This window comes from Pelodiscus sinensis, chromosome 4, assembly GCF_052426305.1.
Source record: "Pelodiscus sinensis isolate ZL-2025 chromosome 4, ASM5242630v1, whole genome shotgun sequence".
Taxonomy (NCBI): domain Eukaryota; kingdom Metazoa; phylum Chordata; order Testudines; family Trionychidae; genus Pelodiscus; species Pelodiscus sinensis.
Genome location: NC_143055.1, coordinates 29,243,469 through 29,311,905, shown reverse-complemented (window position 1 = coordinate 29,311,905; position 68,437 = coordinate 29,243,469). Strand labels below are relative to the sequence as shown.

Genomic DNA, 68,437 nt, shown 5'->3' with positions numbered 1-68,437 from the left:
ACCAGTTTGGTGTGGGGAGATCAACTGTTGGCGCCGTGTTGATGGAGGTAAGTCCCTCTGTGGGGGGGGGCAGTCCATGAGGTGTAGGGGGACTGTAACAGGAAGGGGTGGGGGAGGGCTCTTGGGCTCATTCCATCCTACTGCTGGGAGCAATCGTGGATGGCGGGGGGAGACCTGGGGTCTTGGGGGGGGGGGGGGAAGGGGAGGGAAACCTCCCAAAGACTTGGGCAAATCCTCTAATTTCCTATTCTCTGTGTTTGTATGTGTCTATTTCTGCAGATGGTGAGGGCCATCAACTCTGAGCTGCTGAACAGGATTGTCCGCCTCCGAGACCTAGACACTATCATGGCCAGTTTTGCTGGGCTGAGATTCCCAAACTGCGGAGAAGTGCTTGATGGAACTCTCATTCCCATCCGTGCACCGCCCCATGGAGCAGCCCGTTATATTAACAGAAAAGGGTACTTCTCCATTGTGCTGCAGGCCCTGGTTGACCACCATGGACTATTCATGGACATTTGTGTGGGATGGTCGGGCCGGGCACATGATGCTAGGATCTTCTGCAATTCACACCTTTACCAAGGCTGGAACCTTCTTCCCCCAGCGAAACACTGCTGTTGGGGACATGGAGATGCTGGTCTACATTGTGGCCAATGCGGCGTACCCCCTCATGGCCCTGGCTCATGAAGCCATACACTGGGCATCTGAACCCAAACAGGGAACTCTTTAACGCGCACCTGACACGGGTGTGTTTATAGGTGGAATGCACCTTTGGCCGGCTGAAGAGAAGGTTTAGGTGCCTGCTCACTCGCCTCGACATGGAGGAACGCCATATCCCAGAGGTGGTGGCTGCATGTGGAGAGCAAAGGGGAGGCATTCCTCCGAGATTGGGGGGCAATGGCTGAAGTGAAGGGGAGGCAGTTTGTGCATCCTCGGACAGCTGCCGTTCACCAAGCCCATCAGGTGGGCGTCCGCATCTGGGAGGCTCTGCGTGAGTGCTTCTCAGCTGGAGCCCAATGACTTTCCCCAAGGTTTCCCCATTGGGGCCTATGGGCCCGGCCCCCCCATCCCAAAACCTTTCCCTCTGTCATGGCTCCTTCCCCACTCTGGCATGATAAATGCAGAAGTGGGGGCCAGCAAGTGTACCCCAAAGCCTTATCTACCAGGCTTTGGTATAAAACTTCCCCCAAAATCTTAAAAACCTAGATCTTGGGAATAAAACTTCCGCTGCCACCACCCAAATATTGCTAAAGAAACCAGGGGAAAGATCATTTGGGAAATCTCACCCCTAAAATAAAAATCAGGGCACACTATTAACCAATGCCAGGTTAATAAAAAGAAAGGAAAGAACTTTTATTATTACAACAATATTCCTGTTGTAAGCATAATGACTAGATAGGAAGGTAACAAAATATACTCATGGAGAAACTCCATGGGCCTAGAACTTAGTTACAAAGAAAAGCCAAAACATCTTTTAAACAGTGCTAGATCTCAGATCCCATACCCAATCCTTAAAACAATAAAACCTAACGAAACTACCTAAACTTTACCCTACTTACAGAAAATGAAGAATGGTGTCTTGGAGAGAGAGAGAGACATGCTTGTCCCTCTCTGTAGCTGCAGAGACCTCTCTCAGAGAGACAAAAGGAGAAAGGAAAAAACCCAAATTCCTTTGTCCCAGGTTGAAAATCCCACCTACATTCCTACTGGTCACTCCACCTGGCTAGGTGTAGTTAACCCCTTAATCCCCAGGCTGCTGGCTAACCCTCATAATCATGACACCCTCCACAAGCCATCCCTGCACCAGCCTCCAGACAGTTATGACACACACACCATGTTAAATCTCAAAAATATAATGTTTATTAACAATTAACTTTCAAATAAATAACTTTGTAAAAAAAAATAGAACTGTTCAACATGTATGTAAAAATAAACTATTTTGTAAACTCTATAACTGTTTTTAAAACTGTGGGAGGAGGGAGGATGTCAACCTGGAGGGCGGGCAGGCAGACTACGGATGATAACAGTATTGCCTGGGCCACAAACCTTTGCAACCTCGGGTCCATGGACCCAGCCGTTCTCGGGGTTGAGTTGGGGCTGTGCCCGGGGGGGCTGCAGATGGCTCTGCCCTAGTGGGGGGGGGGGCAGGGCTGGAGGAGTGGCAGTGGTTGAGGGAGAGGAAGGGGGAGCAGAGGGGGCTGGGGCCGGATGTGTGGGACATAGTACAGCCAGGGCCTCTCGGACAGTGGCGCGCATAGCACTCCACTGGGGGGAGGAAATCTTCCAGGAGATGATTGTTCCAGCGAGCCTCCTCCCTTGCCCTTTCCGCCATGGTGTCCTCCATTCTCTCCATGGCCTCGACATGCCTCCTCAGGAGGTCGTTGTAGACCCACCAATGCCTGCAGGTGCCATGGGACCGGGTGGGCGGTGGCACGTGTGTTGCCTGGAGGTCAGCAGCAGCAGGTCCGGCTGTGGAGAAGAAGAGGGAGAACTGATCAGTGTCAGAAATTCACACATTATCCCTGCTTGGGCTCAGTAACAACAAGGGATGGGAATGTTGTCACTGCAAGGCCACAAAGCCACCCCAGCCTCACAGGGGCTTTGTTGTGACTAAGGCAATGCCCTCCCCCCCCCCCCCCCACACACACATCTTTCCCCTCCACCATGGCCTTACAGGCCAGGGAAATGTGCAGCCACAGTGGGTCACAAGAAGTAGGACAGGGGCCTGGAGCACCTTGGGTCTCCCAGGGCCCCGTCCACATACCCACCACCTGCCCATCTACTTGCACGTGCACAGAGAGATGCAAGCTGTCTAGGAAGACCAAGTGTGACAGGGCGGCCCCGCCCTGCACTCAAGCCCAGGGAAACCACCTGGTGCCGGGGGTGGAGAGGGCCCCACCCACACAGCCCTACTGGGCATGGTCCCAGGGGAGCCAAGGCATAAAAGCCTGCCGGCCTGCTCAGAGGGGGCAGACTACGGCCAGAGCTGGAGCTAGCGCCCAACCGCCCGCGGCGCAGACTGGACCACCAGAAAGGGAGTCGCCAGGACTGCTGGACCTGCCGCCACCAGGCCCAAGCCGGGCCCAGCCCCAATGACGGAGCCACCGGCCGACCCCCCGTGACCCAGGCACCAGACCGGCCACCCCCAACCCCGACGCCGACTTGGGAAGAGCCGCAACAGCCGCCTGACTCCCGCCGACCGGTGAGACCACTACGGGCCGTGGGGAGGGGAAAGGAAGCGGCCCACGGCGGGGAGCCGGAGAGGCCCCGTAGGGCTCGGCGCGTTGTGGGAAGGAACCCCCGCTGAGCCAGTGGGAGGAGCCACCTAGAGAGGGAGGGCCCGGGGTCCCCTAATCCTCCTTCCCTGACCCCCAACAAGTGGGGGCTCGGCTGAAGGACTAGGCCAGAGGGCCATAGTTCCCCTAATACAGGGGCAGTGGTCCTTTGAAACGAGGTCGGGGAAGAGTGAACTATGCCCCGGAGGCAGGCGGCCCGCCCCGAGGGAGGGGCGACCCCCTGACACCAAGACGTGCAGATTGCTCTGCATCCTCTCTGCTCCCACCTCCCCTGTTCTGTGTCTGTGACCGTGACTGCACTCACCTGATGTTCCCTCGCCAGCTTTGGAGGATGCCTGCGAGGCCTCCTGGGTCTCGGGGACAGGTAAGGGGTAAGGGTCACTGCAGTTTCAGTGGTGTCTTTTCTCCTCCTCGTCTTCTCCTGGAAATTGCTGCTCTGTGTCCGGTATCCCCTTCTGGCAGTGCTGCACTGGTGTGTGCAAGCCCATCTGCATTAGCAATGGGGCAGACAGCAGTTCCCGACCACCTAGGATGTGGTCGAGCTCCTGGTAGTAGGCACAGTGCACTGGTGCTGCACCTGAGGTGGAGCTGCGCTCACGGGTCTTGGCGTAGCCATGCCTGAGCACCTTTACTTTGGCCTGGACTTGGTCCAATGTCCTGGGGTGGTGCCTTTTTGTGACAGCCCCTGAGCCATGCGTCCGTATATGTCCGCATTTCTTCGCCAAGTGTGCAGATCCTGGAGCGCTTCCTCCTCGCCCCAAAGTTCGAGCAGGGTCAGGACCTCTAGCCCTGACCAGGTTGGAGCTCTCTTCTTTCCCTTAGAGGGCATCTGTGATGGCTCCTTCGAAGGTTCTTGGGGGCTTTGGGGATCTTGGGTTTCACACATGGCCACGTGGCGGGGAGGCAGGGAGAGCTGTGTGCTGACAGTCTTGGTCTGTGGCCAGCTTCCTGTCAAAATGGCTGCCAAGGGTGTCTGTGCCTTTAAAACATGGCTACAAACAGGAACAATAGAGGTTTTCCCTGAAGATGGATTGTCCAGCAGGGGTTTTCCTTGGAGGACTTTTTTTTTTTTTTTTTCAGGGGAAAAAAAAAGCCCGTGTCCACACTGGCCTTTTTTCCTACAGAACACTGTCAAAAAAGGCGTTATTCCTTGTAAAATGAGGTTTGCCATCATCGACAAAACTGCTGCGTTCTGTCGACTTACTGTCGACAGAACGTGGCGGTAGTTTAGACGCAGGTATAGTGTAGACGCAAGTTATACAAAACACTGTAGTCTAGACACACCCTATGATACACATGAGGGAGGCCCATTCCAAACTCTGGACTTAAGTTTAAGAAACACTGCTTTGGACTATCTCAAAAGAAAGGATAATATCTTCCCATTACATTGAAACATGTTTTCTTTTATTAAATGTATTTTTAAACCTTTAGTTGATAGGTGAGAAATGGTATATATAACAGGGTAGCAAACTGTCCATTGTAGGTTTGATCATATAAGGTACTGAGCACCCAACTCCCATTGAACTCAGTGAGAGTTCAAGGTGCTCAGTGCTTTCTTTGCAAGATCTAGCCCTTAGTGGTTAGAAAAAGATAATGTTAAAAAATCTATGACTTAACACTTTTTGTTACTATATGAGAAAGGGGAAGGTCTTGACTAATGTAACATCTCATTTGCTCAACCACGCCTCTGTCACCCCACTGTACCTGGCCCTTTTTTTTTTTTTTTTAACTACTGTAAGCAATCACTGGCATCTGTTCAGGAAGGTGTGTCAAGAGTAAACGAATAAATCACTGAAGCATTCAGTTGTGTTGTAATGGGGAAGAAGGTGTGACTCTGGCTTTATAAATAGCATGACACTTTACAACTAAGCATGATATTTTTGAAAGAGCTGATATTCCACTTGAAACACAATTGGATAAATCTACAGGCTGTGCAAGGTATGTGTTCTTACATTTTCAGTATTACATTTGCAATAGAATGTTAATCTCACATAAATTAAAGACAAGATTGGGGGGGGGGGGGGCTAATCATTTGATTTGCTTGTTTAAGAAGTGTCAGCTGTAAAAATGCTGTGCAATACCTGCTATGGAGAGCTAGCTATCATAGGTTTTCGTACAGTGCTAAAACAATTGTAGTAGTATCTAGTTGTGGGACAAGGAAAAGAAAGATGTCCAAAGTGGACTCTTCTCTTATATTCTAGGGTCTTCACATTCAGATGAGTAAATCGGCAGGATTAAATTTAAGTATTTACAGATAAGTAAATATTGAACTACCTTCCTTGATGGAATACCCACCCAAGAATACCTAGCTTGCTCACATGGAAACTTAGTTACTGGAGGAGGGTCCGGTGCAAGTATATGAATTGTGCATCTAGGACTCATCCATTTAAGACCAGGTTATAAATTATCTGCGCATACTGTAAATTCCATCCTATCAGTAGGTCCTGACCCTGCAAGCTTCATTGAAATGAATGAGACTCTGTGCACATGCCAGGCTCCAACTCTACAGAGCAGCTTGCAAGATATGGACTTTAATTTTAAAATTGTTTGATCCCTCTTGAATTTGCTGAACAGTTATATTTTAAAATTGAAAATATGGATAATAATTTACATTTTCTAGATTTTGGGTAGTTATAGATTGACTCAATATATTGCAAACACCTTCAAAAGTGAAACTAAATGCATTTCTTATTCCAAAGAAAAGACCCAATGGATTCAAATACAGCCACTCTCTAGTAACCCAATTCTGCCACCCTGCCTCATGTGCATTTCCCTTACTCTACTAGTCACATTGAAGTAAATAGGACTGCTTCTTTGAGTGTGAGTTGCAGAATTTTCCAAGAAAGAGTTTGACTTTTTATATGCAGTCCATTAAGAAAAAAATAATGAAATGATGTGAATGGGTACATCCCATATATTGCTTAATTTCCCAAATACAATATGAACTAACTTTGAGATTATTTCCATAAAATATTCCATACAATACAATTGTAATGGTAGTGTGCCATTTTGATACCACTGTCAGTGAGTAGTATCCTAAAGAATTCCTAAAAAAAACCTTTAAAATGCGGCAACTGAGTGAATTCCAACATTGCAAGTGATTTTTCTTATTATTTGTTGTTTTAAAAACAGGTTACAAGAAAAGCTGAGATCATGAAAACCAGAAGTATTGCACTGCTTTTTGTGTTGTTTCTGGTTTCTCAATTGCTACTAGTTGATGGTGAAGCACAGAAGGAAAGAAATAAAGAAAGACAAAATGGTGGTGAAGCACAGAAGGAAAGAAATAAAGAAAGGCAAAATGGTGGAAAAGGTAGAAAAAAACAAACAGGATCTACTCAAGAAAATGAGAGAGGACAGAAATCCAAAGGTGGTAAATCTTCCCTTAAAGGCAAGTTTACCACCAAAGATAATTCTGAGTGCACCTGGGCTGTGACAGAAGTAGACACTGTTACTCTAAAAGTAGAATGCAAGAAAGGTGAAAGCAACTTCCGGTGTGATTTTTCAGGAAATCCTTCCACCTGTCCTCAATTTGCAGCAAACCAAAAACCATACTGGAAACAAATCTCACGATCCCTAAAGAAACAGAAGAATATCTGTCAAGACCCAAAAGGTATCCTCAAATCTAAAGTATGCAAGAAAGGACCACAAAGTGCCCATCTCACCTTGACCAGCTCAAGCCTGGTAACACTTCAAGACTCCATAAATGATAAGACTACTCACCAAGGAAAAGCGATCACACAAACTTCAGCATCTGCCACTACACCTGAAAATCAGCCAGGGAAAGATTCCAGTGACTGTGTTGAAGATATAGATTACATTAATCAACAAAAGGTGGCTGAAGAATATTGTTCAGAAACATGGATATCTTGGTGCAACTTTTTTATCTCAATGATACAGGATAAAAAATGCTGATGAGATAATAGAATTCTAAAATTCTTAGTTACTGAAAGTTTGGTCCTATCTACTTATTCCATTCCACCATTCTAGATTTGCTTCTGATGTTATATAGTGTATATAAGAGCAAAAGAGTACAATGGTGCATTTGAAGATCTGTTCTAACTTGTATTTCATCCAATGCTCTGTAATTGGTGTAGCTGAAGATGTTGTAGATCTTATTTGCATATAGATTGTTATACACATATTACCAAAGGATGTTACATACTCTGTAAAGATGTATATAAAGCAAAGGCTTCTCATTGTTTCTCTTTGAGCTATGTTAGCCAAAGTGACGATTTCAGTGCTATGCACTTTTTCATAGTGTACAGTACTTTTAACTTCAAAATTGCTGAGGGTAATAAACTTCAAAATAGACTAAAATGATTTTTGTTTTGTTTTTCTGTGTGTAGTAAAACAGATATTTCTTGCAGTTTAGAAATTTTCAGAGGCCATATACTTCATACTAACAAGACACTAGGGTGTCTACATAGCAGTTTTGATAATACTTTAGCAGCTTTGCAAAATTGTACTTGTACTCACCATCGGGGTATGTATTTTTTTTTTTAAATGGTCAAGCAAGATAATGTTTGTTCATTATCCTCAAAGTGAAGAGAAACAAAAAGATTTTGTGCTAGGACTGATACATTTTCATGACAATTTTGCAAAGCTTTGCATTGTACTTTCATCCAAGGATCACAGACACAGAGCACATGTAAATATTATCTCCATTTTTGATCGGTAAACTGAGGTTAAGTGACTTCTCCAAGCCCACACAGTAAATTAGTACAGGTTGAACCCCTCCAATCCAGCACTCTGTGGTCCAACAACATCCTTAGTCTGGCATGATTTTAGTTAGCCAGATGTTCACTTATGGGTAGGGCCAAGTTTCCCGTGGTCACATAAAGTTTGTTTATAGCCACTAGTTCTGGCGCTCAGTGTTGTGTGCTGTTATTTAGCTCTAATTTACCCCTAAATGTCTTCTAAGAGCCCAGTAAGCACTGAAAGTGTTAGTAATCCTGCTAGAAAATATTGACATCCTGTGATCCAGCAAATTCTCTGGTTTGGCTCCGATGAGGTGCCAGACTAGAGAAGTTCAGCCTGTAGTAGAGCAAGAAATAGGCCCCAGGAGTTGACTCCAAGTCTCTAACTCGAACAACTAGACTATTTGTATTACATGTTGATTATAGGTTCTTTCCAAACTTTTAACAAAGAGTAAATGCCTAATCTATATTATATTTTGACAAAAAAATAAAATGCATTAAAATGTTCATAACTTTCATTTCAGAGGAGTCTTACAGATTTTATCTGTACTTTGGGACACTAGTGAAATTGTGAGAGAATAGGACTCAGAAATTAATTGTAAATGCTGACAAGTGATTCCTTCAATCTTGGGGAAACAAATTGGATGCAATTAAATGTATAAATCACACGTTTCCTGTGTACTTGGGATGGGAAGAATGGTTTTGTAGCTGATTTCAGCTGTGCAATATGGGTATAATTGGAAAAAGTTGAACATTTTAACAAGCAGAACTGTGCTGAACATTTTTGGATGGGTTGCAAGCCATTTATTTCTGCATCTCTCTAAAACATATTCGGTCCCCCTCCATAATAATCACAATGCTATCCCCAGGGCTGACCTAAAGATTTTTTGGGAGGATCAGTTAGATAATATTTAAGTATTCCTCCATTCTGCATCTTCAACAATAGAGCTCAGTAATTTGTGCCTTTCAGTCTCAGTAATCAATATCAGTTTCCATTTACACTGAAAAAGACTAGATATATACTTTTTTTTAGTGAAAAAACACATTCTTTCATACAAATGTCCTCAGTAAGAAGCCATTAGGGAGAAAGCCTACATTGTTTCCAAACAGGATATTTCCAAAAGTTTGCTTTTCAAAGGCAACCACACTGGTTGAGACTTGAATGCACTGTATCATACCAGATTGAGTTGCTTTTGGCAGAGCAGAACGGAAAAGGAATTTGCTTTAGTAGTCACAGGGTTGTGGTTTTTTTTTTTTTTTGGGCTCTACTCTGAAAGCTCACACGCAGACCTAATAATATTGTATGTCACTTATATCAGTGCAGGCAAACAATCCTTTATATAACTGATTTGCACGGCACAATGCTTCTCATGCAGTGGCGGGTGCATGTGTGCGCACACACGCAAACACTCCTTCTTGCTACTTTATCTAACGGATGCAACTTTATTTACCAAGTCCATCTTTCAGGAGAAGGCTTAATCAGAGATATATTCATTTGCCGTTGACCCCACTGCCCACTTCAAAGCATCAGTATTGAGGCATTGGTGCTAATTGCTGAGGAGTCTTGGGAGACAGTACTCCAGGCTCTTTAGAAAGTGGTGGAAGAAAACTAATAATCAGTTACTAATTAGCCCACTTTTGCATATAGGGATCTAAGCACATGTTGTACCTTCACTCCTGGGTTTGGATTCTAGCTGTTAACCATCCTGTTTTATGGCAGAAACTACCATATCCTTAGGAGAATTTTTTGACAAGAAACAAAATCAGAAGTGAAGAAAGTGTTAGCATCCAAATTTGGCTCAGGCAATCTTGTATGAGTAACACAACATGGGTGACGTAATAGCTTTTGGAAGCTTCAGGGGGTAGCTGAGTTAGTCTGTACTGGATAAACTTAAAAAACAACAAATGGTCTGTTATGAGTTTTCGTGGGCACAGACCACTCATCTGAAGAAATGGGTTGTACCCACAAAAGCTCATGATGCCATCTACATGTTTTGTTAGTCTATAAAGTGATACCAGACCATTTGTTGTTTTTTAAGTTTATAATATCTTTTATTAGACCAAATTCTATTGGTGGGATATATGAGCTTTCAAGCGTACCTAGATTTAGTCTATACTAGGTTGGTTTAAGGTATACAACTCTAGCTACGCAAAATGTGTAGCTGGAGTCAGCTTACCTTAAGCCAAGTGGTGGCGGTGTCCACACTGTCGGAGGCCAATGGGAGCACAATCAGAACAAGGAATATCAGATACAGAGGGTGGGGAGTAGGGCTGCCCTCAGCATTTGATTTATGGGTCTACGATAGACCCACTCAACTGAATGCAAGATGATCAACCTCTGGAGGGTCGATCTTCTCACTAGTGTAGACATGCCCCCAGAGCTCTTCTTCAGGGCTGGGAAATGCCATGCAATAAACAGATGTACCAGATGCAGCCAGCCACCACTTTCAAGTTATGCCAACTCATAAATGAACATGTTGAGCTGTGGGCAGGGCTGGCTCTAGAGGTTCTGCTGTTCTAGGCATGCTGGCAAACGTCCATCTTAACTAGCTACAGTTACAAACATTCATTAAGTGTTTTGTTACCTTAAGCCTATCCTACCTCTGCCTAACTGTGCAGAGCATTGCTCCTTTTATAGCTGCTTGCCAGGTGAATAGGACTAAGCCATAGTGACACAGCCCAATGTATGCTCCAGCCTGAAACCCATTAAATTACAGTAGTTAAACTTGGAAGGATTCAGTTTTTATCAATAAATATCAATTTCTCTCTCTCTCTCTCTCTCTCTCTCTCGATACTACTCAAAATGTACAGATAGACAAAGTAAGAAAAATGGCTGCTTGACAACACATTAGAATTTGATTTGAAGCCATGTATTTTGGCATATGATATTGGCAGTTTGTTTTTATCTCAACATCTACTCTCATTAAATAATTATCTGACACCCCACCCATAATTTGATATCCTATGATAAATGAGATAAGGTTTTGTCCTAAAAATCTTACCATCCATAGAGAGATTAATCCCACTGTAACAATATGGTTTTTCTGTAGCCATATTGGAAGGCCTGTAGCCATATTGGAAGGCCTAAACTAAAGCCTTCTTCTGCAGCCAGACTGAAGAGCAGCAGCCATTAGCTGTAAAGCCTGGAGTCACATACTCACACTCCATCTAAACTGCATTAAAATAGTGTCACACTAGCCTGAGAGAAGTGGATCCTCTCCTAATGGCCCCCACTGTCAACAGATAAAGAAACAGATCTCAAGTTGGGTAAAGAAAACTTAATTACAAGCATTTCATCTGGCAAGAAACTGTTTACCAATAGTTGAGGTTGTGGAATCCGCATTCTATGATTCTTGTCCTTACTTTCCTACTTGTCTGTGTGATCTCTGCCTGGTTTGTAACTGTTTCTGTCTGCTGTATAATTAATTTTGCTAGGTGTAAATTAACTAAGGTGGTGGGGTATGATTGGTTAGGTAATTCTGTTACGGTATGTTATGATTGGTTGGTAAAATTATACTAAAATAATTGGTTAAAGTATAGCTAAGCAGGACTCAAGTTTCTCTGTATAGACTGGGGTCCAAGAAGGAGACCAGCAAGAAGAGGAAAAGAGGGGAAAAAAAGGAACACCAAAAAGGAGGAGGGAAGACCTGAAAAATTTGCCTCCAAGATACAGCCTCCTGTGCACAACCATGATGTGCAGCAGCTAAGAGCCAGAGAGACTGACCTAGCCTGGCCAACAGGGGAAGTCTGCCTGCCTGTATCAGGATTGGTGAGCATGACACTATGTGCTCAGCATGTGTATTCTGCTTGCTTGGGAATTGTCAATAAATAGAGAATAAGAATATTACTGTGTAAGGCTCTTTCAGTGGCAAAAGATCCTGCAAACCCAAGGAAGTTACGCCCTCAGCCCTAAGAATTATGTTAGAGTGGGTGTGTAAATTAACAGGGTTGCACCGTGAGCCCTAGGAGCTGGATAAAGGTGTGTGTCCCTAAAGTGTGAAGGGATAGAGAAATTTGTCTGGGTAACACCACTGACTTCAGTAAGACTGTTTGCATGAGTGACGATCTTAATCCTCATTTATTTTCAAAGAGGTAAGGTCCCACGACTCATGCTGAGAAGTATTCACTTACATAACTAAATGCAATGGTCCTGCTTTCATAACTATTTGCCCAGGATTTATTGACCCACCAAGATATACGCATGACTACAGTGACTTTTGTTCCTTCCGTCCATTTTTTCGCTACTGTTAGAAAATTTCCCTTTGCTGACTTGTTGCATCATCTAGTGAGTATTAATATGGTTCTTCTCTCTGTAACTGAGCTCCTCACTAAGCACATGTGGCTTTTGTCCTCACAACACTCTTGTGATGAAGGGAAGTATTACGCCCACTTACAGATGGGGAAATGAGACACAGGGCAGATTAAATGGGTTGGCCAAAATCACACAGGATCCTTGTAGCTGAATTTGGAATCAAACACATGCTTTTGAGTCCCAGATCAAGAACTGGCTATTATTAGATTATTAATTCTTCTGGGCAGGGACTATTGTAAAAAATAATATTTAATGATTAGCAATATATCTGTAAGAACTGTGGTTTCCTTTTTAATGACTTAGAGTTTACTGTGGTTTTATTTTTTAACTCATTATTTATAACTTGCATCTCCTGATGTGAAAGAAGTGTAGAGTTGTCAGACTTGGAAAATTCATTCTAGTTTCATAGGCAGTAAAGGTTTAGGGATTTCCCTAAAGCAGTCATGGAACCTGCAACCTGTGTGGAACATCAATGAACTTCTTGACTATACTCCATCATACATTTAGATGAAAAAATAAGTAAATACCCACAAAGACGAACTCTCAAAGCTACGTAATAAAATATAATGTGGAATCAATGCTTCATCCTATCCAATAATATTACATTGTTTAAAATAATTTCTACTCATTTTGACACACAAATTTATCCTGATTTTAAGGGAAATGTTGGGACTGATTTTTCTAAAATAGCCTCCCAAATTCATGAAAAAGCCTTTTGCACAATTTTCCACCTGCAGTTAATATTGTGGGTTCAGATGCAAGGGGACAATGCACCCTGCCCACCAAGTACAGAGACAGCTCAGTGTTGTTATTGGTGCCTGCATTCATCATAGCGCACCATTGGATGCCTGAACTAAGGCTCATTGAAATGTCAGGCCCTTTTCGCTTTAATTCCTTTCTAGTTTACTTGTTTCTATGCATTTTTCACTCATTTTCACTACAGGCCACATTTTCTTCAATACATTTCAATTCCTTTTATGGCCGGCTTTACTTCCAGTCCTAGTATTCTATTACTCTATTTGGCAGCAGTGCCATTTACATACCTAATCTCAGAACATGTTGCTTAATTGCCCTCAAGAGAATAGACTGTGAGTGACTCACCCTTCTTACTTCCAACACAACTCACCCTTCCCCTTTTCCCGAGGGATCCAATGAGTATCTACCACCTGATATCTCCTCACCTGCACCCAGCCAATCAGCATGAAGGATCAATCTTCAGTCGCTACATGTGAACATGACTGCGGTCAGATAAGAAACTCTCCTCCCTTTTCCATCTCTACTTTCCGCTGCTGATGCCCTAGGCAAAGCAGCTTCTTACTTGCTATAGTGACTGCTTCACCTCTCATCTTCTTGGCATGCTTTCCAGTCCGTTTCCATACACTGTCTTCTGTGTTTCCTCTGGGCTATCTCTTAGAGTGGTATTAATTTGGTTAGCAAATGAGGCCTTGCTCAAACTTGACATGAAAAATTCCTACTTAAAAAGGAGAGGAAAAACTGCAGCCTTCAGCTCGCAGCCTCCTTGTACTCATAGCATTTATCCATCGCATGGAGCATACGTGGGCCTTTGTCATGAATTGGCCAAGGAATCCTGTGGCTCGCAAGGCCCCCACAAGGAGCCCAGAGGTTCTGTGCAGAGGTCTACTGTGTCTGCTTGGCTCCCCACTGCTATTACAGCATAGATTCCTTAGGAACCAGGGGGTATTTGAACCCCACCTGCTGCCTCAACCCCACAGGGGAAAGTTGAATAAGAGAATTCTGAGAATGTAAGTGCTGTCATGCACTGAAAAAATCCTTGTGTGGGTTTGAATGCGGATGGTGTTGCAGAATGGCCAAGCCATCAGCTGCTCCTTCCAATGCCATGACTGCAATTTGGGCTCTGGCACTTCTGTATTAAGAAGCAACAGGAGGCCATACCCCCTTCTCTTAACCCCACCTGAGTTCTGCCTTGCTTAGAGAGCAAATGCAAGCAGAAAAGAGAGAGGAAAATTGAGGCTCAATTTATTTAACAAACCTGCATTTATCACTGGTTTCTTTGGAAGGATACTCCTGTCCCTGGTGAAAAATTTATTAGGCTTTATAGCTACAGGTATAAAAGATTTCTCTGGCTTTCTTCCAAGATTACTTACTTCTTATCATTGAAACAGTTAGTTCTCAAGATAGAGACGTGTTAAGGAGCGGGGAAAGAAATTGAGTAATTTATGTGGGAAGACAGTCCATAGGGTTGTTGCCATGTGGCTGATTTTTAACTGGATCAGCCTTTGATCATGTCTATCACTGTGCAGTCATGATCAGCTTAATTAGCCTGAAGTTTCCAGTCCACCATGGAAATCATAAACTGACGAACAGCTAGCAGACACCTCAGAAAGACTATGCTACCTCTGAGAGGCTGAAATAGGTTCAAAACTGTATTCGTATCACAGCTCTGTCATGTGTTTGTGTGTGTAAGGCTGGAAAAGGTTTGCACCAGTCAGCCAGTGTTTTAAAATAGAGCTTAAATTAAAACCCAGAAATTCTTTGGTTATACAGAGTGAGGGGAATAAGAGATTATATATAAAAACAAGACCAGGTAATAAAGTATTTGAGGTATGTGAAGGCAGAGGAGATGTTACTCTTTTTCCTGTGCATTGCACCTTTTAAATGTGAAGGATTAGCTAAATCCATGAAGTGAATCAAGATGAAGGTTTTTACAGGCTACTTTTCTTCATGGGGTAGTCTGGTTGTTTTGTTCTTTGCTGTTTTTTGGGCCCGCCCCCGCCCCTGCCCCCACCCCCCTCGCCCGTGGAAAATCACATTTTGACTGAGGATTTGTACTGTGCCTTCAGGAGAGGCAACCCAAGGAGACGAAAGGCAAAGGTTTTCTTTAGGCAGCCTTTATGCCTTTCCAATTCTGGATTGCTGTTGGGAGTGGCATTGCCCTCACTAAGCCTAGCAATTTTCAGGGACTGAGAGTCCCCAGAGTTGTGGATATTATATGTCCTAGAAGTCCTCTCCTGCCCCTGTCCTAAGGTTTGCGAGAGGGTGTCCTGTGCAATTCCTGCACTGAGGGAATTCTCTCCTGCTCAGCTAAGGGACTGTTCAGCTGCAGCAGAAGGGAGAATCCTTCTTTTTGTAGGGACAATATAGCAGTATTAACATACTGTGCTGAGCTTTGAATTCCCAAACTTTGCATTTAAACCCTGTACAAATGACACAGAAGCAAGATGCTGCTGCTGATGCCAATTCATGGACCAGGGAAGCAGCAGGTTGACATTAGAATGTTGGATTTCATTTTATATCACACGAAATGCTCTCTCTTCTGAGCTGATACTGAAACAATTCTCTTGCACTGTGTTAGGAGGTGTCACGCTGAAGATGGAGTCTTTTAGACATATAAAAGCAAAGCATTGAGTAAACTGATCATCAGAGGCCTCATGTTGCTATCTTTGTAAGAGTAAAGAAGTTATCCTATTATGTTCTGGCCAAAGTCCAACTGAGTAATTGCATTCTGCTAACTAAATTCCTCTTAAAGTTTTAACTGCATTCATTACCTGTCCTATGTTGTAATGATGTTGTGCTCTAATGACTGACACTTTTAAGCCTAGATTAGGGTGATTTTCTGCAGCCTCCAGAGATGGAGGATCACCTATTTAGAAAGAATGAAAGAAGACAATAAAAGAGAGGAAGGTGTGAAAAGGAAGAAAAGATCCAGCCCTGTGGATAGAGGTCTTAATATTGTCAGCTAACAATGTTCTCAACTTGCTATTTTCTCCCATGTCTTGTGATCTTTGGTGTTTCTCTAACAGACCCTACTCCTGGAACACACTGATAAAGGGAATTTCCAAATTCAATAAAATAAAATAAGATTTTAGCTTTTATGTTTGCAGAGAAAGCCTGGAAAAGGTGACCAAATGCACCCTATTAGTTCAAAAATCAGAAGGCAACTGAAAAGAAGTAAAAATCTATTTATTTTTAATATGGCATTATTTTTAAGCCAATCTTATGATTTCTGAACATGTAGGATGCCTGCACTACATGGTTATGGCTGCAATGCATAAAAACTGTTCTAAAATTACCAGGTGATGTCTCCCTTTACCCCACCCAGACAGGGCTTCGAGGCCAAATATATCCCTGGCTCATTGCCCTCTGTAATGTCTAGTACTCAGGAGGCACTGTCAAGTGGGCAACTTGAATATTCTTTCATCTCAGACTTCTCCAGAAGTGATTTATTTCCAGCCTGAAATGGACAACAGATGAAGGATTGTCTGAGCTTGGAATATATAGGGCAGAACCAGCCTTCTCCGGTACTAACAGGCCGCACAGTGTTTTTAAGGTAATGACTCTTGTCCAATTAATAGACTGACCTAACAAGCCTTAGTGGACTCAGGCTGTGGTAAGGGAAGGCCTATGAAAAGACGATGGGGGTAGAGGGAATGTCCAGGAGGGAACAATGGCTTCAGTTGCTGGACAATGGAGTGGACAGAGCGCCCTTAAAGCCCTTCAGCCCCTAGTTCAGGTTGCAATGGAGCAACAGTTGCTGCTAGTATATCACAATATCCTTCCTCCATTACAGACAAAAGCAGAGTTTATTGCTTGTATCAGTGTTCAAAAAAATTTTCCACTAGACATGCCTAAACCAGTCTAAACACATAATTTTGGTATAGCAAACAGCAAGCAATCTTGTCCAATTGCAAGCTTTCACTGACTTGCTACAATCACCTCACATTTCATCTGCCAATTGCAGGAGCACAAGAGATGACAGTTTAATCTCCTGATTGTTAGAAACACCTTGTGACTGCAGCTTTTGTTTGATGTATGTTGCTCATGTGCTGGGTGTGATGTCCAGTTCTGTGTTTGGGAAAAGGTGCATTTATATTTTTTATAGAGCCTGGTTCAAAGCCCACATTGACATCAGTGGGGATTTGAATCAGGCCCGTAGTGACTATAATTTTTAATGGGTCTCTTCAAACAAATCCAGTTCCAGAGGAGCTAAACCTTAGAATCTGTGAAAGGCCACTCTCCTACAATTCAAGAAACTTTGAGCTTGCTCCATCCGTTAAAGTGGTGTAGATGTTTGAATTCTGTTGTTGTCTCTGAGAATACTACTAGTTCTTTGGAACAGAGAGAATCTTCGAACAAAATTGTACAGCACCAAGTGCACTGATGGTGCTCGATAAACAACAAATAGTGGGCAGGTTTTGAAAGCTGGGGGGGGGGGTTGTTTTTGCATGAGCAAAGACTGAGTTTTCAGTGCTCAAGCTGGGAATGTGTAAAACAGCTCCTAGAAAAATCAGTTCGGTCAACATATCACTATGCCACACAGGGAGAATATTATTAGCACCTCAGACATTCGTGCAGAGCTGAGCTCTGGTAAATATTTTCAGCCCCACTGGACTCCTGGCATGCCTGGCAGACTTCTGGGAATATTTGGTGAGAATTTAAGCCTTGATAGCAAGCCAAATGCACTCTTTGTTGCCCAGTTTTGCACCTATTGTAGAACCTCAGTGTTACGAACACCTCAGGAATGGAAGTTATTTGTAACTCTGAACAAAACATTTATGGTTGTTTTTTCAAAAGTTTACGATTAGGCATTGACTTTTCTATTCAGAAACTGCCTTTAATCTTGATTTAAATGAAGTAAGCAGAGAAATAGTTTTTTTTACCTTGTCTCATCCTTTAAATGTTCCCTTTTTTAGTGTTTTGTGTTTCACACAGTACCATACAGTATTTGCTTTTTTGGTCTCTTCTGCTCCCTGTCTGTGTACTGGTGGTTCCAAGTGAGGTGTGTGGTTGATCGGTCAGTTCGTAACTCTGGTCTTCATAACTCTGAGATTCTACTGTATGTTTACTACAGTTGTGTGTGAAATTATTTTTGCATATGTAGATTATTGCTGTTACATTGTTTTGAACATTTGGGCCTGTATGTTGTACTATACTATGTTTTATGAAGTTCCCTCTTACAGAGTGGCACTCACCAAAGAAGTTTACCAAAACACACCTCACTTCAAAGAAATGCTTAGACAGGCATGGAAGCATGTCCACTATCATATACTTTCAAGTTGTGCACAGATTGCTGCAGCAGCAGAGAGGACATGGTTTGCCTGGGTTCAGCTTAAAGACTATCAGTTTATCAAACATACCACAGTTCGTTCTCTGCTGAAAATCTTATAATAAGAAATAATGGTGGCAGCAGTGTGGTACCTGTTGCTAGTATTGCATTTTTAATGGCAACCACTGTAAGCAGAATTTGATCTGATTAGGAATTCAGTATCCAAACACCCAGCCCTTTGGAGGACGTTTAGATTCAAAGCCTAAAATTGCAGACCTAGCTCATCTCAAATGACAAGGCAATGGTCTTATGATTAATTATTGGTATTCCTGTACTGCTGAAGGAATGGGCCAGAATCCTGTTGTGATAGGTGTTGTACAAATAAGTAGGTGTTGGAGTCTGTATTTCCTTTGGGATATACAAGGATGCACAGCAAACATATAGTGCACTGAAGAATTTACAGCCTCATGGGAACACAGTTTCACACATTCTAATCTCATTCATGCCATTCACAGTTTGAATTAACACCATTGCTTAGTGTGTTTGTCGGGGTGGAGTTTGTCTTGCTACCTGTAGATAACAGAATGAAAAGGCACCATTCCACCCTGTGACACACCTGTGTGAGGCCAATGGAAGGACAAGTCCAAAACACAAAATATTCCTCTGGCTTTACTGCTAATTTTATAAATGGAAACACCCCAGGAATGAAAAATTCCTTTGATTTTTTTCAGTTGCTAGCAGACACTGGATTTCTGTTGCTAAGTGTGATGGCATTGCACCTGGTATAGGGAAATAAAGAAGCTGTGATAATGTAAAAAGTCTCAGAGGAATTGCCATGTTAGTCTGTAACTTTAAAAATCAGTAGTCCTGTGGCACCTTAGACGAACACAAATACATAGGATCATGATCCTATACATTTTTGTAATCATGTAAGAGCTGTACATGCTTGCCAAGGAAGTCTGTTGTTATAACTAATTCTTTGCTAGTAGACTTCATTAAGGCACTCAACTCAGATTTATCTCCTAGATGCCTATCAACACGCTGAATATTTCACAAATATCTCCAAGAATGTATGGAAAATGTTGAATTGTTACAAAACCACAAACCAGACTGACCAGCTAAGTTCCTCAATCAGCCAAAATGCCTGGTGCCTTCACGGAACATGGTGTAGTTTTAACGGCGTCATTCCCAGGATATGAGACACACAAGTTGTTTGAGGTAATGTCTTTTATTGGAACAACTTCTGTTGGTGAGAGAGACAGGCTCTGGTGCTTGGAATCCTTTCCCAGACTGGAAGCAGAGCTCTGTATGGCTTGAAAGCTTGCCTCTCTCACCAAGAGCAATTTGTCCTATAAAACATATTACCTCACCTACCTTGTATCTCCACTGACTTTGTTGGCAGTTTTGCCAGACTAAGATCTGCATGATGAAGCTCTACAAAAATGTACACTTATAAACACTTTCTAATGTGTATGACCTTATCTAGGACCTCTCAGTCCTTATGAATATTGCCTTTCCCAACTTCCAATAATTATAAAATATATCAAAAGATGCCTGAAATGTTTGGTACAGATTTAATGGGGAAAATACAGTGCTACTGCTGCATTTTACTCATTCATTTGCTGTCAGTGTTGCAAACCACAAACAGGGCACTCAGGCTTTTCACCTGCTGGAAAATAAAGAGCCAGACCCTCCTCTATGTTGCTCCACTGCAGGATCCTTATGAGACCACTGGAGGAGTTCTCCTGCATAGAAAAATCTTCTGTTTTATCTCATCCCACCCTCTGGATAACAGCACAGGTAATGTAACCAGAGGAAAGGGGGCAGGCATGGTGAAGGTCCTCTTTCCACCTTTTCACACTGCCAGTATTACTCCTTGGATTTGGCAGGAGACATAAATTAGAACACACCAGAGACTGGCCTGGTAAATCCCCAGAACAAGGGATCACACCTCTTGCTGGAGCTGTGCTAAGTGCTCTTTGGCCTAAGCTGAGGATTTAGGCAGTGCAAAGGGGTTGTCCTTGGCCTGATAGCTCCAAGTTGGTATACACCAGCCAATAGATCCAATATGCAAATTCATTTTACTCTAGTTTATATATAGTGCATATTGCCTCAAGGCAAATTTATTGGAGCCTTGTCCTGTCCCAATTCCTAATTGCAGTGTTGCCCAAACAGCATAGTATTGTTGGCTGCCCTCCTCTTCTCCTTCTTGATGCTTAGCACAGGCAGATGGAGGTGGAGTCCCTAGAGTGCTGACACAGGCCTGAGCTCAGTAACAGAACGTGCATTTATTACTGGAAGAGGGAACAGAGGAAGTTCCCCTCCAGCTCCTGGTGACTCCATAAATGATGCTTCTGCTCATGGCCAGGAAGCACCACTCCCCTGGACTTCCTCTCAGGGCTACTTCTTCAATTAGGGGTTTTCCAGAGGCACATCTCTTTAAGGCCTATCTGTGAAAATGTCACAGGCACGTGCGCGCGCACACATATCCAGCAGCACAACTCAGCTACACTATCACTCTTACTGGTGCTCAGCTTTAGCCAGTTCTGAGACAGCCAGTACTGGATTTCTACTATTACAGGTGCCATGATATTCATATCTCCCTAGGAGGTTGGTGGCAACAAAATGGAGCATATGGCGAGGTAATTTGATAGTGATACGAGGAGCCCTTGAGAGAGACCACATCTAAATATCAAAGTGTGTTGGTACATGAACTTACCCAATATACTTTTGTGCTGAGAGAACAGGTTAGGTAAGTAGCTGAAGGGATAATCTTTAACTTGCTTTAGGTAATACTCATAAAGGTATTTTCAACTGCAGCTAGAGAGATACCTTGCTGCATTCTCTATCGTTGGGTTCATTCACCAACAAGCCTTTCTGTCCATTCATGGGGCAACATGGACATTTTTTGTTTTAGAGCAGCAGATTTCTGGGCAGCTGCCTAGGAACACGGATATGGCCCACCTGCCCCACCATCATGTCAGAGGGGTGGCCAGGCCAAATTTCAGTGGCTTTGTGACCCAGTGCACCAGGTTCCAACATCACCCACTCATGATGTGGGGCAACCTCCCTGGGGATCAGAGGGGAGGAGGAAAGGGCAACACACTAAAATTTTGCCTAGGGTAGCAGACTCTTCTGAGCAGCCTCTGTTCTCATGCTTCCACCATCATGAAATTTCAGTGCAATTCACTGGTGGATGAAAATGTGAATGTTACTAAAGATAAGTCATTTCTCCCATTTCTGACTCACTGCATTAAGCATAACAGTGCTAAGGCACACCCAACTTAACTTCGCCTAAGCTAATTGAACAAAACATCAGTGAACGTATTGGCAATTTTAAGAAAGCAAAAGGGTGAATTTCTGTAATGATTTTACAATTCTCCTGATGTAGTCATTAGCAATTAAAAAGCATTTACCTTGCAGTCCTGACACATGTGATGCTGTCCATCTAGGGATCAAATTCAACCAGCATCCCCCCCGGGCTCCCCCCCCCCACATACTGGGTCAAACCAAAGGTCCACCTAGCCCACTATTCTGTCTGCCAACAGTGGCCAATGCCAGATGCCCCAGAGGGAGGGAACACAGCAGGTAATCATCACATGATCCCTCTCCTGTTATCCATTTCCAGACAAACACAGGCTAGGGACCCCATTCCTATCCATCCGACCTAATAGCCATTGATGGACCTAACCTCCATGAATCTATCTAGCTCTTTTTTTAACCCTGTTAAAGTCCTAGTCTTCACAACATCCTCTTGCAAGGAGTTCCACAGGATGACTGTGCACTGAGTGAAGAGAACCTTCCTTTTGTTTGTTTTAAATGTGCTGCCTATTAATTTCATTTGGTGATCCCTATATTCAAGATGTGGGTGTACCATGGTGTTGTATATAAGCAATAAGATACTTTCTGTCTTATTCTCTATCCCTTTTTTAATGATTTGTAACATTCTGTTTGCTTTTTTTGACTGCCGCTGCTCACTGAAGGTGCATCTACACTGCAAAACTATTTCGAAATAACTAGTGCTATTCCAAAATAATGTAGTCTGCGACTACACAGCCGGCAGTTATTTTGAGATAGTGTCAAAATACGGTCAAGCTAGAGGACTTCTGATTCTGACTCCTGTAACCCTCATTGTACGAGGAGTAAGGGAAGTTGGAGGAAGAATGCGCTATTTCGAAATAAGTGCTGTGTAGATGCTCCCTATTTCGAAATAAGCTATTTATTTATTTATTTATTTTATTTAAAGGTAAGCCCTGCAGTGTAGACATACCCTGAGTGGATGTTTTCAGAGAACTATCCACAATAACTCCAAGATCTCTCTCTTGAGTAGCTGTAGCTCCATATACCCCATGAGCCTAAACAATAAAAAGCCTGGGACTAAACAATGAAATCCCCATCTATGCTCTGCTGACCCACTCATCATCTCAGCCTCAATTGCTTTCTACTATCCACAGCCCAGCTAGCTCTACCCATACCTGAACTCCCTCTTGGAACCCTTGAAAGCCACACTTTGGAGCAGGGTAGATAGGAATTTGCCATGAGCAGTCCAAGTAACTAGGGCAAACTCTTCAGGCCAAGTTCTGCCCTCATTTACATCCTTGAAGCCCCTGTGAAATCGATATGGCTGTGTGACTATTGAACCAAAGACATCCAGAGCTGAGGTGTGAGTTTCTGCAGCTGGAGCTAACGGACTAAATTCCATAGATGAGAGTTTTACCAGACTCACATCCTCTGAAGATCAGGCCCAGTGAGGGATACCTAATATACTCTGAAGAATGGATTACAGCTATTGTAGTGTTACCTGTGAAACAAATCTGGCCTCATCTGCCGAGCTAAATTCTGTGATTGAAGTATGCTACATGGATGGTGTGAAGTGGCCAGAAAATAGGTGAACGAACCTGAGGCCAACCCCATTGAAAACACATACTCACCAAGTTCAGTGTGAGGTTGAGTGTCAGGGCCACGCTTACAAATTATGGGCTCTATGCCACTCAGTCCCTGCCCCCTTCCCACAGCTTCTGCTGGGGGGCCTGGAGCTTCCCTCTCCTCTGCACAGCTTCTACTGGGGGTTCAGGGCTTCTCTGGGGCTGGCGCAGAGCTGCAGAGGCTCGGGGATCCTCTCTTCCCACAGTCTGGCAGCAGAGAGTCCTCCCTAGCTGATTGCTGCTGGCCAAGAGGAGCACATGCGGGAGGTGGGAGAGGGCAGGGAGAAGCCCTGCAACAGATAAGAGAGAGCAGCCATAGGGAGGGGCAGGACAGGAACTGGCAGAGATGGTCAGGGCAGTCCTCAGTCCACAAGCACATGTAGCTGTGTAGGGACACTTGAGAATTTGGTGCCCCAAATTTTCAGATGTTCTACACAGTCATGTATTTCACGTACACCAAGAGACAGCCCTGCTGGGAAGAGAGAATCATCAAAAGGACAGGGTACTATTAAGGAAAACCCTCCTTTCCTTTTTGTCATAAAGTTCCTGGTTCAGTACTGGACAAAAGTGACGCTTTCTGTGATTTATTACCAGGGTTGCATCACTTTCACTGGGCACAGGACTGGGCTCTATTATAAGTGCTGTGAATGACAAAATAGAGTAACTTGCCTCCACTTTACATGAGGAGGGGGGGCTACAGTGCACGGCTGGAACCTTCTGTTGATGAATCAACCATGTTACTCCTGGAGAACAGGTGTGTTCCCATGGGTAGAGCATAATGTGTAGCCAGGAGCCGTGGGTGCTTCTGCCAGCTCTGTCACTAACTTGCAGCAGGGCCTTGGGCAAAGCATTTAATCAACTAGCCTCAGATTATCTGTGTGCAAAGCAGGATGCTTGCTCTAAATGCCTATCCGAATTGGCAAAAAGCTTCCATGGGGATCTAGGAATGCAGAATGTGAAACTCACATAGCCTATCATTCTGAAGGGCTACGTCTAGACTGGCATGATTTTCTGCAAATGCTTTTAATGGAAAAACTTTTCCATTAAAAGCATTTGCGGAAAAGAGCGTCTAGATTGGCACAGACGCTTTTCCTCAAAAGCACTTTTTGCAGAAAAGCATCCGTGCCAATCTAGACACGGTTTTGTGCAAGAAAGCCCCGATCGCCATCGGGGCTTTTTTGCGCAAAACAGTTTTCAGCTGTCTACACTGGCTCTTTTGCGCAAAAGCATTTCCGGAAAAGGGCTTTTGCCTGAACGGGAACGTCAAAGCATTTGCGCAAGAAGCACTGATTTCGGACAGTAGAACATCAGTGCTTTTGCGCAAAATAGACAGCTGGCAAGTTTTTGCGCAAAAGCGACCACTTTTGCAGAAAAACTTGCCAGTCTAGACGCAGCCAAGGTGTAAGAAGCAGTCCTCATGACAGCCTAGTGTGCTAGGAGGGGCACAGCTGTGTAGGAAACTGACACTGAAGGGCCTCCTCAAACTGTTGCACCAGTGCATCAGAGAGACATTTAGGTAGCAGTCCCTCAATGCAGAGACATTAATCTACTCCAGCTTTTTTGCTGCTTAAGTTTACCAGCACACAGAGGCAGCAGCTGATGAACTAAGTATCTCTGCACTAAGGTGCCAGCACATCAAGGGCTGCCTATGTAACTGCTGTGTTGGTGCACTGGGGAGCTAGGGTAACAGTGCTGTGGACCTTCATTCACAGGTTCCTCCCCTAATCCATGTCACCCACAGCGTTCTGTCCCATTCTCTCTACAAAGCCCAATCAGCAACACGTGCCTCATCCCCCACTATTCTCCTCCCCAGCTCCCCAGACTGTAGAACTCCCTAACAATGCATAACACTGTTCAATCAATGGAACAAGAAAGGACAATCTGGTAGTACATTTCATTTGCACAAAACTGTCATTAAGAAATTGCTTCTGAGTGTAGCCTATTTTCATTCTTTCCTTGGCACAATTTCCAACAAGGCTGGGGCTTGCTGGTCTGATCATCTTACTCCCTCTGCTGGACTTTTTTTTAAACATAGATTTGAGACGTGATTTTTGTGGGTGCCCGGTGGACCTCCTAGGCCTAGGGCACCAAAGAAGGCATCCTGAGCCCATTGATCTGGGAGACGGTTCTACTTCTGTACCATGATTCCTGCAGCAGGTAAAGCTATGTGGGAAATCTTGTTTATAAGGCCCTGTTGTCAGCTGGTCACCACTATTTGAAAATCTCATATTGTTGGGATGGAAAGTGTCTGTACCTGGTCTGAACCCAGTGATGAATTCTTCGGAGTAACAGCTGGTCGGTGAGTTATATTCTTCTTCCATTGTTACCAACTTTACTATTTTAATTTCTGCTTGCATTTAACTCAGAATAGCTAAACTCCAACACTTGTGCTTTGTGCTCCAGCCTGCCCAAGCTTTGCCCCATCCCCTTGGCAACACTGATGTATCATTCTAAATATCAGATGAGACAGTAGGAGAGTGACTAGCCCAGATCTCGCTCTGTGTTTCAGTTCCCCAGATGCAAAATGGGGATGATAGCACTCCTGTTTAGCTCAAGCCTCTTGTGCGGATAAATGCATTAAATATGGGAAGATGCTGAGTTACTATGGTATTGGGGGCCATATAGGTCACCTTGATTATATATGTTCTTGGGAGCTCAGGGTGCATTAAATCTCTTTGCTGCATGAATGATCCTTCTAGTATTTTTAAGCAGTGCCTCTCGGCACAACTCCTCCTGTGTGTCTGAAACTTTGTGCTACAATCGTTATCTTTATTATAATGTGTACAAATTGAAAAAAGGGTTAGTTTCATTGTATTCAATGCATATTTAAAGTACTGACTATACTTTATACATGTTTTGAACTATATTAACATATGTTTATTTGAGGGGTTTTTTATTTCCAAAATGCAGTGGAATGTATGAATCGTTCTAATACACAGAACAGATAAGTCAAATGTGTAATAAACAAAACATTGTGGAAGTTTTTGCCATGTCTATAAAAATGATTCCTCTGAAAGAAATATTGCTGCTGGCTCAACGTTATGCAAGACACCTGTGCTCAACAGCTGTCATTTATTAAAGTATAGTTGTCAGAGTTAATTGTTCACTGTTGCCTTAAAATGTGCATTTCCTGATGAGACCAAAAACACCAGCATGCTTTTGACAGGTTTTGTTATATAATCAGTAATTACCAGCATAAACCCTCCCGAGCTATTGTGAATAAGAGATAATTACATAATCAGATTGCCCATTTGCAATCTCACCCAAAATATTGATTGTGGTCAATGTTCCCTCTAATCTTTTCCATTCATGTGCGTATTTTTCCATTTATGTGTAGAATAAATTTTATGTGCACCAAGGCATGTGTGAATGGCCACCACCAGTGAAAACAAAACCTAGCTGTGGGCACTCTACTAATCAGCTGGGCAGCATTTGAATTTTTCCTGAGCAGCCGCACAAGCACACAGCTTAGAGGTAACAGATTGTGGACCTTTTGGCCTCAGGCTGAAGAGGGTGGAAGCCAGCTTGGGCAGTATGTGCATGTGTACAGTAACCATACCTCAAATAGCATCTCCTTCCATTCATCTATTAGTGCCACAGCAAATATTTTTAACATACAGTGTTTTTATACAGATTTATACTACCTAGTACTCTATACAATATATACACACACTCTTGTTTAGTATTGTACACAATTAAGGAATAATTTAGCAATGTGCAGTATTGTGTGTTTCACTGTACATTACTGGTGCAAAGTCTGCAGTCTGCATGGTCAGGGTCACTTGTACACTGAAGCAGCTGAACTGGCCTGTGATAAGACAAAAAGCAAACCCAAACATTAATGGCTGCTTTGTATGTATAGGGTCATAACTCTGCTGATCATAAAAAGAAGTTATCAAGTGCCACATGGAAGTCAAAGTACATTTTATGTAGTTCTAAGGCCATGAGATCTTTTAAGGTAATATAAATTATTGCACAGACACAACTGGGATGTTTTCTCCTTGTAGCAGTCTTAAACCATTGAGGTTTTATTCATCACACATCTGAATAATTTTCAAGTAGACTTCTGGGTTTGAAATTTCTTCACAGAACCAATTTTTTGAGTTATTGCCAGAACATCATGTTGACTGGCTGTAAAAAATAAGAAGCATCTGTCCATGCTCTAAATTATGGAAAGCCAAATGTGCAGCTTATATAAATCAGCAAAGCTCCATTTACACTGGCTTCAGTGGAGCAATGTGGAGTGCCAGCAGCTGACTGGCCTGAAGAGTATTTTCAATGTACAGTAAAACATTATCTTGCCCCCATTTCTAAAGTGGTCTAGTTACATGTCAGCATTGCTTTGCACAGTTGATTATTATTGACTGAGTTCTTACAGAAACCCTAAATCATTGTTTTTCACCTTGGGGTGCCACTTATGTAACACACCAGTGAGTGTGTTACAGTTGCACTTCTCTGCAAGGGATAGGAGTTGTTACAGCCCCCAGCTAAGGATGTTAAGAAACGGTTAATTGACTAATCGATTAGTTGATAAGGGAAGGTGCTCTGTCCCAGGAGCTACCCCTGCTGCGGCTCTGCAGTTTAAATGTTGTAGGAACTGGGCACGCAGGCAGCCCGGCTCCTACTACATTTAAACTGCAGAGCTGCAGTGGGGGAAGGTCCTGGACTGGTATGCAGGCAGAGGCTAATTTGTGGCAACCTCCCTTACCACCACCATACTCCCTGGCGGCTGCTCCTCTAACAGAGGCTGGTGGGGTGGAACACCGCCGCAGAGACGGTGCTGGGAGGAACTGGATTTTTAAGCCGGCTCCCCCCAGCACCAGCTCCTGTTTCCCTCCCCTTGCTGCCTCTGATAGAGAAGGTGTTTGTGTGGCCTGGGGAGAGAAGCGAGTAGTCGAGTACTCAGCTTGACTGCTTACATCCTTACCTACAGATCCTTGGCCCTTTAGTGCCACACATTATTGGTTCAATCCCCAGTGTTGGCCAGGGTTACATTTACATGAGAACAAAGTGGATGCAAAATATTAAGATTCTGATTTGGCACAAGTTTACATCACATTAGTATGTGTGTGGGGGGGGGGGGAAGGGGTGCAGGGTGCACATGAATCTGGCCCAGTAATGCATATTACAAAGAGGAAGAAATGGCTTTGTCTTCCAATGGTTAAAATCTTTGTATCAGATGTTGCATTTGCTCAGTCATCCTTCTTTGCAGGCCAACTTTTCCCTCAGTTAAAAGTGACTAAAATTAAAGTATAAAACTCCCAATAGTTTACTGAAATGTTTGTTTGCTCCAGAAATATTCTTGTTAACGTACACTTTCCACTCAAAGGAAAGCTGTTCTCAATAAATACTATTCTTGTTGCTAGTTAACAACCTCACTGACAGGACAGCAGAGTCCCTACTAAAACTTGTTTCCTCTATTTAAATGACTCTGGATCAATGTTAGTCTTATCCTTGCTTCTTCCCCCCGCCAATGCCATGAGCCTCTGCAAATGGGTTTCACGTTACTTCCGTGTTCTTCTCATTGGCAACTGGGAGCAGTGCCCTATCAATGTGCCATTCCTTGTCAACAGCCAGGGTTGACTCTTGCAAGAATTGCCTATAATTCTTCCTTAAGATCCTGATAGGCACAGGTCTGAGATAGGGTTGCCCAACAGTGTTCCCTTGAAGCTGCAGGGCAGCACAGCTTCACAGGTGATTAATCATCTCCGCCCAGTCAGTCCACTCGGTGCATGAAGCCCTGAGCCTCTGACTGGACAGGGCTGATTAATCACTTGTGAAGCTGTGCTACTGCACAGCTTCCAAGGAACACTGGTTGCCAAACCTACAGGATTGCCCTGGTGTTTCCAGGAATTAAAGATCAATCGTTCATTTGAGATTATGTGCGTTGAAACTTCCATGGCTATATCCAACCACAACTGGTAACCTAGTCTGAGGAGAGAATCAGTAGAGGCAGAAAAAAACTGTAGGACCGCGATGCATTCTCTATCTAGTAGGCGTACACTACAAACATGCTGCTGTGTCTCCATGGGAAGTGATCAGGTGGTTCCTGGAAAATCTCCCACCTTCCCACCATAATTCCATGTAGTTGGTTGCAAGCAGTTGCATTGTTCAGGCAGCAGCAGCTCTGAGTGGTGCCAATGGATCCCCACTCTCAGCATGCAGCCTTCTTTTGAGTAAGGAAATGGGGAAGGCAATCATAATAATTAATAATACTTGGCACTTTTAAATCTCAGGCAAATCCTCACCAAACACAGCAGATCTAAACAGTCAACCAGCAAAAAAGGAAGCAAATTCTGGAGTCAGAAGCTAACTACTGAAAATTCAATGCCCCTAGCAGCTCAGATCTTGGCATTCTGGCAAATGGGAGCACATCACTTGTTCTCAGTTGCCATGGCAGAACGCTAGGAGAGGGACTGACTTTAGTAGCGAGGACTGAACTGCAGGGGACTTGAAAGATGAACACCAGCAACTTCAACTTGCCTAGGAGTGAATAGCAAACTAGGGCAGTCTTTCGAGCAGAGGTGTAATATTATGAGTTCTATGATGGCATCAGACTTACGCCACTGGTGTTGTTTTCACACTGGCCGCTGATACATCAACATGATCCATTTCCTTCATAAAACATTCTGATTAGGAGAGGAAACAGCCTAATATTACACAAGAAGACTCCCAAAATAAAACCCAAAGCAAATAATTACCTATAATTGTCCTCACAGGAGACACTCAAATTTCGTTCCTCCAAGATGCTTGTTAACTTTGTTATGGAGTGCCCCACGCAGGACTCTCTAAAAGAAAAACCATAGGTTGTTACATGTATCCTGCATGGGTGTGACACAGGTGGATTGTACACTATGCTGCCTCATACTGACTGCATACACTGTTAAATGTATTTGAAGGGCAAAGAATAGTTTTAGACCTCACTACTGCCAGCTAATCTGTGCCAACGAGCCCCAATACCTCTGTGCATTTCAATATATTTAGTGAATCCTTGGGTGGTGTTAGGGTCTGATCACATGGAGCAGGGCCTTACCGAATAGAATTTTAGCATGATCATCACTCACTCCTGCAAAAAACGTCTTTCTACAGGGGGATAACTGGGTTGTAAGAAATAATTCAGTCCCTCACACCAGCAAGGCATGCAGGTCGCAGAACTTCCCCATCCACAGTTGCTATTCCAGACCTTGTGCCCTACAGCTTCAGTGTGTCTGATGTAAGGCTCACTGAAGTCAATGGAAAGTGATGTGATATTCATGGATGTAGATCCTTACTCCAGACCCCTCTCCACAGCTGGCCATTCCACCTTCAGCTCCCTCTGTTTCTCCCTCCCAAACGGTTTACATCACAGGCAGGGATCTATGCTGCTCCTCCCTAGCAAGGTGAATTCATCAGGGCTGGTTCTAATTCCTAGTGTGATATGGTCAGAGCACACCATTGCATACAAAGTAAGGCCAAACTGAAACAAAAACAAAACGGATGTTGACATTGGTACACAAAATACACAACTACAGCTACAAATTATCACTTTTTTTCCTATCCTAAACCCTGCAGACACCCAAATGCGCATATATCCATATCTAATATATACTCCTGCATAGGGCTGCCAGGCATCTGGTTTTTCAATCAGCACAGCTGGTCAAAAAGGAAACCCGGCAGCTTCAGTCAGCAGCACCAAACAGGATATTAAAAGTCTGGTCAGCAGTGCAGCAAGGGCCCAGGGTTAAGGCAGGCTCCCTATGTGCCCTGGCTCTGTGTGGCTCCCAGAAGTGGCTGCCAGGTCCCTGTGGCTCCTAGGCACTGGGTTGGCCAGGAACACGGAGACTCTTCCCTGAGTGCTAGTGCTACAGCCCTGAGTGACTGAGAACCATGACCTACGGATGCAAGAGCAGAGCATGGATCCTCCGGGTCTCCCTGTGCCTAGAGGCCTCAGGGACTCGGCAGACACTTTCTGGGAGCTGCAGTAAGGGCTAGTGGGACAGTGCACCTTGAATTCCCTGGCCTAGCCTGGAGTCCCTTCTTACATCCAAACTCCCTCCTGGAGCCTGCAGTCCACTCCCCCCCCCCCACCACCACACACATCTCTACCCCATATCCCAGCCTGAAACTTCTTCTTGTACCCCAAACCCTTCATCCCTGGCCCTACCCCAGAGTCCACTCCCAACCACAGCCCATACCCACTCCTGCACCCCAAACCCTCAATTGCAGCCCCCTCATTCACTCCAAACCCCTCATCCCAGCCCCCATCCTAGAGTTCATGTCCCACAGCCAGAGCCATCTTCCCACCCCCACACTGCATACCTCATTTCTAGCCCCACCCAGAGCCTGCACCCTCAGCCCAGGAGGGGAGAAGTGAAGTGGTGCTGGATGCCTCACACACACTCCCTGTCTGTAGCAGCACAGTCAGCTCTCCTGCACATTTTAAGGCTCCAGTGATGTGGAACTGAAGCCAGCGGTGGATGAGAGAAACACACCGGTGGGACAGAGCCTTAGAATAGAAGGAGATGAAAAGCGCAACCAAAACCCAACAATCCCTGTGGCCCAGACAGATCAGCGAGGTAGTAGCCCATGAGGGTCAAATGGATGACTGTCCAGCAAAACACAGGACACTTGACAGACTTTCCTGAAGCTGTGGCCTGACAGAACATGTGAATCAAATCAACAATCACAGAGCTGACATGTCAGAGATGTTACCAGGAGAGCAAAGGGGAAACTGCTGTGAACCTGCCAGAGGGGCCTCAGCCTAGAAGGAAAGTGTGACTCCGGAAGGGCTGAGCAGGCTCCCAGAACATGAGACAGGAGTTGCTCTGTCTCTGCTGAGGAAGGAAATGTGGGTCATTCCTGCTGCTGAGATGCCTCTGGAGAAGGGTGCAAAAGCCATTCTGGTGGCACCAGGTAAATATGGGAGAGTGCCCACTCTAATGGTGTGGGGGAATTCAAAGAGGCTGTGTGTGCGTCTCTTAAAGTAGTCCTCAAACAGCTGAGTGCCACCTCCCCCCTCCTTTGCTTCCTTTTTAGTCAGTGGGGAAGGCTCTGGTCTCCCACTGTTGTGATGATGTTGAGCAAAAGCAGCAAGTTTCCAGCCTGCAGTCTTGCGAGTAAACTTTTTTTGTTGCACAACTGGGTGGTACTTTCACAAAGGCTGGAGGGGAGAAGCAGCAATCCTAACAGTGCTGGGCAGAGCAAAGAGTATGTGTAAGGAGTGCACCTGTGCAGGTGCAGTGATCTGCTCTTGTAGTTTATGGAGTCACTAAACCCCTATGGAATTTGTCATCTGTGCTGTGTTGCACTTATGGTTTGTAGAAATCTGGATGTTTTGGGTTCTCTTGAAATAGTGTTTACCTTGCTCTGGGGCTCAGCCCTCTGTGACCAGATGAATTCATTTGTTAAAATGCTTTCTGCTTAGTCTTTTATCCAGGGGAAAATTCCCAGTCATGCCTGCCAGTGGATGGCCAGATCTCCAGTGGACATAAGTAATAAATAGAGGTCCTCAATTGATGGAAGGTATTCCAGGGCTCAGTTTTAATCTCAGTATTACTGGTGCAAATCAGGAGTAAGTAAATGAAGTTATTCTGTATTTACATCAGAGCAAATGAGATCAGAAGGCCCAATTCAGACATATCACAGGCGTGCTTCCCCTCTTCCCCCCTTGCCTACTACAGCCTGGCAGGAGCTGCTTCTGGGCCTATGCTGGGCTTCCAGCTCACATGGCTTGGGAGTTGGCAGCCTTCTGTGGGGCTGGTCGCAGGTAACGGTAAACCTGTAAGCATCACCTGTTAAAGGAGCGTGTGTGATACAAAATTAAAATGCCAAAACAAAGCACTCTGTTGCACCCCTGAGGAGATGATGAGAGAGCAGATGTATGACAGATGTTAGTCATGTCTCTGAGTGCCCTTCTGGGAGGTGCTTAGAGCTTTATAAAACCTATAGAGAACGTACCTTCTCTGGTGACTTACAGTTGCTGTCTGGTATCAATAGTTAAGATATACATTTTAAACTGTGGTTCTGTTATTAAAAATTACATGGCAAAAAATGGCTTCATGGATTACTCTGCACTGATTGCTGCACAGCATATGTTCAGTTTCCTTGTAAAAAAGCATTTTCCAATTGCATAGCTTTGCAAACTCAGCCAAGTTGTGCTCTTTGTGTCTGAGTACTACACAGATCAGTAGGGCATCAATAGGATTGCACCGATATGAAGAGATAGAATACTAGGACTGGAAGGGACCTCGAGAGCGCGACCAGGAACAGCTAACAGGAGAGTTTGGAGAGGGAGTTCTCCAGGTAAAAGAGGAGTAAAAACGGGACCCTTGTGGTAAGTGGCTGTCTGGAGTGTGTGTTTGTGTGTGGTGGGAGTTATTTGCAGTGTGCTGAGCTTGTGTTTGTCTGGATTGTTTGGTTGGTTGGTTGGTTGGTTGGTTTGTTTGAAGGAGCTTCTAAAAGGTTTGAAATCTAGAAGCCTCTGTTAATTGGCTGAGCCTCAGTCAGGGGGAGGGGCTACCAGAGCTATATAAGCCTGTGACTCAGCAACCAGGGAGAGTGCGACCAGGAACAGTTAACAGGAGAGTTTGGAGGGGGAGGTTAGAGGGTACTAGTGACTACTGACCTTCTTTAAAACATAACTCTTAGAATAATCTATATTCAAGAGGTTTAAAAAGAATCCCAATTTATACTTAAACTTATTCATTAGAAAAATGGAGACAGAAGCCCAGCAGCAGAGTGGGGGCTATCCTGTTTATTGCGTTGAGTGTAACATGTATGATTACCTGCCCTGTGGGTGGGTGGCGTATGTGTGCACCCGTTGCAAGGAGCTCCTGACCCTCAGAGACCGAGTTCGGGCTTTGGAGGACAGGGTGGCTGAACTGGAGGAACTAAGGGAGGTAGAGAGCTATGTTGATGAGACTTTCTGGGACACTGTAATACTGTCCCACCTCCAGTCTGAGAGCCCCAGTGCTCTTAAGGAGGATGAAAGTCTCAAGAGAACAGAGCATTTAATGGGAGCAGAGGGAAACCATCCGGTAGTTGGGACCCTCCTCCCAGAGGAGGTTGTGGTATCCTCTCACACTGAGGATACCTCTGAGGGGGAGGGAATGCCAGTTAGGAAGAGGCAGGTGTTAGTAGTGGGTGATTCGATCATTAGAAACATAGATAGTTGGGTTTGTGATGACCGGGAGAACTGTATGGTCACTTGCCTTCCTGGTGCGACGGTTGCGGATCTCTCGAGGCATCTAGATAGACTTATGTGTAGTGCTGGGGAGGAGCTGGTGGTCGTAGTACATGTAGGTACCAATGACGTAGGGAAGGGTAGGAGAGATGTCCTGGAGGCCAAATTTAGGCTGCTAGGAAAGAGACTGAAATCCAGGACCTCTATGGTGGCATTCTCGGAAATGCTTCCAGTTCCACGCGCAGGGCCAGGTAGGCAGGCAGAGCTTCAGAGTCTCAATGCGTGGATGAGACGATGGTGTAGGGAAGAGGGGTTTGGATTTATTAGGAACTGGGGACACTTTTGGGAGAGGGGAGCCTATACAGGAAGGATGGGCTCCACCTAAACCAGGGTGGAACCAGACTGCTGGCACTAAACATTAAAAAGGCCGTAGAGCAGTTTTTAAACTAAGATGGGGGAAAGCCGATTGGTGCGGAGATGCACGTAAATCGGAGGGAGACTTCTCTTAGAGGAGAATCCATTGATAGAGATTATCGAAGCTGTAGTCAGAAAGAGAGGAGGGGAGAGGGCAAACCATGGGCCAGAGCAGACAAACAACCACATACAAAGGAATCCAATGCATCAGGGAAAGGCAGACAAATAACCAGTGGCAAATTTCTAAAGGGCTTGTACACAAATGCTAGGAGTCTGACTAATAAGATGGGTGAACTAGAGTACCTCGTATTAAATGAGGAGATTGACATAATAGGCATCACTGAAACCTGGTGGAATGAGGAAAATCTGTGGGACACAATCATATCGGGATATAAAATATATAGAAAGGATAGAGCAGGCCGGGTGGGTGGCGGAGTGGCACTGTATGTGAAAGATAATGTAGAATCAAATGAAATAAAAATATTAAGTGAATCAACATGTTCAATAGAATCGCTCTGGATAGTAATTCCATGCTCCAATAATAAGAAATTAGCAGTAGGAATATATTACCGACCACCTGACCAGGACAGTGATACTGACATTGAAATGCTGAGGGAGATTAGAGAGGCTACCAAAATAAAGAACTCTATGATAATGGGGGATTTTAATTATCCCCATATTGACTGGATACATGTCACCTCAGGAAGAGAAGCGGAGATAAAATTTCTCAATGGCTTAAATGACTGCTTCTTGGAGCAGCTGGTGCAGGAACCCACAAGAGAGAGGCAATTCTCGATTTAGTCCTGAGTGGAGTGCAGGATCAGGTCCAGGATATAACCGTTACAGGACCACTTGGGAATAGTGACCATAATATAATAACATTCAACTTTCCTGTGGTGGGAAGAACACCTAAGCAGTCCAGCACCCTGGCATTTAATTTCAAAAAGGGGAATTACACAAAAATGAGGAGGTTAGTTAAACAGAAATTAAAAGGCGCAGTGACTAGAGCCAAATCCCTGAAAGCTGCATGGAAACTTTTTAAAGACACCATAATAGAGGCCCAACTTAAATGTATACCCCAAATTAAAAAACATAGCAAGAGACCTAAAAAAGAGTCACCGTGGCTTAACCACCATGTAAAAGAAGCAGTGAGGGACAAAAAGGTATCTTTTAAGAAGTGGAAGTCCAATCCGAGTGAGATAAATAGAAAGGAACATAAACACTGTCAAATCAAGTGTAAAAATGTAATAAGGAAAGCAAAAAAAGATTTTGAGGAACAGCTAGCCAAAAACTCAAAAAGAAATAACAAAATGTTTTTTAAGTACATTAGAAGCAAGAAGCCAGCTAAAAAACCTGTGGGTCCCCTAGATGATCGAGCTATAAAAGGAGCAATCAAGGACGATAAAGCCATTGCGGAGAAACTAAATGATTTCTTTGCTTCAGTCTTCACAGCTGAGGATGTTGGGGAGATTCCTGAATCTGCACCATCCTTTGTGGGTGATGAATCTGAGGAACTGTCCCGGATTGAAGTGTCATTAGAGGAGGTTTTGGAACAAATAGAAAAACTTAATGTTAACAAATCTCCGGGACCGGATGGCATTCATCCAAGGGTTCTAAAAGAACTCAAATGGGAAATTGCTGAGCTATTATCTGTGGTTTGTAACCTATCCTTTAAATCGGCTTCCGTACCTAATGACTGGAAGGTAGCCAACGTGACACCAATATTAAAAAAGGGCTCTAGAAGCGATCCTGGCAATTATAGACCAGTAAGTCTAACTTCAGTACCGGGCAAATTAGTCGAAACAATAGTAAAGAATAAAATTGTGAAGCATGTAGAAGAACATAATTTATTGGACAAAAGTCAACATGGTTTCTGTAAAGGGAAATCCTGTCTTACTAATCTGTTAGAGTTCTTTGAAGGGGTTAACAAACATGCAGACAAGGGGGATCCAGTAGATATAGTAGACTTGGATTTTCAGAAAGCCTTTGACAAGGTCCCTCACCAAAGGCTCTTGTATGAATTACATGGCCATGGGATAAGAGGGAAGGTCCTTTCTTGGATTTTGAGGAAAGACAGGAAACAAAGGGTAGGAATAAATGGTAAATTTTCAGATTGGAGAGGGGTAACTAGTAGTGTACCCCAAGGGTCAGTCCTGGGACCAATCCTTTTCAACTTATTCATAAATGATCTGGAGAAAGGGGTAAGCAGTGAGGTAGTAAAGTTTGCAGATGATACAAAACTGTTTAGGATAGTCAAGACAGAAGCAGACTGTGAGGGACTCCAAGAAGATCTCACCAAACTGAGTGATTGGGCAACAAAATGGCAAAAGAAATTTAATGTGGATAATTGTAAAGTAATGCACATCAAGAAAAATAACCCCAACTATACGTACAGTATGATGGGGGCTAATTTGGCTACGACAAATCAGGAAAGAGATCTTGGAGTTATCGTGGACAGTTCTCTGAGAATTTCCACACAGTGTGCAGTGGCGGTCAAAAAGGCAAATAGGATGCTAGGAATTATTAAGAAAGGGATAGAAAAATAAGACCCAGAATATCTTACTGCCCCAGTGTTTAACCACCCTGACAGTTAGGAACTTTTTCTTAATGTCCAACCTAAACCTCCCTTGCTGCAGTTTAAGCCCATTGCTTCTTGTTCGTTCCTCAGAGTCCAGGAAGAACAATTTTTCTCCCTCCTCCTTGTGACACCCTTTTAGATACCTGAAAACCACCATCATGTCCCCTCTCAATCTTCTCTTTTCCAAACTAAACAAGCCCAGTTCTTTCAGTCTTCCTTCATAGGTCATGTTCTCTACACCTTTAATCATTCTTGTTGCTCTTCTCTGGACCTTCTCCAATTTCTCCACATCTTTCTTAAAATGTGGTACCCAGAACTGGACACAATACTCCAACTGAGGCCTAATCAGCGCAGAATAGAGTGGAAGAATGACTTCTCGTGTCTTGCTCACAACACACCTGTTAATGCATCCTAGAATCATGTTTGCTTTTTTTGCAACAGCATCACACTGTTGACTCATATTTAGTTTGTGGTCCACTATAATCCCTAAATCTCTTTCTGTCATACTCCTTCCTAAATAGTTGCTTCCCATTCTGTGTTTGTGAAACTGATTGTTCCTTCCTAAGTGGAGCACTTTGCATTTGTCCTTATTAAACGTCAACCTGTTTACCTCAGACCATTTCTCCAATGTAAAGACAATAGGGTTGTGGAGATGCTATAATTTCATTGAAGAGCTAATACAAAGGAAACAGTTTTAGCTCTTCCTGAGTATATTGGGTTGGCTTAGAGCTGGCAGTAGTCATAATAAGATTTTTACCATCTTTTATTATTTTCACTAAAGTAAGTATCTAATTGCTTTCAAGGAGCAGATGTGATTGGTAAGAAAGTGCTAGTTTAGTTTCAGAACTGAACTGCATTTTAAAGTATAGAAACAGAGCATCACACATTACCTGTGAGGTCCACCGATGTTATGCATAAGCCATATCTGCACTGCAGAAACTTTGTCTGGGTCTAAGTTAAAGATCTCAACACTTCCAAAAATGCTGTAAGAATGAAAGCATGAAAAAGCAACACACATCTTAGTATTAAAACGAGGAACCAAGTATGCTTTCCAGTCACTACTACATACTTTCCAGTCGCTACTACATAATTATAACATGAGTTATAATTTATTCCTAGTGGTGAAAACATGAAAATCCCATGGGAAAACGTATATGGACTGTTTGCAGAATGAAACAGTATGGGGTTCTTTCTTTCCTAACAATTTTTTTCCTCTAAATTACCAATGCCTGCCACTTCCAAAGGGGAAACAAATCTTTTGCTTTTATGAACCACCAGTTTCCTCATTCCTCAGAGCTAGCACCTCCTGTCAGTTAGTGAAAGTGTGTACTATTTCCGGTGGGGGAGCATAACTGAAGAAATGTACCCGGAGAGTAGTTTATACGTGTAGGCTATTTGAATATACTATAGTGGAGGACTGCATTTATTTCATGAACTTCTGTGGACTGTTGTCATTTTCAGAAAAAAAATCAAAATAAAATAAATCAGAAGATGCTTTTGGCATATATTATATAATAGGCTAGATTCTTTCTGTGTGTATAATATCTAAGTACGAGAAAAATCATTAGGAATAAAGAACCTCATACTGTTTCATATAGGTGAGAGAGTGAGTCTATCTGTCTGATCAAGAACTCCTCCTAAATGGTAAGAACTAGAACCACCACATTTGATATAAAGCTTCCTCTTGTCATAACTTAAAGCAGGGAAAGGGTTTGATTGTGACAGGAAAATAGGATGTGCCTGGGATGGGATTGCTTCTCATAAAACCAAATCGTAAAGAGACAAAAATCACCAGGTGAAAGGGGATAGCAAGGGGCATGCCTCCTTCCCTGTCCAGGCTGCCTCAGCTCCAAGCCTCCCAATCTCCAGATGTCATTTAGGGAGGGCAAGGGGAGGCCCAAGTTCTCCCCCTCCCCGATTCACATGGGAACATTGCTGGCTTTTCCCCTTCATCATGGAGCAAGGGGAAAGTGCACAGTTTGCTGCATTCTTCGCTCTGGCTAGGAATGCAGGGGGACAGAAAAACTTAGACCTGTCCCAGCCAGGGGACATGCATCTCTCCCCCAACTGTGACCCCCTGGAGCTGCATTGGCCATGGATAGGTGCTTCTCACCCAGCCCCAAGCTGCTGTGATGAGAGAGGGTTGAAGTTGTCCTCTCTCTTTGAGGCAGCCTGCAAACGGAATCCCTCATCCCTAGCCCCACCCCAGAGCAGTGATTTAAATGAAGGAAAACAAAAATCAATTGAATTAAAGACCTGAACAACACCAGGGTGTGGGTGTGTGATTGACTGATTGATTGATTGATTGATTGATTGATTGATTTACTGTTGCAGACACCTGCACCACTATGCAGTCCCTAAATTAAAAGTATGACAGATCCACAGATTGTGACAGACTAAAGTGAATACCTGCTACTTCTGAATGCATCATCTACTGATCCATTGAGCATCACTTGAACCACTCCACATGCTGCTTCTGCAAACTAAACAGAGCAAATGTACATTGTATTTTAGCATTACATGAAACGGAGTCAGATCCTAGCTAGAGTAAATAGGCATCTCTCTTTTCTCTTTGGTAGAACTGAACCAATTTTTATCAGCTCAGGATCTGGGTCCACTACTTTAACAGAAGATTCCAGTGAAAATAAAGGGCCAAATCATCTCTCACCGGGGCAAAGTTAAACTAAAACTGCACTGATCTGCCACAAATGGATAGCCCCATGGGGGAGAACCTGTGATGGTGCAAATATGGCATAACAGTTTCTGTGCCACGCTTCTCCTGGATGCTGATGTAGAGGACATTGCTGTGGTTTCCCTGAGCCCTGGCTGCTGTCAGCCCATGGGTTTACTGGCAGCCAGTGTAAATCAGCAGAGCTCAGGCTGCTCTAACTTATGCTGGGAACTGTTACCTTATGAGCCCCTAAATGCCATTGGGAAAGGGTTCACTGCTCTGAAGTAGCAACTTTTATCAGACCTAACCAACTAACTACACCTACCATGCTGCTTTCTCAATATTTATCCAAAAAGGATTGTGTGAGGTATCTAATAAATGCTAAAGGCCGTACCGAACCACATAACTTGAGAGATGTGTGTGTATATATGGACAATGGGTAAACAGTTCTGTATATGTACTGAAAATATATTTTATAGTCTGTGTAGACAAACAGGTTTTGCTAGGCACCAGTCTTCTTAGGTGCCTATGTAGATTAGGCACTGTAAGCCAACACAATGGAAGCCTACTTTGCCTATGTAGTCAACATAAGTATGTGAGGGCAATTTGGAGCCAGCATGTCAGGAAAGGAGCCACGGGTCATCCAGACTCTGGGAACAAAACAAGGAGTTTTGGGAAATGCTGGTATCCATTGTGGAGGAAGAAGGAACAGTAGTTCCTCTTGCTTGCATGTGTGGAAGGTGGATCCCAGCCAGTTGATTGCCTTCTGTGAGCACTTACTCTCAACTATTTAAATTTTAGCGTGTTAAAGGATAGAGCAAGAAGCATGTTATATTTTTTGTTTTTCAATCCTCACTCAGTACCTCTTCAATCTTCAGATAATAAACTTAAACTATCTTTGATGTAGCCCGAGGAACCCTAACAGAACAGAGGTAAATAAGCATTCTGTCAGGCCTTCTGTTCAGCAAGATAGTGAAACATATGCATAACTTTAAGCATGTGGAGTCTCACTGAAGTCAAGGGGCTATTCATGTCTTCCAAGTTAGGCACCTACCTGTATACCTTGCTGAATCAGGGTTTTGCAGAGGAGTTCCTTTCATTATGTTAAAAAGGTACACAGCCACATTCTACATTCCAGTAGCAGCATGTTTTTAGCATTCACAGGTTAAAAAGTAATTGGGTTTAGCAATTATGATTTTGTGTATTTGAATGAGGGAATGATTCCTTTGATTATATTATGAACAGTTAATGTTTGTTAAGCACTAATTATGTGATGGTACATATCTACACAAATATCAAGACTGAGAGACCCACTCAACTAATATCCAAATTATTGTGTAATTAAATGTTATGTGATACATGAGACCTTGGTGAACAGGTTTTGGGAAACCTGCATTTCCAAAAATACATTGCATGACTTTCAAATTTTTAATAGGTCTAATTCAAACACTTTTTAGGACTATTTGACATCTTTGGTCAAACCTGAAAGGAAAATGGCATTTTGAGTAATTCGTGGCATAACTCCTAACACTTTGGGAGGAATTCACATCAGAAAACTTCAAGATTCAAACTGTGTCCCAAAGTTTGACTGTTACCCACTCTTTCCTTTGCTGTGTTTCCTTCATTGTTTATAAACATGAATATTTTGATTACAATTGTCGTTTAAGGATGTAATAGTTCATGATAAAAATATAGTAAAAAGTGTACTAGCCGTTAAAATAGCAAATCATGGTTAACAGTTAAGGTGCTGATCCTGCAACTGGATCTGTGCAGACAGACTTCTATGTCTGCACAGAATCCCATTCAAGTCAATGCATCTTGTGGGGTTATGGGAGTAAAGCCTTTGTTTCCTAGCCAATGAAACAGATATATCAAGCAAATTTGAATGTTTAACATTTTATCCACAGCTTTCCACACTCGGAGTGAAATACTGTCACCACTTAAGTCTGTGGGAGTTTTGCCATTGACTTGTCTGTGACCAAGATTTTATCCTCTTCCAATATTCCCCAATCCCCAACAGTTAAATCAGTTCTAAATTCTAACTGTAATCATGGACAGTTGCTATATAATCCTTACCATCTTAGATGCCATTTTCCAATACACAGTGCTAGGGTTGCTCTCACATTCACTCCATTTTGGACAGGATTCATAATTAATTCCTAAAATAGGATTCAGAATAAACAAGATTAGAAAAGAAGTTGTCAGACATATTAACATAACCTCAGGGCTGAATAAGAACGGCAAAATAAATATTGCATCCCATCACAGCGATGCGTTTAGATGAAAAGTGTTCTAAAGGGAAATTTAATTTGAAGGTGTTTGGAAGACTTTGCTGTGTTTCTGTGAGTCATCAGGGAGGGATAACAGTGGTTTGAGCATTGGCCTACTAATCCCAGGGTTCTGAGCTCAATCCTTGTGGAGGCAGTTTGGGGCAAAAATTTGTCAGGGATGGTACTTGGTCCTGCTGTGAAGGCAAGGGACTGGACTCAATGACCTTTCAAGGTACCGTCCAGTTCTAGGAGATAGGCAATCTCAATTAATAATTTGTAGTCCCTTTATGCAATTGATTCCAGCAACATTTTTCATGGTCTGACTGAGCAATGAGAATGTGACAAACAGAATAGGCCTTAGCAGAAGCTCACTGAGCAGTCTCAGAAGTGACTTTTCCCACCTAATTTTTGTTTTCTGTAACTTTCCCTCAAATTTGTGGACAGATTCTGACATCCCTACTCGTTCTCAGGTCCTGAGCCTACACAGGAAGCCCCCTTATATCTATATGGGGTCCCAGTGACCTCCAGGCACATGCAGGAGTCTTCCTGAAGGGAGTATATTGCAGGACTGTGTCCTTATTCTGCAAATGTTCCCAGTGAAATCACAGGAGTTTGATGATGAAAGTAAATATGGGTGGCAGTCTCTGGTCTTTTGCTAGATGTGAGTACTAGTCTTGTGCCAAGTCTGATATCCCAAGGTTGAGCTGTTTTTGCGCTACCGGCATTAAAAAAGTGACAAAATTAAGCTGAAAATGGATGGTGGGGTTCCCCCTACACACACTTTGCCATAATTCAGGCTGGGCTGAAAGGATCAAGAGTTTGATCGGGCTGAAACTAAGAACAGAAAATATCTTCACCAAAAGGAAATGTTTTTTATTAACTTGAGAGTGAACGAAAGAAAACTTTGAGTTATAATATGCATGTTTTTATTATTTTTCTTTTTTTTTTTAAAGGAATCCTTACCTGGTCTAGAAGGGCTTCCACACCATGAGACCCCATCAGTCATATAGCCTAACAAGGTGTCCTCCAGAGTGAATAAATTGTGATTGGCTTTTGTGTAACGATGAACAAGGTCATTTGTTTTGCTCCAAAATAATGACTGAGAGGAAAAGAATGCCGTGTAAGAAATGACATTGATAAGAGAGCTAGACAGAAAATAGTCATTTTTTGGTTTGATAATGAAAATGTTTTAGTTTTTCATTTATATTGTTTAGGTTTTTGTCAAAATGACCAAAAACACACACTGTGTGTGTGTGTGTGTGTGTGTGTGTGTGTGTGTGTGTGTGTGTGTGTGTGTGTGTGTGAGATTCCATTGGGGGTTTTTTTAATGAAAATAAAATTTTTCTTTAAAAAATTGTTTGACAAAAAACATGAACATTTTATTTTCATTAAAAACTGACTGGAATTACAGTCTTACTCACACATGCAAAATTTTTGGGTTTTTGCCAAAAAACATTTATTCTCTGCTGGAAAAACATTTTAACCGTGTCTAATTACTGTTACTCCTCCATTTTTGCATGCACGTGGGCTAATAAGCTACTTCGGCTACTCTTACATAAAGGTCTTTTACATACCAGTGAAGGCCACAACAATTTTCCCATCATGGCCCAAAATATTGCCCCAAGAAGCAATGCTCTCTTGGTTTTCATCACTGACCTGTAATGAATAGAATTCCCAGGATTCTTTTGTTCAAACAGAAATAGCTTTGGGAGTAATGTTATCACAAACCTCAAGTCAGAGTGCCTGTAGGTATTTGAGGGTCACTCATGTTTGCCATCATCATCATCATTATTATTTGTGTTATCACAGTGCCTAACAACCCCCATTTTGGACCAGAACCCTGTTATGCTAGGGCAGGGGTGGGCAAAAGGGCCTCCGCGGGCTGGATCCAGCCCGCCAACTGGGTGGATCTGGCCCGCGGAGGCCCTGCTGCTCCCCACTCCCAAACGTGGATAGGGTTGCCAGGTGTCCGGTTTTGAACTGGACAGTCTGGTATTTGGGGTTTCTGTCCGGGAAATAAATTGAAAAAAATACTGGACATATAAATGTCCAGTATTTTCTAATAAGGTTAGCTTTATTGTTATGAGTATCAGTACGTAGTTGCGTACTGCCTGGCTGGTAGACATGCTCACACTGTGTGAGTCACATTGCGTAAGCGTGTCTACCAGCCAGGCAGTATGCAACTATGCAGTGGGGGAGGGGGGGCAGGATGGAATGCCCGGGGCCAGACTCACTTGTGCTCCTCCGGGACCATGTGTGGGATGGGCAGCACCCCGGGATCTGTGTGTGCCTGGGCCAGGCCGAGGCCAGCCCCGCTCCCCACAACTTCCTCCCGTCCAGCCCTGCTTCCCGCTGGCCGGTTCTCCCCCCGTACCACCATCTCTCCCGGCTATCTCCGCTCCCACCCCCAACCTCCTCCCAGCCAGCCCCACTCCCCTCCCCGCCGGTTTCCCCGCTCTTCCATCTGAGATTAATGTTTCCAGTATTTTTTTTGAGGCCATCTGGTAACCCTACCTGGGGGGCGGGAGAGCGCCCGGAGAAGGCATCGCCTGCTCCCCTGCCCCCAGGCCTTAATTGGCTGGGGGTGGGGAAGTGCACAAAGCCTCCTTCCACCCTTCAGGCAGCACATGGTGCTTTGAAGTGCCGCATGCTGCTCACAGGGTGGGGAGGAGAGAGTGGAGGAAGCTTCACTCTCAGGGCCTGAGGGTGGGGGAGCTGCGTGAAGCTTCCTTTGCTCTGCCCTGGCCCTGCAAGTTGACTGTGGCCCGTGCTCCTTGCAGGGCGGAAGGAGGCTTCGCATGCAATCCCCTGCCCCCAGGCCCTGATTGGCTTGAGGGCAGGAGGAGACTTTGCACACTCCACCCCCCACCCCACCCCAGGCCCTGATTGGCCTGAGGGTGGGGGAGAGTGCCAAGCTTCTTCCAGGGCATGGGTGCCTAGTGGAAAAGGGGGAGAAAAGGGTTCCCCCACCGCCAGACCATTCATGGTCTGGGGGTGGGATAGCCCTGCCCCTTCCTGTTTAAGCTCCATCCCTTCCGGGGTGGCCCGGGAATACTTACATATTTTTTGAAGTGGGACCCAGGCAAAAATCATTGCCCACCCCTGTGCTAGGGACTTCATAAACACAGAACAAAAACAAAGACTCCATTGTACTAGGCATGTACAGAGAAAAAGTCCCTACCTTGATAGCTTTCTTACCTTGTTACAGGGGACAGGATGACTTGCCAAATCCAATAATGGCTGATAATCTTCTGTTGTAATATTACATGGGTTCTTGTAAACAAATGCATTTTTCATTGTTTCCCATATTTTTTGGCAATCCTTGTCTCTGTCAAAAGATTGAAATATAAGTGATGGGAGATCAATCATGTAAGAAACAGGTAATCATCCAAAATCCTGGATCTATGTCTGAGATGCTGCTGTCCTGTGTTACAGGGAGAGAAAATAAATTGAGGGGCAGGGACTTATGAAAGTATCCACACCCTTCTGCTGGATTTCGGCACGGTGGGCTTGACTTTCCAAAGCACTTAGCTCTCATTTAGGCCCCCAAATAAGCCAGATTTTCAACAACAATGAGAGAAACACCTCAGCATGTTGGCTGCTGAGTACATTTTAAAAATATGGCCACTCTGGGTGCATCTGTATTTCCCCATAGGTCAAAATGAGATGAGCAATTTGCTCATCTTATTTTGAAATAGCTTATTTTGTAATTTGGTGCTGTCTACACAGTGCCAAATTTTGAAATAACCCACTATTCCAAAACGTATCTTATTCCTTGTAGAATAAGGTTTACAGGGACATCGGAATAGTGAGCCCGTTGTATTTTGAAATAACGCACATGCTCAAAAGAGACGGAATAGCTATTTTGGGAGACCTTCGGAATCTCAAGAGTGCTGCAGTGCAGACGTAGCCTTTCTGTTTCAGGATTTTATGCTGCAGCCCAACACGATAGTCACTGAGCACTTTCTTTGTGTAGGTGCCTGGAAGGGAGCAGAACTCTTTGGAAAAGCTGACCCCGGTTGGAGGTGCTGCACACTTCAACATTTGGACCTCAGCAGTTTTGAATATCTGGCTTCACACAGATAGAGGGCAAGATTCTACCCTCTTCACTCATGTGGAATAGGGCTGTGAGTATCCCACTGTGATCCGCTGGACCGGTCACAAAGTCGGTTACTATACATCCTGAGCAGCAAGGGTGGCAGAATCTAGCCTATGATTTAACCCTTCGTGGAAGAAGGGAAGTTGAATGACACTGTCACTGGTGTGCAGGCTTTTCCTATCATGGTCCCCCCTTACCAGTAATGGAATCTGTCTGCACACCCCCTCCCATCCTATTTACTGCACAGTAGGCTCAGCAGAGTGGAGCTGGATATAACTCCCTTATTACTTCTTGGGGAAGCTGACCTGAGCCCTACCATGTGCCCTCCCCTCCCCACCTCAGATGCTCCTCTGTGCTTCCCAGTTTGTGGACCAATGAGATATATAGATCTGCTGGTAATCCAAAAATCAACCTCTGAACCTTTCTAAGAAGAGGCCTAGCATTAGTAATTTTATCCAAAACAAAAAACGGAAGAAACAGAGTAAGTATTTAGTGTCTGATTCTGATAACATGCCAGTTTTATACCTACTGCCTTCCATAGAGTTACACAAGTTATTTGATCTCAACTTTTGAGCATGCTCCCATCTGCAATACAGATTCTGGCCTTCTTGTTTGCGCTGGCATCAGGAATAACCACTGAACTGAATGGAATTATGCTGATGTAAAACTGATGCATGTGGAAGGAGCACAACCAGGTCATCTATGTCTAACTTTGTTGCATAAGGTGTTGGCCCATCAGTTATTCACTTTTCTTTCCTATACTGATGATTTAATGCCAAGTACTGCGAGTTCCTCCAGTATTGCTAAATGGTAATTTATTGCACTGTGCTAGGCAGAGGTCATTTGTTAACTTGTAGGCTTGGAGTGACACTTCCTGAAACTTATGCCAAACTCCAGGGAAATGGTACCCTGTCCAGTTTCTAAATCTACACATTGTGAGTCTTGAGACTACTCAGCACCCCTGTTCTATCGTGTTTGAGGTAAATGAATTAAGCTAACACTTGTGTACAAATATTAACTTACCATTGTTGTCCATCTAGTATTTTTTTCCATGTTGTTCCCAGTAGATGGAACATCTGCCCCTCTCTGCTCTGGCAAGCCACCAGCCCCTTGTCATTTAAATTCCTTCTTGAAAACTCAGCTCTTCCACGTCATCCATAAGTTAGTCAGTAATAGTCACAATGCTGAGGCTTTTATGTTTTCTTTTTTATGCAAATTTAGAAAACAGCAGAATTGATTTACCCTGAGGTGAGCATGTTTCTACTGAGCAACTGCGTAATTGTTAACATTGTGACCTTTATCTTTTCCTGACTCATCCCTTCCGCTTTATTTCTCACCACCTCTCAGTGTGTCCCACGTAAAAACTATTTGAGGAAGGGCCTGGGTTGTGGGATTTGTGGTTGGTGGGTTGTTGTTTTTTTCACTTCTGTGAAGTTCCTGGTACTCCTTTTGGGAAGGACTGTATACAATTCTGGAACTTGGAGAGGTGACCTCTACTTAAAGGAACTAGCACCACAGACAGTTCTAAGGCACTGTTACCAGAGAATATCATGGGAACTATGCAGTTTGTTATTTGGTCATAATCTCAAGTGGCCCAAGGAATATATTGCCATGATAATACTTTCCATCACAGGATTGCAAATCATTTTACACACATTATTAAACTAAGCTTTACAACGGCATCACTATTTTTCAAGTCAATCTAAGTTTTTATATGATGGGCAAACTGAAATATGCAGTATTGATTTGCTTAAACATGACCTCATTTCTGTGCTCTTGAGATGCCACTGGTCCTACAGTACAGTATTGGAAAAATAAGTGCATAGTCAATGCACAGTAAATCCCACAATCTGAGAAAAAACATGGCCCCCTCCGATAGGGGAAGAGACCACAGGAGCACAGTATAAAGTACATGATTCCTTCCAAAGCCAATGATTATTTGGAGAAATGCACTAGTAAATTTTGGAATAAGCACCAATAACTCACAATTTGCAGTCCCCCACGTGTTATATACACTTCCGCAGCCTTAGGAGAAAACATTTCCCCCAGGTAAGCCACTTAATTGCTATTTCTCAATTTGCAAAATGGAGAAAATGCTTTGCAAAATGGAGAAAATCCCTATCTTATAAATTACCTACCAGTTGCCCATCAATATAAAGAAAACCTAATGTAGATATCAGATATTTATAGTGTTGTCATAGCAATGCTGTTCTAAGGATACAAAAGACAAGCTAGGCAAAAGAATATCCTTTAGTGGATCATCTTCTGTTGGTGGAAAGTATAGGCTTTCAAGCTTCTGGAGGCTGAAAGAAGAGCTCTGTGAAGCTCAAAAGCTTATACTTTCCACCTACAATTACTACCTCATCTACTTTGTCTCCTCTAGGAATCTATTACATATTTGAGACAGTTTGTCTGTCTGTGTGTCTGTTTGTTTCAAGATCTCTTTAATGGTAAGAGCTAGGACTACCAAATTTGTTGTGCAGCTTCTTCTTATCATAACTTAAACCAAGGTTAGGGCTTAGTTGTGCCAGGATATCAGGATGTGCCTGGAATGGGATGGCTTCTCATAAAACCATATAGAAAAGAGACAGAATCACCAGGCAGGTGAAAGGGGTTGGCTGGGGGTATGGGCCTCCCTCCAGGACTGCTTCAGCCCCAAGCCTCCCATCACCCAAGGGTGGGGGCTGAAGCTCCCCCCTTGATTTTGTACAGGAATATTGCTGGCCATTCCCCTAAGTTACGGAGCGAAGAGAAAGTGCACAGTTTGCAGCATTCCTCATTCTGGCTTGGGAGGAGCAGGAGGCAGATAAACCTGGATCTGCCCCAGCTGGAGGACATGCACCCCTCCCCCGGCTGTGCCCACAGGAGCTTCAGTGGCCATGGAGAGGTGCTTTTCATTTGGCCCTAAGATGCTGCCATGAGAGAGGGATGGGGTAATCCTGCATACTGAATCCCTCATCCCCAGCCCTATCTCAGAGCAATAATTTAAATGAAGAAAAACAAAAATTGAGTTAAGGACACAAGCACCTTTTATACAGATACGTATTATTTTTAAAATTTGGCCTGATGAGTAGTTGTCTCAGTGTGAGATGCTCAAACTATAAAATGCATTTTAAAGTACCATTAGTCCTACATTTACAATGAAGCACTCTCTAGTCCACACAAGTACTTTTTTTCTAAGCATTTATTTTTATTTTTAATTTTCTTTCACAAAGCCTTCAGGACCTGCTCTGTCCTATTATTCTGGGGCAGTCTCAAAACCTGCCCACACTAGATGAATTTTGGTTTACCTATTTTCTGTTTTACAGGAAACAGATCTTAAATTAGAGCTGAATTTAAGGTGAACGCTGCCACCTTGTGGGCAAAGTGAATGATCAGAAGGCGGTAAAGTACAGAAGGGACAATAAAACTGTATTTGTGCATGGAATGTTACATGGAAGTCAAAAGAAAACACATTAGAGAACTTTTATCTTTGTGATACCATACCAGAAAAATGGGTAAATGTACACTACAGTTCATTTCTTCATTCATGCTCTATTTGTCTGATGGTACTACCTAGAAGCCTCAGCCAGGAGTAGGATGTCATTGTGCTAGGCATTGTACAAACGGATATGAAGTGGCCTGTTGATACCCTTTATCACTGAATATGCAAGGAGGCTTATATAATAGAAGATTAGGATTGGAAGTGACCTTAGGCTTAGGAGGTCATCTAATGGAACCCTCTCTTCAAAGCAGGACCCCAATTAATCACTCCAGCTAGGGCTTTGTCAAGCATGGGCCTTGTGGAGTTGGGAGACTGGTGCCAGAGGTAGACGCGCCACCACCACCACCATCTGACCAGCATTAGCTCTTGGAGTGCTTTCCAATTACCATTTAAGTTAGTATGTTCTTGCTAAGTGACTGAAAGTGTTTTAAATTTAAATGCTACTAAAATAGGACTATATTTATCAGTGTGAGACACAGACTTGGATATTCTTCCTTCATCTCCTATGGTGATACAGCCATCGCTTGAGGATTCTTAACTACACAACAGCAACAAAATTTTTCTAGTTTCAGTTCAGATGGAACTTGAAGCATATTCTATAACTATGATAAAGCCTTTGAAGTGGTAAAGGTCCATGTGCACTCCTGGCTGAAACAGTGATGTAACTAGGCATAGGGAACAACGGTGTTATAACGGGCCTCAAATTATCATCATCACACTTAAATTACTGTATTGCATAATTTGTTCAGCAAAAAACAAAAGTACTAAGGAGGAATATAGATCTTTTTTTTTTTTTTTTTTTTTGCATTATAAAATTCTCTTAGCTCACATAATTATTAATGGAGCCAAATCCTGCAGTCAGCACTTTCATGAAATGTTCTTTAGGCTAGCAGTTTTCTAGGCTTGTTATCAACTTAAAAGTCATTTGTTGTTGTTTTGTGTGGAGGGAAAAAATTGTTAAAGTACAGTAGGGGGCAGAAGATGTTGGGGGGAGGAGAGTCATGAAGTACAGAAAGTTGTAACAGCAATATATAACTCAGAGTATGTCTACCCTCCAAACTTTTTGCGGAAGAGTCAATGCAAATAGAGCACTCATTAGTGTTTTCTCACGCTTCATTTGCACCACTTAGGAAGGAATAATCCATTTCACACATACAGAATGAGAAGTGGTTATAGTGGACCACAAACTAAATGAGAGTCAACAGTGTGAAGCTGTTGCAAAAAAGCAAACATGATTCTAGGATGCATTAACAAATGTGTTGTGAGCAAGACACAAGGGCTGTGTCTGGACTGCATCCCTTTTCCGTAAAAGGGATGCAAAATAGACACATCGCAATTGCTAATGAAGCGGGGATTTAAATCTCCCCCTTCATTTGCATAAACATGGCTGTCGCTTTTTTCCGGCTCGGAGCTTTGCCTGAAAAAAGCGCAAGTCTAGACGGGGATCTTTTGGAAAATAAAGCCTTTTCCGAAAGATCCCTCATTCCTTTTTTTAAGAGGAAATTGGAGAAGGTCCAGAGAAGAGCAACAAGAAAGATTAAAGTTCTAGAGAACATGACCTATGAAGGAAGATTAAAAGAATTGGGCTTGTTTAGTTTGGAAAAGAGAAGATTGAGAGGGGACATGATGATGGTTTTCAGGTATCTAAAATGGTGTCACAAGAAAGAGAGAGAAAAATTGTTCTTTCTGGCCTCTGGGGAACGAACAAGAAGCAATGGGCTTAAAACGCAGCAAGGGAGGTTTAGGTTGGACATTAGGAAAAAGTTCCTAACTGTCAGGGTAGTTAAACACTGGAATAAATTGCCCAGGGTGGTTGTGGAATCTCCATCTCTGAAGATATTTAAGAGTAGGTTAGATAAATGTCTATCAGAGATGGTCAAGACAGTAATGGGTCCTGCCAGAAGGGCAGGGGACTGGACTCGATGACCTCTTGAGGTCCCTTCTAGTCCTAGTATTCTATGATTCTATGAATATCTTCTGATAGTTTTTGTGCCAGAGGTTTTTGCGCAAAAACAAGCAGTGTGGACTTGTCCGTTTTGTGCAAAAACCTCACACTGATCATTTTTGTGCAAAAAGGATCAGAAGAGATTATGCAAATAAAGTGTGAGAAAATGCTAACAAGCACTTCATTTTCAGTGCCTCTTCTGCAAAAAAAACATAGTGTAGACATAGCCTCGGTCACATTGTGCCTATGAGGTTTTCCTAATCTTATTTTTCATATTTAGTTTAATACATTATTGCTTGTCTGATCCATCCTGTTGCTTTTGAATTCAGTGATAAAACTCCTACTTACGTAAATTAGAGAGCCCATTTTAAGCTAAGTGCTGTTGCTTAGTGGGTATGGACTAGACTGGGATTTAGGAAACCTGGGTTTAATTCCTGGCTTTGCCACTGCTTTATGTGTCTGTAGGCAAGTCATGTACCTCCTTGTGTCTCCATCTGTAAAACAGGGACAGTGATACTAACCTCTTATGCAGAGCACCTTGAAATATATGGATGAAAAGCACTAGATAAAAGCTATGTATTCTTGTTAAATAGAAAGGAGATCATACTGAAAACTGTACTCAATAAATTAAACAGAACTGGCCTTGTGGCCAAGTTATCATTAATAGAGCTATATTATACAGTACATTGTGTACATTCTGGATTTATTTCAGGAGTAAGGGTATGTTTACACTTGCACTCTAGTTTGAACTAGGGATGCAAATGCAGGCATTCAAAATAGTCAGTGAAGAGGGGATTTAAATATCCTGCACTTCATTAGCATGATCTCGCCGGTGTGTTACTCTGAATGCCAGCTGTTTCAAAAGTGAAAGTGCATGCCGGAACGCGTTAGTTCAAACCAAACCCCTTGTTTTGAACTAATGTTACTCCTCAAAAAAATAAGTAACACGCCGACAAGATCATGCTAATGAAGCGTGTGATATTTAAATCTCCGCTTCATTGACTATTTCGAATGCCTGCATTTGCATCCCTAGTTCAAACTATCAGAGGGGTAGCCGTGTTAGTCTGAATCTGCAAAAGCGACGAGGAGTCCTGTGGCACCTTATAGACTAACTGAAGTGTAGGAGCATAAGCTTTCGTGGGCAAAGACCCCGTGGCATGCATCTGACGAAGTGGGTCTTTGCCCACGAAAGCTTATGCTCCTACACTTCAGTTAGTCTATAAGGTGCCACAGGACTCCTCGTCGCTTTAGTTCAAACTAGGCTGCAAGTGTAAACATACCCTCCTAAGCAATGATGGTATTGTAGTGCTCTGGGATTTTTGCTTTGCTGAAGGATACAAAGGAGCTATGCAATACACAAGGAAATGAGTGAAGAGATGACTAAGCGCAGAAAGGGTCAGCATACTATCTGGCAGTACTCCAGATCTGGCAAACGTCATACAGACAAAGCAGATGTAGGGAAAAGGGATGTTAGTCAAGAAGTTTTGATTGCAAATTTCTGATCTTTGCAGCAAACTTAGACACTTAGAACACAGAAGTCTTTCCACATAGTGTGAAGACTTCAATCTTGAAACCATTCAGGAGTAGGAAGCTGTAGTTTAACCAAGAGATGAATTTAGAGATAAGTAGAAGGATGTGTGTGTGAGGGAGCAAATACGGAGAGGTGGGTGCTGTTTGCAGAGAAGCTCCTTGATCTTCCGAGTGTTCCGTAATAGAGAGAGAGAGAGAGCTAGAAAGTGTGCAATAGATATGAAAGAACAATGTTTGTTGAGGTATGATTCAACAGTTCGTCTGTGAGGCATTAGCTTTGTGACCAAGATGCTCAAAAAGATTAGTGATCACGTTTACTCTTGTATCACAAAATACACTGTTAGATAGGCTGGAGAGAGGAATCTAAGATCAGAGATAAGAACAAACAGCTAATATTATTAGCTATCTTCTGCAAGAACATTAAAGATGGAGGCAAGTTAATATATTCCTGCCTCCTCCACCCCCAATAATGTCAGTATTTCAAATACAAATGTTCAATTCATGTGTTTTAAAATGTCAATTGTTTAAGGAGGTTTCTTTTCTTGTTTTAGCTGCAAATGAACTCTGTGTTAAGAACAGATACATTTATCTTCCTTAAAGAGTCACCTGTCCAGTACAAATTCACATAATGCTTTTGATTTTTGGTGTTTTTTGTTTTTAACTTTTGAAACCCTAAGGCCATACTACATGATTTAAAAAACAATAACCGATGAAAACATTATTTTAACAAATACTTCCTGGCCAAGTACTGCAGTATTGGTCTAATGCATGATACATCTGTATGTGGATTTGACATAGAAACTTACTATAAAAAAATGGTGAAAATAACTACATTTTCAGTTCCCTTTGCAGTATTGGTCTAATGCATGACACATCTGTATGTGGATTTGACATAGTTATTTTTACCTTTTTTTACAGTAAGTTTCTAAGTTTTCAGTTATAAGTAAATAATATACATATTGAAAACAATGTTAGATTTTAAAAGTTATTTCAGTTCAATAACTGAATACATTTTTAATAATATTGGCAAGTAAACTTTTTTCTTTTTCATTTTACTAATGTGTCCTGATCCTGAAAACACTTTCACTGGCTTAATTTTACACACATGGAAAGCTCTATTGACTTTTGTAGTATTACACTTACACTTACATTTTCACAGGATCAGGGCCAAGGGGTTTTTTTTTTTATCATGACAATTTCCTTCAAATACTGCAGATTTAGATTTTGCTTATACAGTAGTCTCAACACTGGACAGTAGGAGGCAAGATTTGTTGATTACTAGCAGGAAATCACTTAATATTTTACTAGGTTTGCATTATGTTAGTGCCATTATGGAACCGGGACAGGTGCATAAGTTAAACATGACAGCACTTCTGCAGGAGGATGTTGACTCTATGGGTGTACGGGTGGAACTGTACTGTGGAAAGTGACTGCCTCAGCCCTGCTCCCTCTCCTGATACTATGCCCGAGTTAGGGATGTAAAAAGTTGGTTACCTTTTACCAAAGGTGTAGCTACTGCAACACTTAGTGGTTACACGCACTGCAAGCTCTGCAATAGAAAGCTTAAATAAGCTTTATACTGCAGAACTCACAGTGAAGCCCCTCCAGGAGCAGGGCCAACAGCCTCTGCCAGGGGCTGCCAGCCCACTCCTAGGGATCCAGCATGTAGCCAGGGGTGGGGGTGGGGGCCGGGAGGGAGGCTGGGTCAGGCCTGCCATTGGTAGGGGCTCTGATCGGCTGAAGCAGCCTCTGCCTACAGTGGGCCCCATGGGGCTCGAGCAGCCCCCTGCCCAGGGTGGGTGGGAAGCTGCTCCAGCCCCTACAGTTAATCAGAACCAGTAATCGTTACCCATTTAGAATGATGCTGACTGGTTAGCGGGTTAACCTTTCACATCCCTCACCTGATCCATGTTGAATTCCAAGGTGGGAATGAGGGGGAGGAGGAAAGGATTTTGCAGGGCCTGGGAAAAGGAAGGATGTTTCTGTTGCTAGACACCCTCTTCAGCAAAGTTTTCAACCTCTATCTCCAGGAGAAAGAGAAAATGAGTGGAGTTGTCCCCTTCAAGACTACACATGACTCTGTCCCACTCTACGCCCTCCTGTTCCCCCTCCTGTTTCAAAAGCTCTTCCCAGCTGCTTCTCTAAATGTCAGGTCTGTATCTTCTCCCACTTTTGTCTGTGCCCCCTCAGAGCAAGCCTTTTACACTTGGAATGCCCTCTCTTTCCAACGTGTTTTCAGTAACTTTTCCCTTCTTTCAAATCATAAGCTCCTTCGGGTAGGACTTGTTCCATCCTCTATATAATGTACAGAACTAAGCACACTGATGGAGTTCAGTAAATATGTGGGTATGGAAGATTCTGCAGAGCATTCCCCACACTAACAGTATAACCAGTTGCAATCTTTTTACACCATCCTGAAAGTCCCATATGCTTATCATGACCTTTGGCAAGTCCTCCAGATCTGCATTGCCACACTATCTACTTTGCATATTTTAAGCAATTTCTCACAATTTTTCTCATTCCCTGAAGGAAAAAAGCAACTGAATAATAGAAGTGTATGTGTTAACAATTACTTCCCAGCCTTTTGCTTCTCTTTCATAGACACTCACATATTTGGGTATGTGGGTTAAATGGTATATGCTATGTATTTCTTCACAGACTGACTTCACAGTTAAACTTCACTACTGTTACACCCACATATGAAAACTTATTAGACTGTATTGTAGAGTTTAGATGTTTGGTTCTATGAGCTTTCTGAAGGAGTTGCACATTTTGTATCTGTGGGCAGAATGTGCCCCCAAATTACTGTTGTTTTATTCTCATTCACTGTGCTGTTTTGTGCACAGCCAGTCTCCTCCAAAAACCGTTGACCAGAATGTAGCCAGTTTTGAACCTGCCTTTATATGTTTTGCTCTGAAACACTTGTAGTAAATTATAATTCTCTGGTTTCCTTGTCCAGCTGATAACACAATATATTGTTTCAGTGGAATTAGTGCCAGGTTCTTTGCCATGACACCATATTATACATGCCGGTAATTATTACTCACCTCAGCTCAGGGTTCACCGTTGTGATGTAGTTATAACACCTCCCAAGGATGACTTCTTGCAGATTTTTAGTGGTCCCTCTGCCTTTCCACTCTAGCAGCTGCACACTAGACTCTTTTCTTCCATGTGCCAGTACAGCAGCCAGCACAACAACAATTGTCACTATCAGGACCATGATGCCCACTAAAAGTACTATACGCTGGCGTGTCCTGGAGGACCTGTTTGGAAAGGGCATCGTAAATGAAGTTTGTGAACAGCTGCAGCAACTGCTCTGAAAGTAGCTCTTTTCTAATGTGCCAAACTGCACTTCCCCCCTGCTTCCCTCTGCCTTCAAGTGGAAGCTAACTGCTTGCTCAGCTGACAAATACCAACTAGAAAAACAAGGAACTGCCGGGCTGGAGCACTTCAGACTGGAGCACATCATTTACAGGAACCCAAGGCAAGGTATATGCACATTTGCAATCTTATTAGCAGCATCTGAGAACTTAAAGGGTCTTGCAGTGATAGCATAGTGTCACTGGAATCTCCTTGCCTAAATAGATTAATGGGTCACTTTATGAAAGACTGCCTCTGATAGTAGCCTATCCCTGATGTTTCAGAGGCCATCTCCTTCTTAACCTCTTTCTACAAACTCTCTGCTCCCCGCTATATATACAATACTGGGGGGAAATGAAGTGGAAATTGTTTTGTGCCATGAAGCAGGACTTTTACAAGACTGGCAACTTTTATTCTAGTTACAAAGTGACTGCAGATACTTTTGTTTCTCTTTAGTGTTTAAATCTCTCTCACTCTTGTTAAGCGATTTTGCTTGATTAATATCCTGTGGCAGTGAATTCCACAAGTTAATTGTAGAGTGCCAAACTCTGGGTTTCTTACTTGAGTAAGCTCACAAAGAAGAAGTTTGTCTAGAGACAGAACAAGTAACAATTATGTAAAAATGGTCCACACTTGTCTGTATTTAATTTTGAAAAATAATTTCCTCCATTTTAATTTGTGTCCCTCTTACCCATGTAAGCATGAGTACTTGATTCACCTCTACATTGCCATTGATTGTTCTATATCCTGCAGACGCACTAATATAAACATCAACATTAGCAATGGCTTTTAGACAGTTTTAACCAAAGGCAAAAATTGATTCCATAGTGAGAACAATAGAATTGCAAAGCCCATTTTGTTTCTCTCCCCTATTCTCTACATATAAACTTGGACTGATTGTAAGCTATTTCTAAGCAAAGCCCTGTTAATTTTTAAGCGCTATGGTGATGCTAGAAAAGCTGATAGGTGCAAACTAGTTTCTGTGGTTGACACTAGTTTCTTATTCACAAGCAAACATTTAAAAAAAAAAATCAATGCAAGATTATTTTTTAGAAATTGCAATGAAAGGTGATTGCATTTTATTACCATTTATATTCATAATTAACTTGATTAATAATCATTTATGTATGCAGCTTAGTTGCTGTCAGTACGAGGATATTAGAGAGACAAGGTTGCTGAGGTATTAACTTTACTAGATATTGGCGCTCGAGAAAACAAGCTTTCTAGCTGTATGAAGCTCTTCTTATCTAGGAAAGGAGCTCCCAAAGTCACAGCAAAAAGCAAGTTGAAGCAGATTGTTTAGCATAAGTAGTTAGCACTATTGTATAGGGGGCCATTCAAGGTACAGTGCTAGGATAAAAAGGAGAGATCTAGTAAGTTAAAATTGTTGTAATAGCCAGTCATAAATCTAGTCTCTCTGTTCAGTCATGATTCTAATAACAGAGTAATGAATTTAAGCATCTTTTGAAAGTGGGGTGCAGGATTCCTTTGAGGATGAGAACTGAGGGTATGTCTACACTACCCCGCTAGTTCGAACTAGGAGGGTAAAGTAGGCATACCGCACTTGCAAATGAAGCCCGGGATTTGAATTTCCCGGGCTTCATTTGCATAAGCCGGGTGCCGCCATTTTTAAATTCCGGTTCGTTCGAACCCCGTGCCGCGCGGCTACACGTGGCACGGACTAGGTAGTTCGGACTAGGCTTCCTAGTCCGAACTACCTAGTCCATGCCGCGTGTAGCCGCGCGGCACGGGGTTCAAATGATCCGGGATTTAAAAATGGCGGCGCCTGGCTTATGCAAATGAAGCCCGGGAAATTCAAATCCCGGGCTTCATTTGCAAGTGCGGTATGCCTACTTTACCCTCCTAGTTCGAACTAGGAGGGTAGTGTAGACATAGCCTGAAAGGTCAGATAGAGTGACTGCTTTGTGAAAAGTGCTCACCCAGAGTGGATAGGGTGATTTGCTTGTCATTTTCACCACAAACAGGGGCAATTCAGCAATTTGAGAGTTCATCTGACGAAGTGGGTCTTTGCCCACAAAAGCTTATGCTCCTACACTTCAGTTAGTCTATAAGGTGCCACAGGACTCCTCGCTGCCTTTGCAGATTCAGACTAATACGGCTACCCCTCTGATACAATTTGAGAGTGTAGCAATTATCTGATTTTGCCCACATTCTTGTTGTGGCATTTAGTGCTGTACATTTACGAACGAACTATGTGCTAACTACTTAGGCTAAAGAATTTGTTCCATTTTGCATTTTTGCAGTGAGTTCCTGTCCCAGAGGTGAAGCAGAGCTCTGTGTAGCTGGATAACTGACAGACATTGATCAGTAAAAGAAAAATTACCTCCATTCGCCTCTCTAAAAACTACTTATTCACAATAAAGAAGCCAAATTTACTGTCTTTACATGACTTCTTGAGCCACCCCAAGTGGCCTCTCCCAAAACAGATTCTTCTCCAGCTATCGTAAATCTTCTTAATTTATCACAAGTTATATAGACAGAATTACAACTGGATTTGCAACAGAGCAGTTGAATGTTTTTGTTATCAGTCTTAAACTTGCTACCTTTCAGTTTCAGTAAGTAAAACACCAAGATAAGTAAACAAAACCACACCAGATTGCTTCCAGCATTTATGAGTTTGTAGATTGTCAGGGCTGGTCCAAGACCAGATGATTCTCTGGGCAAGGAGCATCTTTGCACCCCATCCTCCATTTGCTAAACTTTTGAATACCTTTTTAAGCTATGAGGGAAGACTGAAATAATTGGGCTTTTTAGTTTAGATAAAAGAAGACTGAAAGGGGACATGATAGTGTACTTTCAAGTACCTAAGAGAGTTAAAAGGAGGAGGGAGAAAAACTGTTCTCCTTGGCCTCTGAGGATAGGACAAGAAGCAATGAGCTTAAACCACAGAAAGGGAGGTTTAGGTTGGACATTAGGAAAAACTTCCTAACTGTCACAGCAGTTAAACACTGGAATAAATTGCTTAGGGAGGTTGTGGAATTTCTGTCTCTGGAGGGATTTAAGAGCAGGTTAGATAGACATCTATCAGGGATGGTGCTTGGTCCTGCCAGAAGGGCAGGGGACTAGACTCTATGACCTCTTGAGGTCCCTTCCAGTTCTATGCTTCTGGTTTTTTTATTGTATCATCTTTGTAGAGCAAAAATACCAAAGAAATCCATCACTTCATTTTACTTCAAAAAGGAAATTAAAATGAGGAAGATAGTTAAATGACAAAGAACGGACACAAGAGTGAAATGCCTGTAAGCTGCATGGAGACTATTTAATAAAACACCATACTAGGGGTTCAAATTAAATGGCTATGTCTATACTGGCATGATTTTGTGCAAGAACTCTTTTGCGGAAGCATTCTTGTGCAAAAACTCTTCCAGAAGAGAGCATCTATATTGGTATGTGCCTTTGTACAAGAGATGTGTTTTTGCGCAAGAGCATCCATGCCAATGTAGATGCTCTCTTGCGCAAGAAAGCTCTGATGGCTATTTTAACTATAGGGCTTTCTTGCGCAAGAAATTCATGTTGCCTGTCTACACTGGCCTCTTGCGCAAGAACAGTTGCACAAGAGGGCTTATTCCTGAGCGGGAACATCATAGGGTATGTCTACACTACCCTCCTAGTTCGAACTAGGAGGGTAATGTAGGCATACCGCACTTGCAAATGAAGCCTGGGATTTGAATTTCCCAGGCTTCATTTGCATAAGCGGGGAGCCGCCATTTTTAAAACCCCGCTAGTTCGAACCCCGTGCAGTGCGCGGTGTACCGGTAGTTCGGAATAGGAAGCCTAGTCCGAACCAGCGGGGTTTTAAAAATGGCGGCTCCCCGCTTATGCAAATGAAGCCCGGGAAATTCAAATCCCGGGCTTCATTTGCAAGTGCGGTATGCCTACATTACCCCGCTAGTTCGAACTAGCGGGGTAGTGTAGACATACCCATAGTTCTTGCGCAAGAAGCCCTGATTTCATACATTAGAACGTCAGTGTTCTTGCACAAGAACTCACGGCCAGTGTAGACAGGCAGCAAGTTTTGAAGATCGCACCAATGTAGACACAGCCAATGTGTACAGGGATGTTAAAAGGGTTAACTGGTTAAATTATAGCACTTAACCATCCTGTGGGGTCCCTCCACCCATCCGACTGGCTCCCCATATGTACTGGCTCCTGCCTACCTCAGCCTACCCCCATCCCTGAGGCAGCAGCACAGGGGGAGAGCAGGGCAGGGAGCTCCATGGAAGCCAGCAATGCTTACATGTTTACCCAGATATCCACATTTTAACATCCTTACTGTGTACATAGGCCTGATGCTCACCTCCTGAAGCAAATACTCTTCTCATTTAAGTCAGGGGAGAAGGGTTCATGGAAGGCAGTTGAAGCATTTCAAAGACCTACTAAAAGTGCACCTTAGAAAGGGAAGCATCAACCCAACAAACTGGGAGGACTTGGTGTGGAACAACAAGGTGGTGCTACACCACACACCAAGCCACAACTCACTTTGAGGAGAAAAGACATGCTCATGAGATGCAAAAGCAACAAAGGAGGAAAGAAATGGCACAACACTCTAGCCAATAACTATCAGAGGGGTAGCCCTGTTAGTCTGGATCTGCAAAAGCGACAGGGAGTCCTGTGGCACCTTATATACTAATTGATGTATTGGAACATAAGCTTTCGTGGGCAAAGACCCACTTCGTCAGATGCACATAGTGGAAATTTCCAGAGGCAGGTATTACTATGCAGACCAGAATAAGGTTAAAGATAACAAAGTTAATTCAGTCAAGGAGGGTGAGGCCCATTTCTAGCAGCTGATGTGGAGGTGTGAACACCAAGAGAGGAGAAACTGCTTTTGTACTTGGCCAGTCATTCACAGTCTTTGTTTAATCCTAAACTGATGGTGTCAAATTTGCAGATGAACTGTAGCTCAGCAGTTTCTCTTTGAAGTCCGGTCTTGAAGTTTTTTGCTGCAGGATGACTACCTTTAAATCTGCTACTGTGTGTCCAGGGAGATTAAGTGTTCTCCTACAGGTTTTTGTATATTGCCATCCCTAATATCTGATTTGTGTCCATTTATTCTTTTATGTAGGGACTGTCCAGTTTGGCCGATGTATGTAGCAGTGGGGCATTGCTGGCACATAATGATAGATATGAGGGATGCCCTCATATCTACATCAGTGACACCATCACAGAACCTAACCAGATCAGCCACACCATCGCTGGCTCATTCACCTGCACATCTACCAATATAATATTCGCCATCATGTGTCAGCAATGCCCCTCTGCTATATACATCGGCCAAACTGGACAGTCCCTACGTAAAAGAATAAATGGACACAAATCAGCTGCTTTGCGGCAGCCTTCCTTGCTGCCCCCAGCCTCCGTACTGTGTGGGAGGGGGCAGGCAGCATGATGCCTGTCTACACTGGCCTCTTGCGCAAGAACAGTTGTGCAAAAGGGCTTATTCCTGGGCAGGAGCGTCAGAGTATTTGCGCAAGAAGCACTGATTTTATACAGTAGAACGTGAGTGTTCTTGCGCAAGTACTCGCGGCCAGTGTAGACATTGTGCAGAACTGGGAGCATTTCAGAAAATGCTATCACGGAGTGTATGGACTTTAATTTCTTACTAACAGCCTAAATTTAGCCTCTCTCCGGCATTTTTTCCTATGTCTTTGGTGTCTACATGTATCACGACCCCTGCCTCCTTCAGCAGTGCAAATGTCTGTCTAGATGACTTATGATAGATACTGCCTTTGTGCCCATCAGGTGATTTACCATGTGCGTTCTCCTGGTTATTACATACCCAATTATCTATTTTCTAATAATCAAATCACCCATTACTGTTATTTCTCTTCCCCTAATCACTGGGGTTCCGCTTCCCACCAGTGGTATTGTCAGTGCAAGAGGAAACCATGGCACTGCCTGAAAGGAGAATCTCAGCCCTGAGGGTGGCTGACCCTATGGCTTGGGAAAGCCAGCTCCCCAGCCCTGCCCCTTCTGGCTAAGGCCCTGCCTCTTCTATGTCCACCTCCAAACTAACCACCACGGGCCCCTTCCCAGCTCTCGCTCTTGTCCCCAGCCCACCCCAGGGCTCCAGAGATGAGAGCTAGCGAGTGGCATGGCTCTAGTCTGGACCTCTAACCAGAAATCTCCCTGCCCACCCACAGCCTCTGACACAGCACGGTGCAGCCCCCTGCCTGCCTGCCCCAGCCTCTGACACAGCAACAGCAGGCTGGGGGAGGGTCTTGGTGGGACTCCTGTGGAGCATGGGCAGGGCCAAGTGAGGCAGTTTGGGAAGGTATTGCTTTCCCTTGCCTATACCACCTGCCACCCGTGATCCCAGCTATGGGCCTGTTTCCCTCTGGTCCAGTTTGATGTTCTCCTTCTGTGAGACTGTCCTTCTCCTTAACAGCACAGAGACTGTCAGACTGGGGGAGGGATCACTCTGTTGTGTTAATGAAAGTCTCCTCCATCTACCACTGTTGCTCTATCTCCTCCATTCAGCCACTCTAGCCTCAAGAGCCTGCATTGTGTCTGAGAGCCATAAGCTGCTTGCACCAAACATTCCCCACCTGCCCACAAATCAGGTAGTCATACATGCTACATACAATTCAGTGCAAGAAACTAGGTAGCCCCACTCTGCTGCTGGATTCCTGCCTTCTGCTTAACTTTTACTCTTGGAAGGTTTGTTGTTGGTGTGGGGGTATTTTTCTGAGGGCACCAGATTTTTTTTCTTTTCTTTCTCTCCCTCCTTTGTTTCCTTTGGAGGGACTTTTCTGGTATCCTTCTGGTACGTAGGTTATATCCCCTCAGCAACCTTCTCTCCTTGCCACTGAACTCTCAGTGCAGCCAAAATCTCCTAACCTTGTTAGCTCTCCCATGTCTACACTGCAGAGCTTTTCCAGGATATTGGAGGTATCCCGGAAAAGCTCTGCCACATCCAAGGAACATATCTGCTTTTCTGAAAAAAATGTCAGAAAAGTGGACGTGGTTTTTTGCATCCCTGTAAATGTCATTTTATGAGGAAGAAGGGATGTTCTGAAACAGGGCTTTTTCCTGAAATTTTGCCCCATGTAGACAGGCCAAATTTCAGAAAAGCCTCTTTCAGAAGTAAATCAGAAAAAGATACGCAATTTGCATTTCTTTTTCCGATTTATCTTTGTAGTGTAGACATAGCCCCAGTCATGTGCTCTCTTGCTCAGTCATGAAGCTTTCTCTGCTCAAGAACTGAACCTGGAAGGAATGTCTGTCACATTCCCTCTCTAAATTTCCCTGTTTACTACTGCTGGTCACTTCATAGCTGGATTTTTAAACTGCTGTTCTCCTGGAGTTAGCCTGATTCCCTTGTCAAGTTATGGTTCCAGGGATAGCAGGCTAGAGCCTGGCTCGTGTAAACTGCGCTAGCTAATGACTTGGCTCAGAACACAGCCCCCAGAACAAACCATCCTGCAAACAAGCAGGCATGCTTCAAGTAAACCAGCACACTTCAAACATTGACAAAGCAGAGAGACAAGGTGAATGAGGTAAAACACCAGGCAATACAATAATGGCTAGCTCAGAACTTTGTCTCTCACCAACAGAAATTGGTCCAATAAAAGATATTAATTAACTCACCTTGTATCCCGGGTCTCAGAATGCAACAGCCACGCTGAAAACAGATGGAGAGCCTCACCCTAGGGATCATGTGTAGTCTCTCTCTTGACTCCTCCTCCTTTACCTGGAGAAGGCTCTCATAAAACTTCCCTTTGCTGTGCCTGTTCACCAGGGAATATTAGATAATTATGCAGGGCCTAGCACTGTCCTAGGTGCTCTTCAAAACAACTGATAAGACTTCTGCCCCCAAGAGTTTACTTTAGCAGTGATACAGGAGGAATGATAACAAAAAGGGGTGGTGGCAGGGGGTGATGAAGGTATTTCTTAGATCAAAGGTATTCTCTGTTTAAGAATGTGAAGATTCTGTCTTGATTTAATTTCACTTATATTCACCACTTGTTGTAAGTGCATGCTCTGACAGTCCGGGAATTTTATGAGAGTAATGAATAAGGAGCGGAGATAGTGATTTGGCAAGCAGGAGGAAGGGAAGGTATTTCATGGGCAGGAAAAGAATGGAAGGAAGCACAGAAGTGGGAATGGAAGGAAAAAAAGAAGAGGGGGGTGACTGTGACTTTTCTTGTGATTTGCAGATACAAGAATAATTTATGGATACCTAGGTATTCACCACCCACTTTTTAAACAAATGAAATTACTGGGCCAAGTCAAACACAAATGTAGAATGGTGCAGTTGCCAGATCATTCATTTCCTCAGGACTGGGCAAAGGGTGCAAAAGTCCCCCCCAGCATGCTCCTCCACATAAGCATACTCCAGCCAGCCATGGAAAGGCAGAAGCGGTGTGCTGCCCACGCCTCCCTCCCGCATGCTCTGGCAGGCCGTGGGAAGGTTGGGGCTGATTTTCCCTCTTACTGCGGGACCATGAGGGGCATATTCACATCTTTCTAACCCACATTTACAAAAAGAGCACCCCCCACATAAATTCCTGTGTATGGGACTGTTCCTGATAATAAAACTGCTGGGAGGGAGGGACCAATGAGGGCTGGTAGGAACAAAAGCAAACAACTGCAATAGCTGCGCCCATGAGGAAGCAAGGAGCTGAGACCCAGCTAGAGTTACCCCCCTTCCAGCATCCAGGATCCAGAATTGTACAGGGAAGAGCCTCAGTCACTGTGGGTAAAAGGCCATGCAATATCCTTGAGCTGTGAGCTCAAGGAAGAGAGAAACCATTGGGAGGCCTCATCCAGAAACTCAGCCAGGAGGGGCAGCCAAGGCATGGACTGGGTATGTCATCTGTGCCCAACTGTTTTCTTTCCCCTTTTCTTTCAACTCACTCCTGCCCCCTTCCCCCGAAGCATCACTTCACCTGCCTTCCATGCATCATTTCTTCCTTCCTCTTGTCCCTACTTTCTCTCTGTTTAGCTTCTCCCCTCCCAATAAAACCCCACTGAACTTGTAAAAGTTAAATAAAAAGAAAACAATGAAAAATTTGGCATGAAAAATTGAGTTTGCCAACCACCACATAGTTCCTTCACTTGATTGCTGTTTCCCTTCCCCCATTCCATTGTTTCTCTTATCTGCATAGGCCGTGCCTACACTGCAAACATGTCAATACAAATGAGATCAGCATATGACCATGGCAGTGTAACCCCTCCTGTTGGCTAGCCCAGTGTGAGGTTATTCAGCATAGGGGAAGCTTGTGACTTCTTACACCACTGTGGGGGGAGGGCTAGGCCTGAGGCTGCTTGGTGTGCTCTGCGTTGTGTATGTGTGAGTGCACCTCAGACCAGACCCACTCCGACAAATCACCAGGAACAGGCTTTATTCTGTAAAAAACATAGAACAGGAAAACAGTTCAGCAGCCCCCTTCTCTCAGCATGCAGCCTGTGTGCTGCTTCTAGCACAGTCCTTGCTGAGACCCTGCTGGGGGCAGAGGGCACATCATGGCAGGAACCAGGAAGTTCTCCCAACATGCCGCAGTTTGTAGTCCACAACTTGTAGTTCCCAGGGCTACTGCTGAAACACACTGGACTTTGGGCTACAGCAGTTAATATGTCACTTGTGTGCATGCATACTTGATTCCTTGTGTCAGTGAGTATGTGTACTCACTAAGAGTTCTTGTATTAATGCAGCAGGCAGTCCATGATTGTGCAACTTGTTATCATCCAGTGTACATCAAGAGCCGAAATGAGTTGTGTGGGGTGACTGGGAATGTGAGGTTCAGCATCTCACAAGGTCCCATGTAACTTTTGCACCTTTTTTCAAAATCCCACAAAGCTGCGGGATCCTCCTTGTCATCCATCATCTCTGCCAAGCCTGCATAGCTCTGTGCTATTGTCATAAGTGTTGCAAGCACAGAGCACACAGGCCTTGAATATTGGCAGAATAAGAACTGAATGAGTGGGGAACATGATCCTTTGAGAAGAGATCACTGTGGAACAGAGTGAGAACCAAATAAAAGTTGTTGGTGGCATTCATGGCATAATTGCAGCTGGGAACACCTTTTCTGGGCCTGATAAATCAGCCCTGGCTGAGGGAATAGCATTGAAATGCAAGTTTGGCCTGATGAACAGTGGCTGCAGAATTTTTGGATGTGCAAAATCTGGATCTGTGTGCTAAACTTACAAGAGCAGGGGCACCATAATGAAAGCTGCATTGACAGCAGAGAAGTGAGTGGAGATCCACTATGGGTGACGTGTGTGAGGGGGAATGAAAGATCATGTGCACCCCAAAATGGCATGGGGGGAGCAGCAAGGGGACAGCAGCCAGTAGGCAGTGTCCCAGGCCCTGAACTTTGGGAGGTCAGAGTGGCCTGGCACAGGACACAGGGGTCGTCTCCCCACCCCTCCCTGTGCTCAGTGGGGATGGCAGGAAGGGGAATGGCCTGGTCCCGGCCTGGTCCCAGCCCACTCCATGCCCCCAGCTCCCAGCCACATCGCTGTACTTGCTACTGCTGGTGAGAGCAGGGGGTGATTCCACTCTTCCAACAAACCCCCTCCTCTGAGTGACACGGCCTGAGGGATTAGTGGGGGGCCTGGCACCGACAGTGGGCATTGGCCACGCACCGCTAGTGTGAAGCAGAGCCAGGGGAGCAGACAAGGCCGGAGGGCCAGATTGCTTCACTTCCCGTCACCACTGGTGAGCACGGGGAGGGGTGGCCCCTGCTGCCAGCACCAGGCCCTCCACTAACACCCCAGGCTGCATTGCTCATGGGGGTACTTGAAGAAATAGGTAGAGTGTGGGGGGAGCAGGGATGAGAAGAGGCAGGAAGGGGTGGAGCAGGGGTGGGGTTTGGGGAATGGAAGGAGTAGGGGTGGGATAAAGTGAGAAGAGGGACCTGAGGTGAAGTGGGGGCAGGAAAAGGTGGCATGGGGAGAAGTCACATGGGGAGCAGTCATATGGCCAGAACCTTACCCCCCTCTCCTTAATGCCTCTTCCCAGCAGTTGCCACTGAAATCCGGTATGGAGCCCATTGTGATGTCAGCTTGCAGGACCATGTTAGCTTGCAGGACCATAGTTAGCTATGCATGTGCAGGACATAATGGACTGATCTGCAGCAAAAGGGTATGGCACACACATCCCTATTGTGGCACCAGAACATCTTACCACTTTTCTGTAAGGGCTACTTTTCTATGTTTATGCAAGCATTGGTAGATCAGCAGGGATGTGTCACTGACACCAACGTGAGCTGATTAGGGAAGGTGCATGGCACATCTTTAAATACAGTTTGAAAGCTTGTCTCTTTTATCAGTAGAAGTTGGTCAAATAGGAGTTATTCCTCAGATGTCTTGTCGTCCCTGTGTTTTCATATGGGTTGCCGTGTTAGTCTGTCACTTTAAAAACAATGAGTAGTCCTGTGGCACTTAAAGCCATCTGATGAGGTGGGTTATACCCATGAAAGGTCAGGAGCCTATATATTTTGGTCAGTCTCTAAGGGTATGTCTATACTACAGTGTTATTTCAAAATATCTTATTTTGAAATAGCTTATTTCAAAATAACGCAGCTACGCACTGAGAGGACTCTGAATCGCATTTAAGACTGGCCGGAACCAGTTCCAGCAGGGCACCAGGTCAGGACTTACTGTGTGGGGCTGATGCCTGAGGCTATGTGAGGTCTGTGCTTAAAG

At 43.7% G+C, this 68,437-nt stretch overlaps 2 protein-coding genes across 3 annotated transcripts; one reads left to right on the top strand and one right to left on the bottom strand.

Moving 5' to 3' along the window:
* Window positions 1-5,085: 5,085 nt before the first annotated feature.
* FGFBP1 (fibroblast growth factor binding protein 1) lies at window positions 5,086-7,610 on the top strand. Its single transcript, XM_006136967.5, has 2 exons — window positions 5,086-5,231; window positions 6,426-7,610. Exon 2 carries the CDS (start codon window positions 6,447-6,449, stop codon window positions 7,203-7,205), a length of 759 nt encoding a protein of 252 aa, XP_006137029.1. The 5' UTR covers window positions 5,086-5,231; window positions 6,426-6,446; the 3' UTR covers window positions 7,206-7,610.
* A 17,444-nt stretch (window positions 7,611-25,054) lies between these two features.
* CD38 (CD38 molecule) lies at window positions 25,055-64,512 on the bottom strand. 2 transcript variants are annotated; one of them, XM_006136966.5, is made up of 9 exons: window positions 64,376-64,512; window positions 56,452-56,667; window positions 45,545-45,674; window positions 43,310-43,445; window positions 42,153-42,235; window positions 39,815-39,888; window positions 38,296-38,388; window positions 29,954-30,040; window positions 25,055-27,060 (listed from the first exon to the last, which is right to left on the bottom strand). In XM_006136966.5, exons 2-9 carry the CDS (start codon window positions 56,622-56,624, stop codon window positions 26,985-26,987), a joined length of 852 nt encoding a protein of 283 aa, XP_006137028.1. In that variant the 5' UTR covers window positions 56,625-56,667; window positions 64,376-64,512; the 3' UTR covers window positions 25,055-26,984. The 2 variants fall into 2 exon arrangements, with proteins under 2 accessions (XP_006137028.1, XP_014436019.2); XM_014580533.4 differs by lacking the exon at window positions 64,376-64,512 and having other exon boundaries at window positions 25,057-27,060; window positions 56,452-56,821.
* Between the last annotated feature and the right edge of the window lie 3,925 nt (window positions 64,513-68,437).

Coding starts and splice junctions, on each gene's coding strand:
- FGFBP1 (XM_006136967.5), top strand. CDS start 6,447: ATGAAAACCAGAAGTATTGCACTGCTTTTTGTGTTGTTTCTGGTTTCT.
- CD38 (XM_014580533.4), bottom strand. CDS start 56,684: ATGCCCTTTCCAAACAGGTCCTCCAGGACACGCCAGCGTATAGTACTT. Junction 43,446..45,544: donor ATCCTGTCCCCTGTAACAAG/GTAAGAAAGCTA, acceptor TTTTCCTCTCAG/TCATTATTTTGGAGCAAAAC. Junction 38,389..39,814: donor GATGCATTCAGAAGTAGCAG/GTATTCACTTTA, acceptor TCATTCTTACAG/CATTTTTGGAAGTGTTGAGA.